The 72,089-nt window shown below is 41.2% G+C and overlaps 2 protein-coding genes across 3 annotated transcripts; one reads left to right on the forward strand and one right to left on the reverse strand.

The window, feature by feature from the left end:
- Positions 1 to 14,995: 14,995 nt before the first annotated feature.
- PAXIP1 (PAX interacting protein 1) lies at positions 14,996 to 51,496 on the reverse strand. 2 transcript variants are annotated; one of them, XM_088521110.1, is made up of 21 exons: positions 51,374 to 51,496; positions 46,221 to 46,355; positions 44,416 to 44,459; positions 39,602 to 39,665; positions 38,480 to 38,593; positions 32,065 to 32,709; positions 28,389 to 29,100; positions 27,463 to 27,557; positions 26,448 to 26,543; positions 25,958 to 26,095; positions 25,235 to 25,356; positions 24,539 to 24,723; positions 24,380 to 24,423; positions 22,869 to 22,936; positions 21,662 to 21,764; positions 19,411 to 19,579; positions 17,855 to 17,955; positions 16,583 to 16,717; positions 16,423 to 16,498; positions 15,868 to 15,932; positions 14,996 to 15,478 (listed from the first exon to the last, which is right to left on the reverse strand). In XM_088521110.1, the coding sequence occupies exons 1-21, from the start codon at positions 51,458 to 51,460 to the stop codon at positions 15,467 to 15,469; spliced, it is 3,210 nt and encodes a 1,069-aa protein (XP_088377236.1). In that variant the 5' UTR covers positions 51,461 to 51,496; the 3' UTR covers positions 14,996 to 15,466. The 2 variants fall into 2 exon arrangements, with proteins under 2 accessions (XP_088377236.1, XP_088377243.1); XM_088521117.1 differs by lacking the exons at positions 14,996 to 15,478; positions 15,868 to 15,932; positions 16,423 to 16,498; ... (1 more) ...; positions 17,855 to 17,955; positions 19,411 to 19,579 and adding an exon at positions 20,611 to 20,705.
- A 16,586-nt stretch (positions 51,497 to 68,082) lies between these two features.
- On the forward strand, positions 68,083 to 69,939 carry HTR5A (5-hydroxytryptamine receptor 5A). The gene is made up of 2 exons (XM_010222626.2): positions 68,083 to 68,823; positions 69,468 to 69,939. Exons 1-2 carry the CDS (start codon positions 68,083 to 68,085, stop codon positions 69,798 to 69,800), a joined length of 1,074 nt encoding a protein of 357 aa, XP_010220928.2. The 3' UTR covers positions 69,801 to 69,939.
- The last annotated feature ends 2,150 nt before the right edge of the window (positions 69,940 to 72,089 follow it).

Genomic DNA, 72,089 nt, shown 5'->3' on the forward strand with positions numbered 1-72,089 from the left:
GCAAAAGGGAAGGATATGATTCAGGGCAATTAAAAACACACTTGAATGTATCACTAGAAAACAGGGGAGGAAAGACAGTGAAAGGAAGCTGGGGGGAGAAATTATAAATAGAAAAGGAAGAAAAAAAATACACATCCAAGTGGAATTTGTAATTCTCATGTAAATGAAAGGAGAGGTAACGATGCACATCAAACTAATGAAATTATCCTGCAGACTGGCTACTAGCTAATGAAATTGCTATTTAGCATATATTAATGGAGCTGCGACTGGCATTTCACCACTCTTGCCTCAGCCAAAAACTTTCCATCAGCAGTGCAATAAAGGTCACAGAAATAGAGCGAGACAGACTTATTATATCCCACTATACCTACCAAAAACGACAGTCTTAATCTACAGTTAGTCACGGCTCAGATGCTGGATTATCAGTGCTCAGGATTGCAGCCCGTGCCCGCTGAAGCCCCAGGTACGAGGCAGCTCTCTGGCCTCGAAGCCAACGATCCTCTGCTGACGTGACACCTCTGGGCACCAAACCTGGAAGTCAAATCTGTTTTCTTCTGGTTTGCAGTTAACTGGCGGGAATCTCTGTTCCTTGGTGTATCCATGGGCATAACTTCCTAAGCAAAACCAGCTTGACGGTGCTCAGCTGTGCAGAAGAGCCTCCCAAAGACCTCCAGACCCTCAAATGGCAAGTCTCATTTAAAAAATAAAAAATAAATAAAGATTAATGGTTGAACAGTATCCACACAGGACCTGGTGGCTGTTGCCATGGAAAGCAACCCTTCCTGGTCACTTCACTGCATTTTTAAGGAGCTTTTGGGAGCAAGGTGCTGTCATGACCCTGCAGTCCAGCAGCAGGATGATGCTGACCCACACTGAACCTCACTCTAGACTTGAGATGGATGGGCTTAGATATTTTCTCAGTTTTAGTCAGTGCACACATTCCTTATTCTTACTGATATATGCAATTCTTACTGATATATGCAACTATAATGCCTTCATATTTATTTTGGGGCATCTTCCCATCCTCTGCAGCTAAATTTCACACAGCCAGAAAATTTCAGTGGAAAGCTCTCCGTCACAAACATGCATCCATCTACATGGATATTCAAGCTAAAAAGCTCAGCCTAGTCCAGCCTGGTCTGCAACTGGATGAAAAAATTCCAGGCAAGCGCAGGTATTCTGGAAACCCAGATCCCACCACATGCCTCCCTTTAAAAGTCCACATATCCTGAGGAAGGGCCTCATCACGTTGGGATATTCAGGGCTCCTACTTCCAAACAGGCACCATAGCAGATCCCAGCAGGAACCATACAGCCATTCATCCCAATTTCCCAGGCATGTTCCTGTGCCTCACTAGTTACACTGCCTTAAAAAAATCCCTTTCTAACCCCAAAGCGCTCGCTTCTGCGTTGCACGGTCCCTGCTGAATAACCTCCCCCAAAACTACTACCTCTTCCTGGCGAGTGAAATAATCCCCCACGCACAAAAGCTGTTAAAGGTCTTTGGGATAAGGCTGCTGTTCCTCTTTCAGCATGTGGCAGGTCAGGCCCCCCAGGGACACCTCTGTAGGGAGCACGAGTGATTATTTAGCCCAACAACTGCCAACTTCCCACGTCCAACAGCACCAAACTGGATCAAATCAGACTCTCAAGCTGCAGCTCCTTGGAAGGAGGCACCGGTGCCTTGGCTACTCTCATCCCTGTGGATGCTGCAGGGAAGTCACTTCATTCCCGGCTACCGGCTTGTTGCATTCCCAACAGCGAGCATGGAGCAATTCTTTGCATCACCCGGCTGGAAAAAGCCCCTTCATTAAAGAAGTCTGGGAGCCTGTGATGTTTGATGACTATTTGGTTGTTTCTGCAAAGTGCTCTCCTGCTCGGCGCTCGTTCTCGCTCTCCATCGCCCTCGCCGTGCTCCATCTAGTGGGAGTCTATGGCAAAGGGTTGCTCTCCAGCACCTTAAGGAATTGGGAAAACCAGACCTGAGAGTCCTAAGACTGTCCCTGTCACTGGACATATGTCAGCCCTGGCTTTGCATCTTTATTTGTGGCTAAATCCCAAACCCCTCCACGTAGCTCATCCGTGGTAGCAGCTGCTCTCCAGCGGGAACGCAGGATGTGGGTGTAAAGGAAGAGGAGGGAAGCACTTGGGAGATGCATCTTTCTGCTAAGGATAGTCCTTAACTCACAATTTCCCCTTGATTTTTTTTTTTAATACCGGGGGTGGGAGAAGACTGGATCAGAAAGAAAATCTTCAAGTTCAGCTTTTTATTATTTACAGTTTACTGCCTACCCTGCAACTTTTCCCATTGTGCCATCAACCCACTAGCCAAAAAGAAAGGAGGAAATAGGGGAAAATATCCCTTGGGAAGAGCAGCGGTGACGGTGGCGCAGCGGGCGGCAGGTGGCAGCAAAGGCCGCACTCAGAGAGCCGCATGCCACAGAGCAGAGAAGCGCGGAGATTCTTCATTAATTTAATTAAAATAGTATTAATAAAATAATGATAATTAATTAATTATTAATAATATTAATAAATAAACAGTCTCCGTAACAATGAGGTTCCCGCAAACAGGGCTGCTGGGCAGTATATACGATAGCATTTGCTATAGGTACTGAAGAGGTTATGCATCTGGATAAGAAAAAACTCTTTGCGGTGATTCTAAAAACTTCATTCAAATCCCCAAGTCCCTCTTCTCTGCAAAGAACTAAGAGACTTGGTAGACAGTATTTTTTTTTTTCAGGTTGAACTAATATGATGAGCATTTTAATTTATTTTCACAGTAAGAAGCCACATAGGCTCGATTTTAGACATCCAGAAGCTGAGAGGAACCAAGCCTGGTGCTGCAACTCGATGGTCCAAATCACAGCGAGCAACCCCGGAGCCCCAGATGTCACCAGGCCCCAGAGGTGCAGGTCTGAGAGCTCACTGAGAGACACCAGATGTGAAGCAAACACACAGACAGGAGGACACGCAAACTCCATTTCCTACTTGCATTGCTTAACTTTGGGTTACCTCCTTCAGCCAAACATGCCCGAAGCCAAATTGTGTGCTGATGCCTGGTTGCACGTTGTTAGAAAAAATGTCTTTCCTGGTGGACCTCAACTTCTTTATAGTTATAAAAACTGCTTCTTGAAGTAGAGCTGCTTAGATTTCTGTTAAAAAAATACTTCAAAAAAGCATTAATCCAACCTGCAGAATACAAGGCAACCCCTTCACAAAATCTGTGAGCGATCTATTTCGATTTGGTCAGTACTGCAGCTGTGCACTTCTAATGGCAAAATTAAATTAGAGCATATTTCTAATATTTTTATTGTAACCATATTGCACTTGTAAGTTTGAGGGTGCAAACTGTTTGACAAGACATAATTAGGAGCACTATTTATTTTAATTAAGATATATTATGAGGTATAATGCTCTAGATCTCCAGAGATGTAGCGGTAGGTCTCCAAAGGAATAAATGAATGGAAACCATCCCTTTCCATGCAGGAAATCTGCTTCCTGTGCTCCATCTCCTGCACAGAACGTGCTGCTGGTTGTGATCACACACCCTCCACAGTCACTACTGAGGCTCTGCTGAGCTCCGAGCTGCTGCCTGAAGTACAGAGAGACCAGCAGTGATTTATTCTACATTTTCTGATGTTCTCAGCCAAATAGAGAAGCAGACAATGAAAAAGCATCAATGTGGGATCTAGCCTGGTTGCTTCTACCCCGGGCTTTGCACCCCAGTTGCGTGGGGATGGAGGGTGGGCGCCGCACGGTCTACTCCTTTCTTGCAAGAGCTGCCACAGAGGTCCCTGAGTCTGGCGCAACCCTGCACACGTCCTGCTTCGAGTTGCCTCCTGCTGCCCGGGCTGTTATCTGCCCCTCTGGGGGTAAAAGCCCAAAGGAAAACACCACAGATTTGAGTCAATCGCAAGTTAATGACAAATAGCGCGGCCCAAGGCCTTTCCTCAGGTGATGCTGCTGTTGGATAGAGCGATACAACAAAAACGGCTTAGATAGATACGGTCTCTCCCTGTGAACAAAGTACTATAAATAGGGCATCAAAATCCGCTCATGAAAAATCCCTCATCCCACAGTTCACATTACTACATCCACATCTGGAGGTCCTAAACCTGCAGAAGAGAGAGCTTGGAAGCAGGGCGGAGAAGTAAGGTGGCATCCAGGCAAGCAAGGCCCAGGATGTGGCAGCCAGCACCCTCGTTCTGCCTGAGCATCAGCATCTTCTAGGGCAGAGCTGGACCTTGCCATCTCATTTTGTTTCCCCAGTCAGGACTTGGTGGTGTTTTCTTTTTTTCTTTTCTTTTTTTTTTTTTAAATAATATTTCAGAATGGGTCACCATTTCAGCCTCTTTAGGAAAGTTACAACAATTAATCACTACCAATACCATGCATGGCGGGGGGAAAAATTATCTCCAAACAAAATCTCCATTGCTGAAGGCCAGAAAAAAAAAAGATTCCTGTTTCTTTGCAGCAAGCTCAAAAGGAAGAAAATCTATACATTTGAATGCATGCTTCCACTTGCTATTAAAACCATGCAAGAAGATGGCAGTAGTGTCTATCTGGTTTCTGGAAAACCTATGTTGCATTTAGGGCATAGGGTACAAGGGAACGCTAGAATAGGCCCATTACTAATGTGGTCAGGAAAGGAGAGGAGAGACGTGGAGGAGATTATAGCAAAATCCGGGATGTCCTTTACAATTTCCCCTTTGCTGAACTGCTAATTGAACTCCACATGCCTGGATTATTTTAACGCTGTTTCAGTGCCACTTACTTAGGCCTGACCTTGCACAGGCAGTTCGATATGAGGATTTATTTCTGTGCAGGAAGGAGTGATGTCCCTTTGGTCCCCAGGACTCCAGGAGAGGGGACTGCTCCTTCGGGGCCCACCTTGCACCCAGCTGCTCCAATGGATGCAGCCTTGGGGAGATGCATCACAGCCTGCCCTCTCATCCCCTCCCTGCAATGGATGGGTTAAACGAATCTTGCTGGGAAAGGAAAGTCAAATTAATGCAGCCCATATTAAAAGGCTGCTTATTAAACAGCGAGGCAAGCCTTTTCATGGAAGCGTATGCAGACACGCACAGCTGCAATTATCTTTTTAAATTCTAAATCAAAGCAAATTAGCAGCCTAGCGCTGAGCAGTAAACATGATTTGATTAGGCATCGCATACCCAGGACACAACAGGGCCTTTTTGAAGAACTCGGTTACGACTGTGAATGAGGCTCTCGCTGGGCTAGGAAGGGCTCACCAGCCAACACCAGCTCCGTATGGAGGATCATCCCTCAGGAGCTTCCCATTCGGCTCCGCACCCTTGGCAGATGCTGAGGTTGCAAGAGCTGCCGGTTCAGCAATGAGCTGTGAGTTGGGCTCCACCTTCTCTTAAACTCCAGCTGCTGGAGTCGCGTGAATAACACGGGCTCCTAGGCTGGGCTACTCAAGCCTCGGGAGTTGGTATTCGTGTCACTCAGCAGAGTCGCGTTATTTGGGACTGTCCTTGCATAGAGAAGACCTCCTTCATGGCACCAGACGGGACACCAGGGCCCAGAGTACTTCACACTGACTTCGTTCCTTGCTAAGGCCATGGTTTAACCATATAAAGTGTTAATGACAGGTGAGCTCCAACATGAGAGAAAAGGTTGTGTCTTCTGGAGGCTCAACATCCATCTATCTCGGCAGTTCATTAGCTGTTAGATATACAGAAGTGTGTAAATATTTAATTCATTAGCATTAAATATAAATAGACATAGTCTCAGGGAAGAGATGCTTGTGTCCAGGAAACATGAGATGTCCTGCTGGACAGAGGGCTCCTTTCCTTGCCAGCGCCACACTGCTACTCCTTCTCCTGGACATCAGGATGATTCCGTCCTTTCCAAACGGCACTTGGTCTTCCCATCCCATGGATGTGCTGAGTGGCAGAGCAGCACTGAGTACATCTAGCACTCAGTTACCCCCTGCAATATCCTTAAAATCATAGAATCACTATGGCTGGAAAAGACTTTCAAGATCATCATGTCCAACCATAAACCCACCACCATCATGTCTACTAAACCTTGTCCCCAGGAGCCTCATCTACACATTTCTTGAACACTTAGGTGTAGGTTTAACCTTAAATTCGGTGATAATCCCAGTGTCAGGTCAGTCAAACTGCTTCCAGGCTTTAGGTTAAACACGTGCTTTCATACCTCGGGGACTGGCTTACTTGGACTTTCTTTGCTGGATTCAGCTGCGAAAGGGGAAATCTCAGCTTAGTATCAGAAGGCTATTCCATCTTTGCTGGTACTGATGCATTAAACACTCTTCTCATGAAGCAAAGAGTTATGTTATAATGCTAAAAACTGGAGAACTTCACTCACCATGGTCAGGCAAAGCAGCCTATCTGCAGAAAGAGATGAGGCAGAGGCACATCGTGCAACTTTGCTGTTTCTTAATTTGATAAGGAGGCAAGCCTAGGAAATGCATTTTTCCCCCTAAATATATATCAAAGTCTCACTAAACCAGCAAAGGAATTTAGTTTCTGCCATTGTTTTTCTCTCGTGATGGTTTTTAAGTTTGTAAGACGGTCTTTTCAAAGCTGCAGTTTCCCTGCCACTTTGGTGGACACTGTTTTGAAGGGTGCTGCTCCCTTGATGCTCTTTCCCCTTGTATTAGCCCACTCCTTGAGAAGTTGCTTGAGGTGGAAACGTCATCTTTGCTCCATGGAGGTTAGCAGTGGGTTGGCTTTTATACCTCATGCAGCCCTGGACAGAAAAAAATGAACTTGAAAATTTTCCTCTCTTTTCCTTTTCAGAGTCTGGATAATCTGTTTAACTTCTACAGGATTTCAGCAGCTACTCAGTGATGTTGCTGTGGAAATGAAAACTTGAATTCTCACTCCAATTCCCCCATAGTAAGTTTGATTACAGTGATATAAAATGGTTTCATTCCACTTTGCCTTTCTTTTTTTGATTCAGTTCATCCCTGCTACTTTATTTCACACATTCATAACTCTTTGTGCCTTCCTACTCAAAAAGCCCAAACCAAATTTCATCAAAATAGACATTCTTTTACAAAATGCTTCAGTATAAAGGGAATAAGGTATTCATTTCCCAGAGATTTTTAGCCTAACAAAACTTCCTCCTAGTCTTTTTTTTTTTTTTTTCTTTTTTTTTCAGGAGGGCACATTTTTCTTCATTGCTCATAAGCAATATATTAAGTTTCAAACCTTGCTCATGAATATCCTTGAATTTCTTTCAGGGCTTGCATGGAAATTAGCAGGATAGCACTGTGCTTCCAAATGAGGCTTATCTGTTCTGTCCTTAGGCTGAAGACCAATGACTTAGATCTCTGAAGCCACCCTAGAAATAACTATCAGATATTCTGCATTCAATCTTCCTTGTTGACCTATTGATCTCAGTATTTCATTTGGCCCTTAGACCTTTCTTAAACTGTGCTTCGTCTTTATCTCCATATAAAGTTAGGTTTTATGATGGCTCCATCTATCTGAAGTTTGGTGAAATAGTTCAGAATTTAAAACAAACTGAAGAGAGAAGCACCTACCCTTAGGAGCGTGGTATTCTCATGCCGTTGTACTGCTCATGAGCAGCTCCTGCTCACAGGTGCTTTAACAGCCCCCCACGTTGGTGGAGGGGAGCCAGCTTGTTGGGAAGGGTAATGCCGTTCACTGAACTGGCAGACATCACTGAATAAAACACATGAGTTCTCAATCACACAAGCTTCTCATCAGACACGCCTGTGTCGTAGAGCTCCACCATTTTGATCATCTACATCAGTTATCCTATTTGCTGTCTGTATAAATTTTTCCGGAATATCTCTGTGTTGTGTCCCTTGTAACAATAATTCCAATCAAAACTGCACTGCAAATATAAACAATTGGATATTGGAGCTTGCATTTGGTCCATTCTCTTTTCAGTTATTTTTCTACCTTACGACAAAACAAATCAGAGTGGTTTGTAAATGTTATGCAAACAGTATTTTCTCCTGCCTGACTTCTGTCTCCAAGATCTAGAGATTTCTCTTAATAACTAGACTTTATTATATTATCTGTTCAATAAAAGTACAAATGCAGGCTGCAATAAAAAATTCTTGGCATGATAGGACAGGAAATGAAATCGCATCACTCACTGCTAGCTGAGATAGGAAGGCTGGGTGACACAGACACGTTGGGACACCGGTGCCGATGTGCAGAACGACCCAGCAGGCTGCAGAGAAACTCTGGAGAAGTTGCTAGTGAACAAAAAGTCCTTTATTTCCTCTTTGGAGTCATGCTAGTGACCCCCACATTGACATGAGGACCTGACTGGGACGAGTGGAAGAGATGGCATCTGCAATAGCGAAGGTGGAAATGAGAGCTGCTCTTCCCACTGCAAACAGCACTCGGAAGGGTTCAGAGGCTGAGTGGAGGGCGCTCAAAGCTCCTTGGAAACACAAAAAAATCCGTTACTTTCAATGCCCTCACTAGCCTTGGTATTTTCAATATCCTGTCCACTTTATATGCTGCACTGTGCTCTGCCTTTCACAGGAAGAGGGTGGCATTTGGGGCTCCAGTTACAGCAGTATTCAGTAGTTCATGGCTATAGCTGGTTTGAACACTGAAGTAAGTTGCAGACAAAGGCTCAGTGCATGGACTTCACCCACAGGAGATGGCAACACTTAAACCCTCTTTGCTGAAGAGATTGTACTGCACTCAGCAGTGCTGACCTGCATGTTTGGCAGTTTGATTTCATCGGTTTGCTTCCACTGAACCAATGAGAATATGAAATTATCCGGGCAGGAACTGAGTCTACCTTCCTCAGAGAACCGGAGCCTGAATCCCTCGCTTTTCAAGCAACTGATCTGGGATTTCCAGCCCAAGGAAAGCCTCATTGCCCTGTGCTCAGTGCAACCGCTTTGGTGGGAAGATGTAAAGTACACAAGTGATGCAGGGGTGCGATGCTCAGACTGGTTAAGGTACACACGGCAGTGTGGCCACACCATCTCCCTAGGAGATATCCTAGGGAGCTCCATCCAGAGTCATCCGTAACTTGGGAAGAACAAGGTGCAGTTTGGAAGCCTTTCAGACCACTTGGATCTTTTGGAGATGAAACCACTGTTGAACCACCAGCTAAGAGCACATTGCACCCCTTCCTCTCTTCCAAAATTGATGTGATGCATCCTGACACACACCCTGACCAACCTCCCTGCACACTGCAGTTCTCTTTTCTACCCTTCATCTGTTTTTGTTCAATGAATTGCAGTTCTGTCCAAGAAGAAAACGATCATCCCTAGCCATCACATGGGAATAGAGGAAACATGGGGTTGAACCAGGTGTGAAACAGTCTTGGTAAAAAGCAAATTTAATCTCTTGCAGGCTTTTAAAGTTCTTAGTCCCATAGTTGCCTTAAAAAAAGAGTTAAGAGAAAATTGTTGCCTTTCTGACTGGCAAAACTTCTAGAAATGCACTCCACAATTTTTCTGTTGATTAGGACTCTCTTCAGCAGATAGTAAACAAATGCCTCAAATCGCATGGGCTAAAGGGGTTTAGTACTTATTACATCTTGATGTTTGTTTCTGTATTAATTTAATAGTCTTGGAAGCCAGAGTCATAAAGATAAGTGTGTTGGCTTGGCAATGTTTTTGCATTTTGGCTTTAATACTACCTAGCTTCTGAAATCATGTTTTGCTTTGAAATGTCACTTGCATTATTTTCATTTGCCAGCTTGGCTTAGCATACTTTTAAAGCAGGGTGGGTTGCAAAGTTGGAAAGACAGACAGATAGATAGATGATAAACCACCAGGCTCAGTGGGGTCCAAACACTTCATTAGATTTCCAGGGATGTTCCTTGCTTCTGGAACTGAAGATCTGATTAAATTTCCCTATTGTAGGGATCAAAGGATGTAGGAAATATAATAAGAGAAAAAAAAAAAAAAAAAAAAACATGCCAAGGTGCTCATTGCAAAGTCTGGCTGAAGTTGATTATGGGAGAAGAAATGCATTTTTTGCTGAGGCTGGCATAGTTCGGGCTACCATGATCTGGGGAGACTGCATAATTTGGTGGTGGTTGAGGTCAAAGCTAAAAAGGGGGCACAGACTCAGGGAGGGAAGGTGGAAAGAATGCAAACTTCACTAGATTCTTGAGGCACAGAAAAGGAATCAGTACCCTGAACACAAGTGCAATGTCCCCTCCTTGGGCATCAGACAAAACCCAGAGCCCAGAATGGCTGAGGTTGGAAGGCACCTCTAGGGATCATCTAGTGCAACCCCTCTACTCCAGCAGGGACACCCAGAGCACGTGGCACAGGGTGGCATCCAGGCTGTTTTGGAAGATCTCCAGAGAAGGAGACTCCATGATCTCTCTGGGCAGCCTGTTCCAGAGCTCTGTCACCCTCACAGGAAAGTTCTTCTTCTTCTTCTTCATATGGAGATGGAATTTCCTGTGTTTTAATTTATACCCATTTCCCCTTGTCCTGTCACTGGTCACCAGCAAGAAGAGTTTGGCCCCTATCAAGATGCCACAGTTGCTTGAGTAAAGTAGAGCAAAACCTTAATGAGCCAAGGCTAGATTTGAACCCTTAACTGAGTATCAGTTTGTGCACACAGTACACTAAGCAAGCCGAGCAGCATGCACACTTCCAATTCCCTCTAGAAAAGTTCATTGGTGATTCTAAGAGGTTTTGATGCCACTCAACTCACGTGTTTCCCTTCAAAGATCCTCCTGTGAGGGTTCACTGCTGAAATCCTCTTCCTTTCTCTACTCCAGAGGCCAAGGGGCTCCTCCTGGTTTGGGCCCTACATGTTAGCCCTACCTCACCACACAGGGCTTCTCTGAGCAGGCCATTTCCCCATCTCCTCCCACAGAGTCTCGTTCCACAGTAGATAAGGATTGTAGGACACAGTGCTCATAGAAGGCTGTGAGGAAATGTCCTAAATAACTAGTCAAAAAATATATCTGATCTGAGATCCTTACGCAAGGATGAGCTGAACACCATGCCATCTTTCTCCTTGGCTGGACATGTAGTGCAGTCCCTTTCTAAGAACAGCGCTTGAGGATCAAATCTACCATGTGTAAGAGAGGGAATATTTTGCCAAGCGTCACTCACATGCTCTTCAAAGTTGTCTGCAGGTTAAAATTCCCTCAGCAGAGCTCTGTGCATCTCCCATGGGCTCAAACAGGCTTTTTCGCCACTTTTCCTCTAAGGAAAGCTCAGGTATCCCACTGAGGAAACATCGTGAGCTGGTTTTTCCCTTGAGAGGCCTGTTGTAGTCTGAAGTGACTCTGGGTTTGTTCTTTTTAAAAAAAACAAACAAAAAAAAAAAAAAAAACAAGGAAATGGCACTAACTCCCTTTGTTAGTGCTAGGGAAAGTTCTTCCTTACTGAAAAATTATTACACAGTTCATACTCTGGAGGTCTTCTCTCATCCTGTGAGTTATCTATAGGCAGCGAGCTAACAACATTGACATCTGAAGCATCATCATTAGCATTGAGTGAAATGAATTGAGTAGAGAGTTCACGTCTCAGAACTACTGTTTCATGTTCTATAAATGCCAGCACTGGCCAGACTCAGAAATATTTGGAAACCATAAAATTTGAAACTATGTTGTTGGTTTTTGTTTGTTTTGAATGAAAGCACAGATTCTGAAGGCTCATCTGAAAGCAAGAACTGCCTGTACCCTACAATGCTTCATGCAGAATAAATGCAGCAATGAGATCATTTTGGAGATAGGCTTGCTCGATGTCACAGCTCTGCAGGTTAAGAAAAACACATTGAAACTTTGTTTTTGCAAGAAGGACTAAGAAGGATTCAGGGAGCTCCAAGCTGATCAGCTTCACCACAGTCCCTGGGATGGTTTAGGAGCAAATCCTCCTTGGAGATATTTGCAGCCACATGACCAGAAGATGATGGACAAGAGCTGGGATGAATTTCCCAAGGATAAATCATATTCAGTAAGTCTGATTGCTTTCTAAAATGAGACAACTGTCTCTGAAGATATATGGAAAGGGAACATCCTCACAGACAAGAAGCTGAATCCAAATAAGCCGCGTGCCTGGCCCATGTTAACAAGAACACAGCAGATCAAGGGAAACAATCTTCCCTCCATCGAGGACTTGTGAGAACACATCTGGAATACAGGTTTGTGGCTCTTCTATGGAAAAAAAACACCCAGAGAGAAGGGCGGCCAGTGCACAAGGAGAGGCTGAGAGCTGGGTTTAAGGGAAGGCTCAGCTGTAAGATGAGATGGACTTCCTGCTGCCTGCAACTACCTCATGAGAAAGCAGAAGGAAGACAGACTCTTTTTGGAGGTTCACAGGGGAAGGAGAGGCAACAGATAAGCCGGACGATGGAAAAATTAGAGGGTATTAGACGTATGGTTCATTATTATGAGGGTGGCCAAATACTGCAACAGGTTGTCTACAGATGTGGAATCTCGATCCTTCAGCATTCAGCAAACTTCCACAGAGCTCCATGGTCCCATCCAACCTCACCGTTATTCTGTTCTAAAGTTCTGCTTAACGACTAAGGGCCAGTGAAAGCTACAGGATAGGGAACACATCCGCGTAACTTTTAATGGATTCCTAATTGCTATTCCACATCTGTTGATGTTGAGAGGTTTATCTACTTGAAAGGTTTCATTATTAAAACATTTATTTTGAAGTGATGTATCAAGAGAAGTTTTCTACAAAGTACACAAGCACATGTTAAAATTTAATGTTTCTGTAACGTAACTAAGCAATGAATTAAAGTTATTTATTTTTCTGCGATTTAGAGGGGACATCAGAACCAAATAGGAGACAGTTCGGTATTTTACCCTCCCATTAAAAGGAGAGTGTGCTCATAACAGCTATCTAGTACCAGGAATACTGCACCAAATCCTTTCTTGACCACTCATCACACACACAGCAACATCTGTGCAAGCCAGTTGGCTCTAGACAGCTCCTGTGGTTCCTGAAGGACTATTTGTTGGCAGGTTCTGTTTTTTATTCTAATTGAAGGGTTAATCAAATGAATCATACGTGTATGTTGGCTAAATAACCACACTGTCTCCACTGATGATGAAACAGATGTGTTACCACTCAGGTTTCCCAGGGGGTTCATTTGTTCCATGATTGCATTTGCTTTTCTTCAAGCTTCTCCATGCAACATCTGACAGTATTTTGGATAGCTTTAAGAAAATTAAAAATTACCTTCCAGATGCTATTGCCTTCACATTGTCACTTAATTATAGTACTTTTTGGGGAAAGGTGCATGTATCCTCAGCATTGCTTGGTTGTGGAAAATGTGGAAGAAGCTGCTAATCTTAAAGAAGGCGAGAAGTGTTATTAAAAGAAAAATAAATCATGAAGTCTAGCAGTGTTTGTTGGTGAGGCAAAAATTGGTTATACATTCAACCTTGGCTTCTCTCTCCCTCTTCTTGCCCCCGTGAAGGGTTTCACTCTGCACTAAGTGACTGCAACAGGTTTTGTTGCTTTTACAAACCCAGCCTTGCAAAGGTGTAGGTCTTATTGCACAGCTGTCCTGCACAGCTAAGTATCGCCATTAACTCATTAAATGCACACATCTAGTTAATCCCTTTTGGAAATCAAGGTTTATAATATTCAACGCCATAATTTCTGCTGGGGTGTCTGTTTTACAAGGTTCTCACCCCATTCACATGAGAAGAGGCCATGTCAGCCAAGTGTACCTATGTAAATGACAGGCTATTCAGACAAGAACAATTAAGTCTCATTGCACTGCCCTCCTTCCTCTTCATTTTACTTTCAAAAATGTAAAACTAAGCTAAGCATTAAAAGCGCTGTCAACTTCCAAAGTTAAGTCTCCACATTCAATACTTCATTTTTCTTACTCTTGCAATGAAAAGGAGACTGCATTATGAAATACTGCACCTAAAAACACTTAATCCTGCTGTAACAAGTGCAATCTGGGGAAAAGTATCATTTTCCTCACTCGGTGCCACACCATTTTAACTTTCAATACATCTAAAAACATTCTAAGCCTAAGTATGAAATTCACATTTTCTACAGTTTGTTACCTTATCAAAAGCCATCCTGACAGAAACTCCATTCTTACTGCCACCATTGTGTAGCCCCTCATTACTCAAAGCAAAAAAAGGGTTTATTCCTTTGCTCAAGAATCCAGTACTTGCAATGGCAGTAAATAGGCATATTACTGACCTCAGTGCGACTTCACTCACCTTAGAATTTACTCTCACTGTGATCTTATAGCTTGAATTTGTCATTTGCTTAAGTACCTTGCTGAACTAAGGCATGAAAATAAAGGCAATAGAAAAAGCGGTCAAATACCAGGTGGATTTACATTTTAAGCCTCAACACAAAAGAGATTTGAATTTAATAACTTGTCTATAGAAGACTTTGCACAAGCACAAAACAGCAGCTTTGCTCAGTGCAATGCTTCTCTGCAAAACTCTTCTGCACAAAATTAGGAAATGCTGGAAAAGGTACGGAGAGCTTCAGTTTAGAATAGGTTTAGTCTTATATTTTTGCTTCGGACATGGTTCAGAAGGTGCTAGAACATGTTTGATGCTATAGAGACACCTGAATATCCGCAAGCCCCCTCAAGGCTTAATGCCTTTTTGATTAAACTGTAAAAGTTTTTAGGATGATTTTTCATCTGTATGAACATAAAGTGATAAATGATTAAGTTGGAATATTAGGCCTCTGTGTGTGTTGGGAAATATGAGTTGAATATAGCTTTGAGTGATTTTTTTTAATATTTATTTATTAAAACTCACTATACAAAGAAAGGTTTTCACAACAACATAGTATGTAGGGTTATAGTTGATCCTTCCTTCAAACTATTTCCTTTTCTCAGTAGAAAACATATTTATACACTTACAACAGTTTCCCTTTAAAGTACTGGGTTTTTATATATTAAAACATACCTGGTAAAATAAGCTTAAAATAATTTTACATTGCTTGGAAAACGATTAGAGTAATTTACTCTTACCAGAGTGCCATAGTCGCACGGTATTCAAAAAAATGAACAACCACTAAAATATAGAGTCAAACATTTAAAAGTACATTTATTTAAAATGTGGGCAAAATATCAATATAAAAGAAAATAGAGTATAGGAAATAAAAATAAAGTACAAAACATTTTCATCTTCAACATCCATAATTTAATAGACAGCAAGCCCTTTTATTTTTACATCCAAATTACACTTTTGGCTAAAGTACCATTGTTTATGTTAAAATGCTTAAAAACTGGCTAATCATGATACCTAAAGTGGGCTTTTTTAAAATGGTAGTATAATACAAAACATAGTAAATTATGTTTCCTCATAATAAAATTACACATCCTAAAAAAGATGCAGTTTATTTTTGCTTTCCTGCTTTAAACTGCTCATCATCCCTAGGAAAACAGCTGGAAAACAGCATCCACAGGAAGTTTTAGTCACTTTGTACAATGGCTGAGCGGTTACGGTTAATGCTCCTCGGATTCCGAAGCAGTAAGGCATTTCACTGTCCATCAAGTAAATTTATATGTATGTTTGTTAAGAGCAACAACTTTGAAAAATGCCTGCAAAATAGGACTTAGAAAACAATCAAAGGAACCTTTCCTTTTCCAGGGCTTATGTGTTCTGCAGTAAATAACTGTTCTCCAGTTCTTTTAAGACCCCAGTGACAACTATTTTTCCTGCTGCTTCATACTCTACAACTGTTACCATCTGACAACCTTGCCCCCACCACACTGAAGTATTTTCTAGTAGAAATTAATTCCACTTTGGATTCAACCTGGATATCTATGTATTAAACAACCCTCTTATCAAGTAAAAAAAAAATCATACATCCTAACAATTATGCAAGTAATTACATACTAATTAAGGAAACACCCTGCCTTACATACTTGACAGCCTTTACACAGAAAGGATATGATTCATAATCCAGTGTTTGAGTAAGTACTCCTGTCAGGACAAACTCCGCATTGTGGACATCTGGAAATGTTGAAAACATGTATAAAGTTTACATATTATAAGACAGTATTTTTTATTCTGCGTGTGTGTCAGGAGGGGCCATCCTGAACCTTTCTGCTCTTCATGCAGAAAGGGGCTTTAAGGAGCACTGCCCCAGCACTAGACATTTGCACTAGACATTTGCACTGGAAATATAAGACTTCCCCATGCAGCCCTGCTAGTAAATGTGTATGTTCTGTAATAACTTCTGCAGCCCAGAGCTCACAAACGAACAGCACGTGCTGCTGCTCACATGGTGAATAAGCATTAAGATTCGGGGTGACTTGGCTACAAAATAGCTCAGTTAGAAATATCTAGAAAGCAGTTGAGTCAGATTTCTCCAGGGCCTGCAAGATAAGACCAACTATCACTCTGTTTTTATCAGGAAGCTTCAACACCTACCTGTACTTGTAAAATAATAAATCAATACTACAGGTATGACATAGAAATTATATTGATAGGTTATACATACCTATACCTCTAGCAAAGTATTCTCGACATAAATGAAGGTCATTTTCACAGGAAATCAAGATTATCTCTGGTAAACTCTAAATGAAAGAAAATTAAACGTAAGCTCATAGTAATACAGTAAGATATTATCAGTTAATTTTAGAAAGCAACATTATACATACTTTATTCTGTTTATGCTCCATGAGTTTTCGAAAAGAAGGCTGCTTAGATAATACTTTTCCTCCTGCACACTCCACAATAGCTTTCATGGTGGAAAGACTAGGACAAATTCCAGGCGTGATGTAAAAATATTTTCCCTAGAAAAAGAAAAAAAAGTGCTATTTTGTTAGCTGATTTCTGATGTGTATCATGCCCAGTTTTATTATCATGCAACTTTCATCTTACACACTCACTGGGCAGGCTGTCAGTTGGTGTTACATCTCACAGCTTTTAGTAGCCTACTAGAACAATCAGTCAGTTGATGAGTTGCTTTTAATTACTACTGATCTATTTTTTCCTGGAGGGGCAAATCCCCGATTTTGTGAAATTGGAACAGCTTAGGTGTGCCTATTACAACACTATTAAAATAAGCAGGAAACCTTCAAATGACCAATGGCTAAAGGAAGATTAAAAAAAAGGAGGTTGGTGAGGCCTGTAAGTACAACAATCCTCCTTGCTTCAAGTGCAGGGATGACTAAAGGGTTGCAAAAGCTCCCTCCAGTTTCAGTCTTTAATTAATAGCCAATGTATTATTTTCTGACAAAAATGACCCCTACTACTTCACTGAGGCTGATACAGATGATCAGATCATAAAGTAGCTTCTCTGTTTTTGCCATCTAGGAATAAAAAAAAAAAATCTTCCTATTTAGATTGTGCGAGTGAAGAGTAATAGCTCTAATAAAAGACTTAGGTGCTGATTCACCAGTTCCTTTAAAAATCGCCTTTATGGGTGATTTGCCCCAAGAAAGAACCTCAGATGCATTTGGGCTGAGGAATCCCCTGCACCTTGGATCTTTACATACCTTTCTGCACAGCAGCACGATTCTACCTGCAGGTTATGTGACAAACTGCAGGGAGCAAGTGCAGCCTCCAGGGAGCAGCAGGGTGGAACTCCCTGGGGCTGAGGCACAAACTCAGCCTCCCATTTGCTGGGGAAGTGCTTGTGGCATCTTACAAATCAAGTGGAAATCTCCTGAATTTTGTGAGGGTCCAAAAACCATCACCACACTGAGCATGTTTTGTTCACATCTATAGGGAATGATCACTCTAGGAACTTGGATGCCATATCCATCTCTCAGCTCAGGCAGGAGACAGACAGAATGCCAAAACTAAAATTTTCTATAAATACTCTACATAGTCTTTTTTATTGTCAGGGGCTACAAAGCTGTGGTCCCAAAGCTGAAAGTTAGGTTGAAAAGCTCTAAGCCTTTAAATACCTTTTTTAAACTGCATACCTTAAAGAGTGGAGCTACTTGTGCTCTCTTCAGAGACTCCTCTAAACTAAAGCAGAAAAGAACCTCAGCTTCGGCATCTCTGAGCACAAAGTTCTGCTCATCTGAAAAAGAAAGACTGATGATGTAATACAGAAAAGAGGGGAAAAAAAGCATAATCTAGACTGTAATCAAATTAGAAAATCAGAAATTACTGGTGGTAGAGTGACACAAAATGGTTATCACTTACTAGAATCTTATTTTAACATGATTATAACATCCCCTACATATTATACTTCTTATAAAGATGACCTGCAGTTTTTCGAAGAAAAACTGAAGTGTGCAGGTATTTTACACTTGTTTAGCTGGCAACATCCTATAGTCCCCTTTCCTAAACAATTCAAGAACGTCTGAATTTTCATTTGTTGAGTCTCCACAGACAAAGGAGCAGAAAGATTAAGTTTCTGTTCCAATCACTGTGACACTCTACGCCAGAGCCCCAGAACTGGCTCCAAGTCCTTGTGCAGCCATAACCATAGAGGTGGAAACACTGCCCTTTCCCCTGAGCCTTTACTCGGATTATGTTTTTCTTGGTGAAGGATTTTCAGTTTTATTTTCACCTTTCCACAAAAGGATTTATTTAAATTTATTTCAAAATCAAGTATAGTCCAAAACATGTAAGTTTAAAGACCTTCTTTGTCTTCTGATGGACCTCAAGTGGGCTGATTTCTCAATTCACTGACACTGAGCCAATTTATCAATGCCAGTTCTCAGCATACATAAAAATATTTGTCAGTTGAGGGCTAATTAAAAATTATCCATAGATTTAAGTCTTTGTGGTGGTTAGCCAACAATGCTGCCTGTTTGTTCCTTTCAAACAAATTGCAAAGAAAGAATAAAACAATTAAAAATAATTATTCACCCTTTAACAGGATTTTGTTAGGTTTAACATCCTTGATGTCCTGAAAATATCTATTTTTGTGTTTTGTGTTTTCAGAAAATTTTAAAACAAAGTCAATATATTTTAAAGGATTTACAGTCCTAGACTAGTTCAATTTATTTAAAAACATTTTTATTCATATTTGCTTGACTTGTTTAAAAATTACAAAGAATATTGAAATTGAATTCAAAAAATATAACACTGGAGAACAAAAGGTCTAATTTTTTAAAATAAAAAAAAACTTGGAAAACAAGTTTTTACTTCAATTAAACAAATTAAAACAAATAAGAAAAAATGTATTAAAGCAAATGAAACAAATGAAACTAAATGAAAAAAGGTCCAGTTTAAAGAGAGCGTAATTATTGTTTGTGACTATTATTTAACTGTAACAACATAGCTGTTTACCTCAAGGGAAATACAAACTCTCCACTAGTAACATGGGAGCTAAAATAACCAAACCATGTATTTATAGACTTAAAATCCCCATTTTAATCCTGCACTCTTTAGAAAGCTGGCAAAAGATACTACAGTCAAAAGTCAAAAAAAGTGTTCTTAAAAATACATTCAATCTCTGCACACTTAAACCAAGAGTCCAACCAATCTTAAATTTACAAGAGAAACTGATAAAAATTTAGCTTACCAACAAACTTCTGGCATTTGAAACACTCTTCTAACCATTCTGGAGTTACTATGTGCTTGACTACGGAAATTGCCGTGAGGAACTTGACGGTCCGGGTCACTTTACTGGCAATTAGATGGGTGCATTTCTGGGCAGATTCTGCTACCTCACCCCCAAGGATATACAGTTTCTGGAAGTTGTACAACATACAAATCAGAAAGGAAGAGTCCTTTAGTAATGGGAGAAAAACGGAAAATCGTAACACCAACATCAAATAAAACTCAGGTCCTAACAGTAAAGAGTACTGTACCACAGTCCTTCCTTTGCTAAAATTGATTAAAGGACAGAATTTATAACCTATTTCCAGACATAACAACTTTTTTTTGGCAAGACTGAAAGCTTCTTTTATTTTTTATTTTAAGTGAAACAGTTTTCAAGTCAAAGTAAGCAAATGCTTTAATAATGTTGCTATTTTCCTTTATGGAAGGTATAACATATGCTCTAGTTATGCTAAACAATCTTCCTAATCATTTCATAGGAAAGAAAAACATCTCACAAGTAGTATTCTTAAAATACACATCTGGATGGCAGTGAGTGATTATTCCTTTTTCCTTCATTTAAACTACCAAATTACCTTACCACAAATGCTATTTTTTCAGCTAAAACACAAATCACTATCTGTGCAGATTAGTAATACAACTAATCCACTGGTTAAGGATACACTTTATTACACTTTTATTATCAGTCCTCAGGCATCACCAAAGCAAAAAGGTCTAATATGTGTATTAGTAGTGTGATAATAGACAGTCTCTGGCATGGCTCTGTATCCTAACAGTAATGAACAAGCAGAAAAGACAAGGAAAATCTTTCAGGCTCTTCTTTGCTGTGCTTGCTTACTTTGACTGCAAAGACACCATACAGAAATCCTATTCAATAACAGTGACTCTCTAGAACTTATTTCCTTCGGGGTACACAAATAGAACCCCTGTAAATACTACACTTGTGAAAGGCAAAGGATGTTATTTTCATAAATTAATATATGTTCACCTCAAACACTCAACACCTATGAGTGAAGATCTTGAACGATTTGCATTCTGATTTTCAAAGAGCTCTTTGGGAATAGAGGAAAAAAGACTATCCCACCCTCTCAAGAAGATGGTGGTATCCAGCCTCAGGAAGGTATCCAAACTCTGGAAGATCTTAATGGTATCATCACTGTCAAGTTTGGCTTAAACTTCACAAGTCTCGAGGCTGAAGTTCATTTTTATATTTGTGAGCCATAGCTGTTATCAAAACAGATTCTCCATACAATAAACCTGATACCAACATGACAGAAAAAGGAGGAGCTGTCACTGGCACTGTATGGGATATATCAAAAATATTTTATATCACAAAATATTAAATATGAAGTTTCAAATGCAAACATTGCAAGGAAAAAAAGAATTACAAACTCCAGCTACTTGAAAAATAAGTTTATGTATAACAAAGAAGGTATTAGATATTTTTGAGCTTGACTGAAGTGATGCATATTTCTAAGAAATGCAGCGGACTCAAAGTACTCCTTGTTTAATTTTGTTTCTCTGGAGCAGGCATCAATAGCAGGATCTCTTGTGAACTACTGAGGTCACCAAATGAAAAAAAAATACACGCCTCAGCCAACATGTGACAACATAAATGAAGGGTTCTTTTAGACCAAATATTTTGTAATTACTGAGATTCAAAAAGGGACTAGACTTTGATACGGTTAAAAGAACATTCTAAATTATTCAGAGTTATGTTCTGGGAAAGCTTAGTTAAGGAACAGAACAAAACTTCCAAGGGAGCACGCTATCTCATGCCTACCATAAGCTTTGCCATCAGCTTCCGTTGAAGCGTTTGGTATGAGACATACAAAAACTACACGAGAAGAATCTTGAATCTGATCTTGGGCATGACTACCACTCCTTCCGCACTTAATTTTGTTCATGGTTGCTGATTTAAGAACTACTGTTGAAGGGGCACCCTTGCCTTTTAAAAAAAAAGCATATGGAAAGAAAAAAATATAAGTATCCCAGAAGTATGAACTAACTAACTAAGGAAAACTTAGGAACGGATATGAAATTACACTCAGGTCACATAAATCTACACTCTAACCTCAGCCTCAACAAGTCTGGCTTTAGCTGTACATTAGATGTAAGCTAATAAAGTTTCACAAAACAGAAGTTTAATGTCAAGAAAAAAAATCTTATCAGATATTCTAACATAGATCCTAAGAGATAAGTGTGAAAGTCACCTTGATGTACTGTTGAACTTGCATAGGTTCAAATCCTGTGAAGAGCACCAGTGGTGTCAGCTCCGGGGTGAGTTTTTTAGTAGGTGGTGGTAGGTCTTCAATTCTGCAAGACACAGTATGAAAATGAAATACAGTGGAACGTGAAGGTGGGCCAAAGCCAACTTTAAAACCAGATAAGCAAACACTTGCAACCTTTACAGATGGCAAATAATCAAATGGGAATTAGGCAGGTCCATCTTCTTCTGAGGAAAAGCGTTGCTATTAAGATGCAGTATTTCTTCAAACATTCACCTGACTCTTTCACTGCTTTGCTTATTCAGAGTAGCACGTGTTACCCTTTGGTTGTTAGCTTGTTGGTGAATACCAGGTTTGTTCTCTAAATCACCCCTGCAATGTGGCATTCGCTGCAGTCCTAAGTATCTCAACACACAGACTGTTATATCGAAACTGAACGTTTAAGAGAGCACTCAATTATCTACAAAGTTTTGAAGTCATCAAAAGAGCTTCTTAACAGACAGCTTCAAGATCCATAAAAAGTTACTGAGTCAATTTTTTTAATCAAAAATGGCTCATGGCTATTAATTATGAAGCAAGTTTATTATCTGTCAATTGTTTTAGTTCATTCTCTTTCTTTCCTTATGTCTCCTTTTGCTTTTACGTACACTTTATCTTTTTCTCTTGTTTTTCTTTTCATTTCCCATTTGAAATATCACATAAAATGTATTAACCCTTTTCAAATGATTCTCTATGCAGCTACATCTACAAAAAAAAAAAGAAAAAAAAAAAGAAAAAAAAACCACACACATACAACCAAGCAAAAAACCCACCAAAAAGACAAACTAGCAATACCAGAAGGCTGACAGGACAGCAGGGAAATCCACCAGCTGTCACAGAGGCCAGTACTGCTTCACTTATTCTCCTGTTCTCTCTTGCCTGTACACTTCTTCCCACTTCTCATAACTTCCCATTTTTCTAATTGTTCTTCCTGTTTTTCCTCAGCCCCTTACTACTCCATTCTCCAGGCATACTCTGCTCCCTCAGACACCAAGCTGAGCAGTTGGCACCATACACAACACGGTGTCAGCTAGTCCAAATGGCAGGGCATGGTATGGCACCAAGCTACTGGCAATTCTGTGTCTTCCACTTTTCCACGTCCGTGGAAGAAGTAAATTAATGGCTATTGTCACTGCTAGCTTGTTAATCTTACCTTGCTCTTTTAGAAGATGGCTGAAGACTGGGCTCATTTTGCTTTGGTTTCAAAGGCAACCTCACACCCTGAAATTAGACCATTTACAGGTTTATAGTTAAACTGAGCAGGACACCTCATTCGTAATGTGAAACAGGAAAAAATGATTCTCCACTATCCTGACACTACATTTGAAATAATTAAATAATAACATCCAAAATACAAAACTTAAGCAAAAAGGGCATTGTACCAAACATATAATGGTGTACATGCAGCTCACACAGCTGACTCAGAGTAAATCTGGAAATAAATCAAAACTTCTCCAAAGTTACATAACTAAGTCAGCACCACTTAAAATATTAATTGGTTTTCCCCTTTAAATGCAGCTGATAATCGTTATAGAAAAATCCAAAGAATAAGTAAATTGAGAATGCAATGGGACTGAATAAGATTGTTTATTTAACAAATGGACAAAGACTACAATATCCTTTCAGGCGCTTAAATATCAATAAAAATTATCACTTGCACCTGCATTTTGTGTACTCAACTGCCCTAAGTACAAACACTGAGGTTCCAATTCATTAGTTCAAATTGGGTTTTACCTACATCAATAGAGACACCAAAAACAGTTATCAAGTATAAATCTGAAATGGGAAATCACCACACAAAAGCTTTCAGGATGATAAACTGAAGCAGCCTCCTCCATACTCACAACAAGGAGATGGTTCAAAAATAAGTTGCTCTTTTCACCTTAGCTCTTACAGCTGTATCTCAAGCTTACACGTCAGGTAACAACTTATCTATCTCACAGAATATTCTCCATGATGAAAAATACATTATGGACACATTATATAATGTATATATCTTGTATATCCTGTTCGTGGTGCATTCTTAGCTTTCTAACTCTTGCTTATTTGCACTACTGTTACTTTTAGGCTTATCAACTGCACTTCTTAAAGCCTGATAGGTTATGGAAGTATAAAATTTTAGTATATATGCTTTCAATTCTCAGAATAATATTCCAAGGAGATCACGCAAAGCAGCTTCACTCTTAATTTATACTATTCACCATACTCAAAAGCAAGTTGAGCATCTAACAAAATTCCTACTGGAGTGTTTTGTCTTTGAAAAAAAAAAAAAAAGAAAAAAAAGAAAAAAAAAAAACCCTAAACTAAGCAAGCAAACAAAAAACACCTTTAAAGGGCGTGGTGGCCAGAAAGTGCCAAGGTATCGACCCAAAAAGGTCCGCTGCTAAATCAAAAAGTGATGCACTAGTCTAAGATCTCTTTAAAGTAATTGCATTTTGCGCAACACTTACTTTGCAGTTTCTTAGTTCTGCAAAAGATTATTCCTATGCTCAGATTCAGATCTCAGGTTCATGGAAATAAAAAATGGAAGGAACCCTACCCAAGAGGGCACAACCAGGATGGTCCAAGTTCCTCTGGCATCTTTCTCACACCATGTGCACACAGGCAAAAACACTATGGAGTAAGAGTTGTAAGAATATCTGTATACAGAATAACTCAACATACCATTAGAAGTTCTGGTGATACCTTTAATGGCACTCTCCAAGCATCTAGAAAGTGAAAAGGAAACAGAAATGAGTTATGAGCAGCAGAAGACACACATGCTTCTGTCTTGCTACACATAAAATGTTACAGAACACAGGACTGGGGGACTGGAACTCTTACCCAGCAAGTTTAGGACTAGATGCTGACTAGGAGAAAGTGGATCCTGAAGGTTGAACACTGTGTACCGACTGTGCTGGATCTGCCGCAACGCCTCGAAGTTGCCCAGCAGGATGTCACAGAGCCACTGCGCGTTCACACACGGGATTCGCCACTCTTTGGCCTTCTCGTACTTCAGGCCACTGGGTCTTATTGTTCAAGGAAGAAAGAAGAAATAAAACTTAGGTTTTGATCAAATAGGTAAAAGTGATTTCTAATTATAAATCCTAAACTATCAGCAAACCTGTACTGTCTTGTTATTTATCCTAATTACAACAAAATACATACTCTGAAAACACATTTTTGCTGCATGTTAGAATACGTGGAGTCAATTAGGGGAGAATTTCTGCCTCAAATGGAAACAAACTAGACCTAGATTCTAACTCTCCCAATATTTTCAAATAGTTAGTCCTAAAAATGTTATTTCACTTATAGATGGCAAAACAGTCAACATCACTTAGAAATATCTTTTTCTTTTCTGGCTTGTCTTCAAGAGACTATGATTTTGAAAGAAAACAGTGCAGACTAAGTTAAGAAACAGCATCACAAAGTTTATTACTAGAAATCACAAAAATGATTAAAGCAAACACTCTTGTAATAATTAGATGTAGCTACAATAGGGAACAGAGAATGCAAATACTGTGGAGACAAAGTACTTACTCTTTACAGATGAGAACTGTATTGCTGCGACACAGATAGCCTGTGTATTTGGCACCTGCTAGGTAGGCCATTAGTTTGAGGTCATCTCTGTCACTATCAACAAATCCAGTCACGGAGATTATCTACAAATACCAGATAGTTACAAATAACCGAAAATAGAAAAATTATTATCAGAAGTGTGTCATAAATACTGTATTTCTCTAACTTTCTGTACATGATAATGGAATATACAGTGTCGTAACTGCAGCATACAGGCACTTAAAAACAAGACTTGTAAGTTAAGCAATGATTTGCTTATATACAAAATCAAGCATATTGGCACTAATTCCAACTCAGGAAGAATGATTTTCCTTCCGTTGGAGAGCTTTTTCTTACTTATAAAGGCTACAGTTTTACTATGAAAGAACTCATAGCTAGTTTTCATCTCACACAGGAGTTCAGGCCTATCACCTTCATATGGATAATTTAAATAATCTTTGCATTTTGGTTTCTCTTTATAAGAAGTGTAACTAAAATAGGGATGTTCAGCTCTGAGAACTCAGCAAGACATTCTGGATCACTTCATAGAATGTACCATATCAACACAGGACTTTAAGCAGAGAGAATCTTTTCTTTCAGTGAAAAAGAGCATATATGTCACCGAATAAACTCTTTCTGGCTCTATTTTAATTGTGCTTATGCAGTGAAACAAGCATTCTGTGGAAGTCAGATTTGTCTTCTTACATGTTGAGAGCAAGGCTTTCCTCCTGGTGGAAATGCCACTGGAAAATGAAGGGCTCGATGAGGTGGTACCATCTTCTTCTTCTTCAAGATTGAGTTCAGCCAATGTGCTGTAATGCATCTCTTCCTTTCTCGTAAAGCCTAACAATATATGCATAAACAGCTTTTAAAAATGGAAATATATCTGTATTTTAGACTTGATAAAATACAAAGATTTTCTTTTTACTCTTTTTTTTTCTGCACTTTCACAAGCCTCTTTCACACAGCACATTCCTACAGTTTCTGTGGAATAAACCTACTACATGCATTATGGATTTTTTTTATACTATAAACTGCAAATGATACCAAGAGTGTGCACCATGAAAAACTCTGATTTTATATTCTAAGATCTATATTATAATCTGTAATCTAAGCAAAAATATGTTCTGCAAACCCTTACCTTTGCAACAACAAAGTGAATGCATGCATGTGCACAAGTTACTAGTCTGCTTACCTGAGCATACATGTTACTGACTTGGCTTTCACAAAGAAGATGTGTACATCTGCTTGTAAGGGTAGGGTCCACTGTCCCACCATGTGCTTGAATGATCTGGTGAGAAAATAAAGCTAAGACTTCTAGCATTTATAACAACTTTAAATTGACCTAAGAAACAAACAATAGATTTTCATTTCAGACTGTTGAAGAGACAGCCACTGTTATCATTGCTTCATGGGAGAGAGAGCCTTGAAAAAGGTTAGATGGCTTGAAACCATTTGGGGAGGAAGAAAATAATAAGAAATCTAATATACAGATATATATTTAAACTTTTCATTATGTTAAGGAAAGTCCAACTTTTAAAGAAGTAAGAAAAAGAAATATGAATGTACAAAAACAAACCTTCTCACACTTTTTTATTTTAACATTAGCTCAGGAACGACTAAATTCCACCTCAGCAATAAACACAAACGCTTCTAGAAATGTCAGTGGCTTATTTGATTATGCAAAATTGTAGGGTAAATTCAACTACAAAATTCACGAGAAGTTTCTGAAGAACAAAGACCTCTCATTTAGGAAAGGACACAAACAGATTTTTCTGAAAAACAGAAGTTGGGAAAAGAAAAAAAGAAAAAAAGCCACTAGTCCCTCTATCTTATTCCCTTCATTCAGGTGGATACTTCACAGTCTACCTAAATGCTAACATTTATGCAAAAAGGGATCTTTTCTTATTTATCCAATGAAGTTAAACACAGTAACACTGGTTTACATTTGCTGCATTACAGCTGCATGATTAAAAGCATAAATAATTGGGAAACAGTTAAGGCTAGAAACTGTAAGCTAATGTTCTGACCACAGACTGCAACTAGACTTTATATCTGAAGAATTTTGAGTATTTTTTTTTCTGATCAACTACACTTGAATAATGTTATTGAGGCCATAATGCAAACATTACACATCTGACACAAAGAAATTTCACTCATATCGTTAAATAAATCCATTCATTTGCTTTGGAAGAACAGCAGAATCTTACCCGTTTCCAGGTCGCTAACAGCTGCTTATCAGACATCTGCTCTGGGTAATCAGCAATTGCAAACACACAGCCCAGTAGGAAATATTCTTCTGGAACTGGAATAGTTTGGCACATAAGAAAAACAGAAAATTAAATGCTTACAAATCTGAAGAAAGTATTTCCTGCTCTAATCTTTCCTATTATCAGGTTATGGACTATATTCAATTTTAAAGAACATTTTTCTTGGAGAAAAACCTCAAAAATTCCTCAAAAATTCAAAAGCTGACCCATGACACCTGAGACCCAGGGACGAGGCATTTTGCTATTCTGTTGTTGTTGGAGGGAAGGGATAAGAAGAGAGAGAACAAACAGGCAGCAGAAGAAAAACAAATGAAAATATGCTGCTCCTTAGTATATAAATCATCTGTGAACAGTACAAATTAATAACAATAATAATAACAAATCTGTTTGCCACATACGCACAGTTTGAAGCAAGGTATGACAGTGTTCCATCTGATACGGAACCCTCATTGGCTTTTTAGTATTTCTAAATTTTAGCTGTCTAAGCAGCCACTAGCCTCTATAAAGGCTTCCCCTTTCTCTTCCTTCAAAGAAAGGAAGTTACTTCTTTTCAAACTTACAGTGTGCACAGACTAACACTGTTGCCACAGCACAACGTATATGGTAGTGGCATAGTGTATAAACTGGAAACAGAAGTTCCCAGTGCTCTCTTGATCTCCAGAATTCTGGAAATTATCTGCACAATAAATTAATAAGTCATCCTTATAATAAATTAAATCTGTTTTATATAAAATTTAGTCATGACTTAAGATTCCAAGTCCTATCATCCCATAGAGTAAGCACATCATTATTTTTTGTCATTTTAACCTAAATTGTGTCATGTTATTAGCCACTTTTTTCAGCATAAGAAGGCAATAGTTACTAACTCTCTGCTGCTGGATCATGCCCAAAAAGCTGCTGCTGTTGCAACTGCGGCTGTTGCTGCTGGTGGTGTTGTGGTTGCTGAGCTGGAACTTGGTGCTGTAGTGCTTGAGATGCTTGAGTTAAGTGTTGTGCTGCCTGATTCTGCATTTGCTGTTGCTGATGCTGTTGGTGTAGCCGCTGTAAGTGCTGCTGTTGCAGTTGCTGCTGCTGCAGCTGTTGCTGCTGCAGCTGCTGCTGCTGGAGGCTCTGCTGCTGCAGCTGCTGGAGCTGCTGCTGCTGGAGCTGCTGCTGCTGCAGCTGGTGAAGCTGCTGTTGCAACGCGTGTTGCTGCTGGAACTGGAGCTGCTGCGGAGGCCGGTGCAGCTGCTGCTGCGCGTGCAGCTGCTGCTGCGGAAACTGCAGCGGCTGCTGCGGAAACTGGTGCTGCTGATGGACTTGCTGCTGCTGCTGGGCAAACTGGTGAGTCTGTTGCTGCTGGAAGGACTGCTGGGGCATCTGGGACTGCTGCTGCTGCTGCAGCTGCATCAGCTGTTGGGGTTGCAGGTGTAGAAGAGGATGGTGCTGTTGCGGCTGCGCTTGATGCGGCTGCTGCAATAAATGTGTCTCTGGTGTTAGTTTCACTTGACCAAACAGCACTGCATTTGGATGTCCCTGCTGACCGTGATTTATCTGTTGTTCTAAACTTTTTGTAGGTGCTGAAAGTGATTGTAAGATCTAGAAAACAAAGATGTGTTTTATGACTTTTTTTGCTGTCATGAAGTTTTAAAAATATTTAAAAAACTACTGGAGAAATATCACACAAATATATCACTGGGAAAATATACCACTTAAAAGGACCATGCACTTAAAAACATACTTAACTACACTGAAATCTGTAACTGTTAATCATAACTGCTTTCTTACAATGAGAGACCAGGACTTACACATGGGAAAGAATGGAGTTACTGTAACACATGGCTCTTAATTTTCAATTGTACTAAACTGTGCATTGCCATTTATTAAAACCCATCCCTGTATTCTTGGCAATATCCCCAGTAGTGCCATGACTATTAACACTGTATTGGTATTTATATCCATCAACCCAGGCAACTCTAATATCCCTTTCACAATTCCACTGACCCACTCAGTTTAAGTTTAGTTCCAAAGCTGTCTTTTTAGAAAAATAAAAAGCTTTGCTAACTAAAAGGATATTAACTAGAAAGCATTGCTAATAACACCTCCATTTTTTAGTATTTTTTGAAGCATACAAATTTAATACAATTTGTCTTTCCCTTGAATCAGTTTAGGGATGAATAGTTCTATTCTTGAAACTGCATCCCAAAACGCATTGATCCACAAAGAGAAACACTGGTCTGCTTGACTCCAATAGTGAAATAATGTGAAAAAGCCTAATAATAATAATAATTTTAAAATTATGTAGAACACTGAAATAATCTGGGGGCTCAATTCCATTTTTAAATATATGCTTCAGCTAAGGGAAAAATCATTAAGGGAAAGATTAAAAAATTAATAACACAGGTTATCAATTTTTTAAAGCATTAAAAAAGTGAACTTAGGCAAATTTTTAGTAGCAGGAGAATACGTCCTGTATGTTATTACAAGTGCTTTAATATAAACTATATATTAAAAATGTTAAGGAACAATAGGAAACCACTTTTGTGAAATTCATAGACTGGCCGTTCAAAAAGTCTTTAAAAAATAACCATTTCAGGTGAAACATGTGAAGTCTTTTGCCCTCACCCACACTACGTCATCACATATACTTTAAACTCCAGTGATGAGGATGTGGGTGGGGGTCTAGGGGAATGGAAACACCTCATGGAAACACAAAGCCCATTATCTTATCCTCTCACCATCACACATCCACCAACGCTTCATCAGAGGCGATCCAAGAGTTTCCACAATGCACTTCCAAACAGCTCCAATTCCAAGCACGTAACTTTAACAGATGCTGCTCGGAATTGCATACATTTATAACCATGATTATTCCCCATCACTAATGTCTAGACAGTCTGACACTACAAACATTAAATAACTAAAAATCACATACGCAGAAAAAAAAAGTTTCAGTGGCTCATTATAAAGAGAGATTGTGATGCTGGTCTCCACAAGAAGCCCCGGAAGTCGAGATTCCATGGACTTCAGGAGACGTATTTCAAAGCAAAAGGATAAAACTTCCAGAAGTATCCTAGGGTTATGTTCAGAAATGAGTTTTTTATCTGCAAAATTCTTAATGGATCCTGCCATGCAGGGGAATTCCCTGATTCAAACTAAGGCTGTGCCCCGAGACAACAGACTCCACTCAAGACTCGTAACCAACCTAACTTAGGCAAAGGGCAAACCTGAGCAGGAAAGGCAGAACTGGAGGCAGACCCACGAATGTAGGACATAAAACTTTTCTCCAAGTGCTGCAACAAGCACAGAACTACCCAGCAGCTGACAGACTGGGTGCTTGCAAGCAGCTTTGCACGTCATAGCCAAAAGCCCTCAATCTCACAGGTTTTTGGGGAACGCAGCCTGACTGAAGCACTGACTGCCTCTTATCTATGAATGCTGTTTAGGCAAAAATCCTTCTATAGGGAGATTGCCAAAAAGTACTTTATAGCATGATAACTGCATTGTAGACGATGTGGTGCTGAGATATGGAAGCACTGGCCAACGTAGCACAACTGGCAAACCCACCAGTTCCTTGATGATCCTGTTCATTCCTTATCCAGAAGGCTCAGTCTGTCCACAGTTCAATGTGCTAAGCAGAGGGATCTGAGACTCCCATTTGAGACTCAGCATTTCTGGCTTCCTTTTCAAAGTCATACAGACAACAAAGAACCAGCATTTCCGAGTGGCTCCACTTTTTGTGTTTCTTTGGAGCACTGGCTGTAAGTTTCTATGTTATTCAGGCACCTTTGAAAGTTTTTACCTTCAGAGGAGCATCCCAACAAATGTACCAGTCCAATTATTTAAATAAACAGATGTCTAACATTCACTAGCACCTGCTTTTCTCGCTTCCCTTCCCATAAACATGTTAAAATTCCAGTGCTGCAAGTTATTTCAGTGCATGCTCATTCGCTCTGCATTCCCTCCTAACATAAATTCAGTACAAAAGCTAGTTATTTCACTGTACACTGTACACTGTGCCACTACATGAGTGGCATAAGAGGTTGCATGTTAGGACTTCTACTTTGTAATCCTGACTGTACTATTATATAACACCTTAGTAATACCCAGCACAACAAAGCTGTAGAACTGAACCTACTGTGAACACAATCGATTTTGCAGCTTTATGTGTTTATGCTACCAATAATACCTTGTACTGAATAAAAAGCTTGAAGGGTATGAAATCTGGTTTACTGAAGTACCCAAGTAACTTCAAATTAATGAAGTTTTATCCCTCCCAAATCAGGAAATTTATATTGTAATGCTATGAAACACTCTCCAAGCTGTAAACACAGCTTTACTCATCCAAACATTTTTGCCAAACATATGCTTCTTTGGTGAAACTCCTAGTAATGAAGATACTTATTACCATGGAAGTTGCTAATCCTCTAACTCCCAATTAACATGGAGAACTTTTACTCCTCTACACGCCTTGAGAACACGAGAAGGAAACTGAAGTCCCTGCACATGCTAATTCCTCAAATAAAAGTCCAATATTTTATCAATGAAAAATCCGACACTTACATGTGCTACATTTGAAGGTCTATTAATCTGCTGAATATCAGCACTATTAGTAATATTCCTTAATGTCCGTACTGCTGGACTCCACGCAGCCATCATCTCCTGTCGATCAGAACTTTGGGCACCTTGTACTGAAGCCATTAAATTGCCTCTGATATCAGGAGGCAAAATATTGCCTGGCACCGGTGGGACATTGGCACACAAATTAATCAACCCAGAGTCTTTGCCTTGGGGCAACCTACGCTTTGCTGCAGTTGCCTGGGGGACTTCAGCTGGTGTCCAGTTCAAATTCCTTTCCTGCTTTTCAGGAGAGGAATCAGAAGAATCATCAAACATCAGTTCCCCTTTTGCCTTATCAGCAGTTGTAGATTTTGGTGAAAAAGCCTGATCACCCAACGGCGATCCTTCTCGAGAGGATGCGGGGCTTGATAATTTTTCATCTGTACTAGCTTCATTTTGAGAATATTGTTCTTCATTTTCGGGTTCTTCCTCTTCTTCCTCCTCCTCCTCTTCTTCCTCCTCGTATATAATTAAGCGAGGATGATAAGAAATCTCTTCTTTCTTAGTTTTATCAGCTACACAATCTAGTACCCAGTCTGGTGTCACAATTTTAATGCTGTCCCGTTTACAAGCGCATTCGTATTTCTCCTGTAAAGAAAACAGAAAAAAACACTATTTAAAAACCAGTATTTAAGAACCGTCAGTGACATGAAGGCATAGCACTCTAAAAGAGAGTTTCAGGCGCTGCATACACTCAGCAGCTCTCATGGCTTCTCGATGCACACAGCTATTCCTTACCAACAACTCTTTCATTATTCCTGACAAAATATTCAAACCAAAGCCTAAACACAGAAGATACCAGGTATTTGAGTCTATGTTCTATTCAACAAACAATCAGAAGTGCAACTACTAGTTTCTTTAAATAGTTGTGATGCATTTCTAGCGATTTTTATCGCTAATAGTTTTTTTCCCATCACTAATTAATTATATTGTTAGCTTAAAGGGTACCAGCAAAGATTACGGCAGTAACATTTTCAAATAAAGATTTTACTTTCTGGGAGGGGTCTTAGGAAAACTTACCTAGAGTAAAACTGTCAAACTGTTCCAGAGATACCTGTCTGCAAGATAATATCCATTGCTTCTCTTTCCACAGGCACAAGTGTCAGTCAAGAATCAGAGCTCACTAGTGCTTCAAATGCAGTGAAAGTAAAAAATGCGTTTTATCTTCTATAAATAAGGTTCATCTAATTTCAGGCCTATATCTTCAGAACGAAAGGCAATCATATTCTAAAGTGCAAGTTCCAATGTTTGTAAAAATGGGACCATTTGTTCTACTGGCACTTTATATTCGGGATGGTTGGACTAGATGATCTCCAGAGGTTCCTTTGAATCCCAACCATTCTGTGACTCAAAAAATGATCTAAACAATTTTAAGCAAATAACCTAAGCGAAATCATAGCTTGCTCTTGCTCAATCTTAAAACTGAACAAAGCACAATTTCAAGTATTTTGTATCTTGAAGCGAAAGCATAAATTATAGCTTTGTTTTTTTTCTTTTAAAACAAAGGTATTAGGATTGCAAGAGCAGAATAAGAATGCTTTTCCTAGTCAAATCAAAACACTACTTAGTAGAAACACCTCCTTGTTATTCTTCTCCAGCCCTTAGCAATTTAACATTCTTATTCTTGTAGACTTTTTTGGATTTATTTCTGGTGCCCTTACAACTAGTGAACTGAAGGGAGTCGTCAGTACACCAGCAAAGATTTGGCAAAGTAGATGAAGCAATGAAAAACCTATCAAGATTTCTAGCATATTTTATGCACCCTGGCAAAGTAATATACTTTAAAAACCTGCATGCATATATTAGAGAGAAGAATCACCATTTTAAAGGGACAACTGCGTGTTTTGAAACAGCTTGAACTGTTAAAACATGATGTCTCCATAAAATTTCTTTTGTTCAAAAAAGGACTAAGAGACCCAGTAATTAGCACTGCAGACTTTGATAGTGGAACTCTTAGATCCCTTGAAAAAAATCACCCAAACTCATGCATGTTTAAACTCCTCTAAATCTTTTTACTCTCTGAGCAGTTTATAACTCCAGAGGCAAATAAAACTGGAAAACTTTAAAAACTTTTCACAACTGAATAATTTTGAAGGTCAACGTCATAAATGCCTTGAATAACTGAGCTAATTGCATTCAAAAGCTGCATTGTATCAAAAAATCATTTACTTACAATTAAATCAGATTGCTGGCTTCCATTTCAAAGGATGCCTGTGTCACCATGCTGTTTATAGCAGGAACAATGAGACTTACTGGAGCATAAGGACAGCGTAAAAGGGTCAAAAGATCTTTTCATACAAGAAATAAAAGCTACGAATGAGGTGTCATATCTTATTAGTTCTCCAGTATTTTGATTCCCCCAAAAAAGGAAATGAGATAAACACTTAAAAATAAAGCTGTGTTGTAGAACCTGACCTTCAACAGGCTGGCTCCATGCAGAGCACTGTAGAAATCATGACCTTACCAACAGCAGGAAAGCTGGGGTGTCACTTGGAGCACAAGTCAGCATCTCTTGTTTTGGGGGACTTGAAAACAAATGCAATTTTAAAAATGAGCTACATGCTGCTGCTTGTGGAGTGAACTTTATGGGACATTGAACACACAGCCCTACTTTGCTTCGTGACTGCTTAAGCCTGCATGTAATTTTGTTGGATGAACTAAGGTGTGTTTGAGACATCTCATTAGCAAGATGTACCAGTGTTATCTTTAAAGATTGCTCCACTGCAAAAGCAGACTGGTGTTTTCAAGAATACAGCAGAGCAACAAACATGGATAAATCTCTATGTGTGATAAAGTGCTTAGACACATCCACAACAAAGCTTTAAACTGCACCACAACTTCCTACCATTGAGTTAAGACAGACATCCTATTGCTCACGGCCAATAAAACTGTTGGGATCTGCAGGACTGCTGCACTCGTAAGGAAATTGCCGTATTCAGACCTAATGCTGCTGTTAGTTGCTTCACTTCACTACCCAAGGGTTCTAAATTGATCGTAAAAACGAATACAACTGCACTTCTTAAACAACAGATGAGCCTTCCTGGGGAAGGAAGCTTCTCCTACAGAAAGTTCAAACAAGATTAGACTAAATTCAAACAAAGTAAAAAACACAGGCAGCCACTAGATGGAAGGAATCTATTTTTCCATTCAAGAGCTTTCAAAAAAAAAAAAAAAACGTCCTCAAGCTATTAGTAGCATAGTTCTGATTTTGAGTTAGCATGCAAGACACAGAGAGCTTTCTAATTAGAAGTTACTGGATGAAATTAGGGGGAAAGCTGCTAGACTGAACCACAAAAGACATTTCCTTACAATGAACTCTATTAGGCTGCGAAATAATCTCCCAGGAGAGCCACTGGCAAAGCATTTTGACTACATGGAAGAGCTAGTTGTTAGTTAGCCTTAAGTTGAGCCTTAATTCTCTTATGTTTGGGAATGGAGTGGGAATGAAGAATGTTTCACTGTTAGGAAACCAAGAGAAGTATTTACTGACTTGCAGAGCTGCCCGGCTAGAGCTGCAAAAAGGGGAGTTTTAAATCTACCCCTTGCAGAACAACTAAGCCCTCTAGTCAAGATTCTCAGGGCTCAAATTAGCAGACAGATTTGTAGGATGATACTAAATCTAAGCTGGGTACAGTTAGCTCTGGTCTCAGGCACCAAGCACTCTTATTTGCTCAGGATGCAGTTAGTGAGAATGAAGGCAAGGGCTACATGCGCAGCCCAGGTGCCTCCCAGCTCCATTTTCATACACAGTTCTGGAAATGTGCAAGTTTTAATTCAAAATCCCAATTTCTGACTTCGAGGGGAAAGAATGGGCAGCTATCCAGGATGCATCCTAATCTGACAGCAGAAATCTTAGAGTCTGCATAATACAGCCAGAATGACCCCTCTCTTCACATCCAATAATACCAGGAAAGGGACACATCCAGGTTTCTGCTGCTGCTTTCGTAGCTCCTTCCTCTTCTTCCTCCATTTTACTGCAACACTAAGTAACACTAAATCAGCATCACAGCAGGGTAGATGCTGTTGTCACCTTACTCATGTGGGACGCAGAACCCTGCACAGCACAGCCCCCTGCCACCCAAACCTACCACAAACAGAAACTACTCTGTCCACGGAATGCAGCTTTCTTGACTATCTGCAGGGCACCAAAGAGCAAATCCCATGAATGTGAAGAGCCCAAACTGTCAGAAGAGGAGGTGTGTACAAGGAGGCCAGCCGCGGCACCACAGCTTCCAGATAAATTCCACTTTCCTGGAAAGGGACAGGGAAGGAGCTCAAAGTAGAAGCAAATGTCTGCTGGCCAAAAAGATTTATCAGGTTGGAAGAGCCTTGACTTACCGAGTTTTAAGCAGTATTTCGGGAGGCCCAGATGAGAACAGCTACCTATCCTCCTCTACCAGTAAAATCAACACACTTGTATTAACCAGGCTCCAGGTAGAAACAGACTCATGGAGACAAAATAAGAGGCTGTTCTCCAAATTTTCCCAAGATAAAACAATATCAAAAATAAATAAAGAGATAAGAAAACATAGCAAAGAGATAGAAACCTGTCCTCAAATCTGCTACCAGGCTCTCCCACAACAAATGACTGTGCTTTACCACTGGCTTCGACAAATTTAAATAGCAACCTCCGCACTTACAAAATGATGGACTCAAAAGGCACAGCTCAAACATAAAATCTTTGCTTGCAAGAAAACACTGGTATCCAAATTCCTATAAAGTCCAATCATGAAAGCCTTCAAATTTATAATGATTATAAAATAATACATACTACTATTATATTATTATGTATATTTTATATATATTTATGAGGAAGTATGAATTGGAAAACGCTGTCAGAACTCCAGCAGCTAGCAAACATTAAGTCACAGTTAGTTTTACTTACACTGTGACCATTTTACACTGTCTTCAGAATATTGGGACATTAAGGTAGGCCTAAATACAGTTAAGCTTTCTTTTATTCCAATAAAAAGTAAAAAAATAAAATAAAAATAAGAGAGCAGTCAGGGTGATTCAGAATTTCATAATTCAGTTGTGACAAATACTTAAAAGCTTATCATTTGAAAGAAGGGCTTTTAGCAGGAATAGAAATCAGAAGCTGTTCAAATACTACGTGTCTCATCTACCTACTCAGAAGCTGCAAACTGTAAGACCTTCCTTAATTTGGAACAGCCACATTTCTGTCCAATCATCATACACTCACTTATCATGTTATTATTTGACAATACTTGTACAACCAGTAAAATTTTCTGTTTCCTTTTCTAACTAAATATAAGCACAGACAGGATCAGTGTTACTGTTCGGTCAAAACATTCTCTTTTATGGAAACCCCTCACAAGTATCTAAATAATGGAAAAAAAAACTTTTAATGAAAGATTTAAAACTAATTTGGGGATCTAATATTTAAAAAAAATTGAATTGGGATTTTCTTTGTATGTCAGACAATCTAAATTAACAACCAGCACATTCAGAGGAAATTAATTTCATTTAATGATTCTCCAGAATTATTTCCTACAATGAAACTGTCATTCATATACAAAAAGAAGATTGAAGATGAACAAAGTTTATTTGTAGATAGGAGTTTTCATTCTCTCTTCGCGGTGAGAACTATTAAGAATCTTGTTTTATCATCTCATGTCTAGTCAAAGCAATCATTTCAGATTTTACCAGTGTCAAAGCTGTTCTCTTTACAAATTGCTGCAGATTCCCTTGAAGTAGTATGACAGAGCAGAAGGACTAGTTAAAGTATTTGTTCTAAAAATTTCTCGTCGTTCAATAATCATGTCAATTAAGCAAGATATTTATTTAGTCCTACACATATGGTACAGAAATGCTGTGCACAATTTATCCTTCAAGAGGAAAGAGAGGAGGCAATTTTAGGCTTTTTTTTTTTTTTGGGTTGTTTGGGGAGTTAATTTTGGTTTGTTTTTTAACATATTCTTACTTCCACTCTCTTTATTCTTTTTCCCTCAAAATACCTAAGGGCATTTTGCATTATTTTTCACTTCTCCATCCATTTTCCTACGCTGATTCTATCTACATACTTACAAATCACAATCACTAATGATCACTATATATCACTAATTAGGGTAAGAAAAACAGAATAAAGAATCAAATACTTTATTCGAGCAGAGATACAAATATAGATATGAAACTGGGCACCTTTTTATTTAATCAGGCTCAAAACCATGCAGAAAATAAATATGATATGATTAACCGCAATGCATAATTCTGTTGATTCTGACTGTTAAGACCAACAAACAATTTAGAGAATCTTTATTTCAGGGAGGCGGAAAATTTTTGATTATTCAAAAGCAAATGAGAGCTACACAGAATTGTACATGTAATAAACTCTTACCCCCTTTGGCTCAGGCACAATCAAATGAGTACACTTATTATTGAGGCTCAGCTGGCAATTCCCTCCATAAAAAGTAATCAAAGCCCACAGCGTATTTCGGTCTTCAGATGAAACCTAAGGGGAAGTTAAATAAGCCTTTTAGTTCCATGCAACCAGCTGCCTTTTGCTCAAAGATTTCTAGTATGATTCATAATGGATCATTTACAAGTCTGGCTAATGTACTGCCTTTCACTTTTAAATGCCAAATTAGCAAGAAAGTTAAGGAGAAAAAGGGTGAAAAAAAAGAAGTGTAGCAGGAAATTACATTAAAGGAGCGTTTTCAGCCTACACAGAGAGAAGGAAAACACTCTTCCCTTCTGTAACACAGATATACCTGAACACTAATATATCACCTTCCCCAAGAGAAGTTAGCGATCAAGCAAATACGGCAAATGAGTTATTGATCTTAGGCAAGTAGTTTAAATTCATTAAGCACCAATTTAATGTGTAGAACCCATTAATAGCCTAAGTAAACACAAGAAACGTTCATTTCCAACAATTTACATTGCTCCTCGGCCAAGAATGCCAGGCTTACCTAAGTCATTAATATTTAGATTTATTAAAGCAAAAGAAAACGGAAAAAAGAAATTAAGGCACATATATCCCATTAGCTCTTAGACCATGATCCTGGTTGCACACACAAAGTGCAATTAAATCTCAACAAGCTGCTGCTCACAGATCTAGAGAGCTGGGTATAAATATACAGCACTGAGACACTACAATTACCCCCATTTCATTCAGTGGCACCCTGGTTGGGATTTCGGTTCTTATTTAGGAATAAACTGTTTAGCAAATATTGTGGTAATGAATAGAAAAAAGAATAGCAATAGAGATTTCCTACAGCAGTGCGCTTTTCATTTTAGAATCAGCATACTACTGAATACAAGATAAATTACTGATTTATCAAATTCTCATAGTATGAAATGCTGAGTTATATGAAATGCATAGTATGAAATGCTCAGTTATAATCTAACACTACTGAGAGGATAATCCTATCATACACCAAAAAAGCACTTCTTTGCTTTCTCTAAGGATCACACACATTTGATACTGGAGTAAAATGAAATATGGTAAACTTCTTACCTGAGAGAGACAAGCTGTGACTCCAAAAAAGATCTGACAAGATTCTGGAGAAAAGCCGTCTACCCTGGAAAAACCAGGTGTCAAGGATACAAAATATTTTAAATAGAAGTTTCCTTAGGGAGAATAGAAAGAAATTCAACAGTACGCATAGTATATCTTAGATATCAAGTATTCAAGCATTTAAAAACTTTAAAAGCATTGCTGTGTTTCTAGCTCATGCTGTATGCAGCCTGGATCAGGATACCCCTGAACACAGGAAATTAAGCTCACAGGAAGTCAGATCACTACTTAGAGCTCTTCTTCCAGGGAATCAAGAGTTCTTCTGCTATAGTCAGCAGCACACAAGAGAGGAAGAATACGGGGCAAAAGAAATTCAATAAAACAAAAAAGACTGAAAGATTTCTTTTGTAAAAGAAAAGCTAGTAACAGCTGACTGTGAGAAAGAGTGCCTTCCTTACAGGATCAGCAGGGAAAGGCTGCAATCTGAGGGATGATTTCATTTAAAATCAACATGGAATTAAAAAAAAAGGCTAAAAACAAGAAAACTAGTTAGAGTTGCAAGTGGCTTCCAAAATAACTACGTTTGGCTAAATGGTAACATTTCTGGTTGAAACCATCTTCTAGATCATCAACTGCTCTTTACAATTTCTAAAAGACTGCCAGAACAGAAAAATATTTCCCTAGTATGCAAAAGAGTAAAACAGGAAATTTCAATCACTTGGCTTAATTTCTGGAAAAATAAGCAGAGATACATTCTAGTTAAACCAGTCAGAATAACCAGAATAATCAGCAGGTAAGTAAAGTACGTATGAATTTGTGCAGAATAACTGCATCAAATAAATCTTTTTGTCCTCTCCCAGATAGTATATATTGTAGGTGGAAATAGTGAAGTTCTTATGTTTCCTTTGGATTAAGCCTTTATTTCTTCATCACATTAAAGCAAAACATGTTATAAATGAAAGAATAATATAAAGCTTGCGAAAAAGTTGCACAAAAAGGCAAATAGAACACATCATCAATAGCATGTCAAAAAAGCATGATTTAAACGGAATTCAACAGTTTTCTGTATTTAAAATAAAAAAAAAAATTATTTTTGTTAGCGAGTCAAACAAAGACGCAGGATGCTTCCCAAGTCAATAAAAGACACCAAATCAGCTAAACCTGAAATATTAGCAAGGTTATCTGAAAACAGTAGTAGACAAGTCAGTATAAGCATCAAATCTTCTGCAGTTAATTTATTCCTATCATGGTATAAGACAGGTCAGGAAACTGGGTAGCCAAGAGATATGGAGCGAAATAAAAGCTAGAAGCTACTATGAATCAGAGGCTGAGAAAACATCACACTAGGATGTAGAAACAGAAACATAACCTGAAGCTCTCATGCAGTTTTCCATCATACTTTCAATACTTGACAATATCTCTGAAAATAAAGTGTATTTGTTTTCATATGAAAAAAAGACTTGGATAAACTAAAGAGTAACTGCAAAGAGTAAGGAGAATTTTTATGGACCTAGTAAATATGACTTATGAGATGAAACTGAAAGACCCAGAATTGTTGGGTTTAAGAAGTTGAGAAGAAACAATCTTCAAATCCACAAGGACCATTCCGAACGAAAAGATAAGTAATTTGTTCTTCCTCTTTGGAGTAGCTAAGATGAATCTAAACAAGGTTAAACTACCATATGGAAATGATGTTAAACTCTACCCAGACAATAACAAAACACTGTAAGAAGGTGCCTGGAGAGACTATGAAATCTCCAGCAATCCCTGATCTTCTGTCATATGATTTTGTGTGTAAGAAAAATCTCCCCTGTGCCATTATGAAGTTGACAGTTGCACCAGCAATGCTGTAATTTTGAGACTTGGAAGATAACACACAGGAAGCAGCAAGTTGACAACAAAATCCAGAGCAAAGCAAACCACAGGAATAGATTCCTGCCACTATCCATAACACTCCGAGCAGCCCAAGTCCAAAGAACATCCTAAAATTCATTATGTTGCTCAGTATCACATCAAAGACTGAGGTTCAGTACTGGATTATTTAGAAGTGTCTCGTAATCTGCTTCTGCCTTAGCATCTGTTCCTAGCCCATAAAGTAGCAAGAGCCCAGTATGTCACTTTTAAGAGGTTCTTCAGTTTCATTGCAGCTTGCACTCTCTAAACAACAGGAGAGAAATTGTTGTGCTTTAAAAGTGTGTCTGTGAGGTTTCAAAGGGGTCTGGAAAACAAAAAGCAAGGAATGCAATGGAATTATTTTTTTTTTTTTGCTTTCCCCAGCTACAAAAATGCAAAAGTGCTTTGACTTTTCATCCACACAAGAGCAGCAAAAGATAAACCTTCCTCCTTCTTGTTTTTTTCAATTTAAGAAAAATAAAATTACTATGAAGTCCTCTTCACAGTACTATTTTAATCCGAGTTTTAAAACAGGTAACTTTATTTCCTTTTCCATCAGCAAGGATGTTCTCAGACTCAATTTCGGTTACTTGCCCTTCACTCTAAGTTATTGAGGTTTTGTCTAGTACCAGCTACTGGAAAAAAAGGGAGAATGTTCTGCCTTCTGGAGCTCCAACTCATGAAAAAAACTTTCAGAATGGAATGTTAAAATGTATTTGTAAGGAGCAGGCAAAATTATTATGCTTTTATTATGTATTAAACCTTTCTGTACCAAATTTCACCTTTTCACTGATAGCCAAATGCTCATCAAATATGTCTTGGAACTGGTGCTTGACCATAAAATTCTTAAGGCTCTTTGGGATGGATTTGTGTATTTAACTGAAAAAGAACATTCCTAGGACTTGTTTCCTCAGTAAATTCAAAGTCAATTTTGAATACTAAATCTCCAAATTAAAAGCAAACACCAGACTACAATATGATATATCAAACCTCTGCCTGAAAAGGACAGACCACAAAACCCAAACTCTAGAGTTTTCATTATGGCAGCAAATAAAATTCTAATGAAGACAAGATGCTGCTGCATTAGAAGCCACAGAAAGGCTGAAAAAAAAAAAAAACAAAGCTAAGACTTAACAACACATTTTAGTGACCACTGTAAGGCTCAGAATTAAATTAAAAAAAAAAAAAAAAAAAAACACTAGGTTTTCTGAACACAAATAGCTAGGAAAAAAGAGTCTAGAGTCCAAGGAGGCATTTACTGCTGATGCGTGCAGACACTGTCTTCTTCCACACAACCCAAGAATATTGTACTAGTGAGACGTGGTCTTTGCATTTGGACATTCGTATATACTCACAATAAAGTCTTCCTGAGCAACAGTTATTCAGGCCTGCATTCATGCATTTACTGTGACAAAGTATGGACTGCATTACTCAGAAGTTTTATCTGTTGATTTCTCTTGTGGTGAAGTAACATCAGCACTAAAGCACCCTTTTAATATCACCTGGTGTCAGATGGAAAACCAGTTTTCTAATAGCATAACTTCTCTATGGGAAAAGTGAAACACTAAAGTGTTCTATTACCTAAGCTTGAAACTGTAGCCTCTTCCAGAAATGTTTCTATTCTGTTCCTGTTCAAATCAGTCCTAAGGAACAGCATGGACTCCCGTTCTCATGCTGAAAGGCTGACAGATGCCAAACACAGAAGACACCAGCCCAGATCACTTCCCAATAATTATTTTGAATGTGGGAGTAGTTTTCTTAACTTGCTTTTTACCATGTAATGTTCAATGCTTCTTTCCCATTTAGAAGCCAATTCATTTGTGGAAAACTTTCTTCTACCTATGTCAGAAGAACACCCTTGATAGTTTTTCATACTAACTGCTAAAATCTGATCTGTTATGTTAACTGTCATGATCAGAACAACTACTGAGGCTAAACGTGCAATATTCTCTTAGCTGATGGATTCTACGCTTTCAGTTCACTCCTCAAGTTCTCTCGGGGAAGCAGAGAACATATAATATATTTGCAAAACAGCACACAAGATGCAAAAGCACATACCTTGAAACACTAGATATATAATACAGGAATTTTGAATGGCTGAAGCTCATTAAAACCTACATTTTTGCTTCCACTACCTCTTGTATCCCAGCACTGGCTCCTTCTTCTGCTAACCTTCTCAAATGAGATTCTGTCCTGAAATGTATTGCTCTGCTCCACCTTTTCTGTATAGAGAATCTTTATCAGAAGAGTGGTGAGAAAAAGACACATGAATTTCTTTCTGTAACAGCAGCCATTACTATCACTCTTATGATCCAAATAAAAATTGTTGGGAACCTACATCAGTATGAAGCAGTAATAACTGATCAGAAGAGAAAGGAACACACCATGTATATGCAAGAACTTTCTCCAAACAAATTAAAAAAAAGATAAATCTATCCAAGTGAAAATAACAAGGTTCAACAAGGGCAAGGACAGACTATTCCAACAACTTTAATACTACCGTTATCTATTAATAAAGCGTTATTTATAATTACAATGTGTGTATGTACGTGTGTGTTTATCATGGTTTAATTCTGCTTCTAGCAAAGGCAGTCAAATAGGGCCTTCTCCTCCAAACCGCCACACTTGCCCCTCTTCTGCATGGTAGCAGTTTTCCTGGATCTTCACAGCTTGTAGCAATTTCCAGCTAAATATTCCAACAATCCACCTAGTAACACTTTTCTGGCAAGCGTCTAGTGCACACCTGAAACATCCAGAAGGAGCATAAAGACAAAGAGGCTCCAGGCCCACTACAACCAAGGCAGGGAAAACACATCCTGTCATTTTAAACATTGGAGCTATGTATGCAGTGCACTCAATATTATATATTTTAACATGTTTTCAATAAAATACATTTGAATGTAAACAACTTAAAAGGATACGGCAGAAGAGCTCCACAGCGAACAGACAAGATCACCCAGGAAGGCTGAAAAATAAAAAGCCCAAGAAGTTAAAAAATATGGTCTGCATGAGTGAAATGCAAATTACCTTCCACGTTTATATCAAAGCTAGTAGTAATATACATCTTCCAGACTAGAAATTCAAAATGTTGTACTGATAACATATTTTGACATTTGTAAAAACTGTTCTAATTTATTTTCAAGAGTTCTCTTAAGACTTCTCAAAGGTCACAGAGCAATATGGGAACAAAATCCTTCCTTGTCCTGCCGTTGTGCCCAGAACATCATGTATAGTATTTATTCATTCTTTCCCCCTGATTCAATCCTCCTTGTTCTTTAAAAAAAAAAAAAAATCCCCTATCTTACATTCATCTCTAAGGAGCCATGAAAAGTTAATTCTACACAGAGGCATCAAAATCAGTTCCTCAGCACCCAGTGAAGAGGCTGCCGAGCACTGTGGTGGTGACCCCAACCCAAATTCTGGGGCAGAACAAACCAAAGAGAGGGAGGGGGGTAGAACAGAATGGAAGAGTTGTAGGCTCCAGTTTTGAGATAGCAAGAATTAGGAAAAAAGTGGCATCACATTTAGTATGAAGAGATTTTTCCTCTAAAAACACACAAACAACAAAAAAAAGGTAACTACGTTTATGCAATACCAGTTCTTGCTATTCTCTCTTAGAAAAAAAGATGTACAAAAACCAAAGATGTACATTTGATAACATCTCATTCCCTACAATAAATCAGGAAAGATTTCCTCCCTGAAGTTTTTCTCCTCTTTACTTCTATTTCTTTTCTCTGTTTATTAACCTATGTTTGCCTCTGATTTCAGTTCCTTTAATACTTAGCCTAATCTTCTTGATTCAAGACCATGTTGTAATGTTTTCTGGTTGAACTAAGTGACATTAATGAAACTCTTGCTCTTTTGTTTGAGAAATGGACGAAGGTTTAATTAGCAGTACTTAGAAAGAAAATTAAATCTTTTAAGTAAATCTCATTAGAAAGAAAAAACAGTTAGGACATTGATGTCTTTCCTTCATAAGAGAATGGCAGTGATACTCTTTTCAAGATTAAAATTATACCAGAAAGCACTTCAGAACAAGGTAAATATCAAAAAGAAACTAAACTTTTAATTAAGCAGTGCATTCACATAATTCTACTTATTTATTGGTACTTTTTTATTTACACATATTATTACACTCTCAGGTAAATTCCTGTGATATAGGCAACTAAAATTCATTAAGGTCACCTGCACCCATATGGATAAAAATGTCCAAAACCATGAGCTCCAAAGTACTGGCAGTGAAATAATAAAGTTTTTTTTTTTTAATTGCTCTCATGTCTTGCATACCTGACAAAGTCACATTTCCAAGCCTAGAGCCTGAAAGCTTTCAGAGGAAAGCTGAGCTAATAGTCTTAAGACAGTAACAAAGCGTAATAATTTAGCGTGGATAAACCCCAAAAATAAAGATAAAAATCACAAGACTAAAAAAAAAAAGATTAAAAGAGATTAAAAGTCCACTAACTTTTACTTACTATTAATTACTATTACTAACATAGTACACACATGCAGAATCACCTTGCTAGGCACATGTGTTTAAAAAAAAAAAAAAGCGTAGGAGAAATAAAAGAACATGATTGTGATAAAAGTCTATCACTCAGGAAAAAAAAAATCTGTGAAGCCAACATATAAGATTTCCAAAAATAAATTTCAGTTGGCCATTAACAAAACATGAACATCTTCTGGTATAACCTATGAGAGATGAAATTATCAGAGAGGAGTCATTCACCTTTACCACAGGGAGATCAAAGACTTCTCGAGATTCTCCGACCTCTGGATTGTCCCCATCTTCTGAAATGATATGTGAAGCCAGTGCATTGTAAGAAACTTCCTTTGCTTTCCCAGCTTTCAGAAGCTGAATTACCTAAAACCAAGAAAACAGTGGGGAAAGTCAATATTTTTTTAATTACGTTTGATAAAAGCACCAGTGCAAGAATATACTAATACACTACACAACGCTCAGGGGCTGACAATAATAAACATTACTGAAGTTGTCAAATGCATACCATTTCAAAGCTTATTTTTAACATTTACATCTCTGCCATATTTTAATCACTCAAGATGAAGTTTTAATTTCAAAACAACTCAGACTGGGGCATAAGTCTGGAAAGACTCAAAAATTTTCAAAAGCAAGTTATCTTCAATTTTTCCCCTCCCCAAAAGACAAAGAAACCCTTCTTCTTCTTCTCCTTTGCATTTATTTTTGCAGATGTTAGCTTCTGAGGCCTTTGAATATTGTTCAAAAAAAAAGTTTGAAGTTCAAAAAAATCTAGTCAGGACTAGTACAGTGCAGCCTTCACGGAAGCACTTCCCAATCAGGCTAGTTCTTCACTTTGACACAGGAAAAAAAATTACTCATGTCTCCTTGGTATTTGTTCACTTTTAAGAAGTAAGGATTTCCATACCACAAACGACATTTGGTTCCAATATTTCTAGATCCAATCAGTACATATCAACCCACAGAACATATGAATGAGTTTGGAGAGGCCCAACTACTTCAAAACAGTTAGATGGGCAAAAGAATTGAGCAGAGCATTTCTCTCTCTCTCTCTCTCCTGTGACTCCAAATGCAACACACTGGCAAAATATATAAATAAATAAAAACACAGTGATGTGAATCTTGAAAGGCCTAAATGAATAAGTCAATAAACAGCAAATGAAGAAGTACACTTAAGCATGGAACTTATTAAGACCAAGAGTGGAGAAAAAGAAAGGTAAAGAAACTGAACCTGTAGCTAAGGAAGCCATGGTAGTGTAGTAGTGAACTGGTAACCAGCAAGCGCAAAAGAAAGACTGATAGTAAAAGATTTTGCAAGAAAAAAAAAAAGTAACCATTGTTACAAGAGAGAAGAGGAGTTTTCTAACAAAGAGATGATGTATAAGGAAATAAAATGAGGGAGAATTAAGTCCATTTCAGAGAAAGTAGAAAGAAAAACGGGTAGAAGGACATGTACTCTCAAGTACTACTTTAAAGAGCTAAAGTAGAAACTTCTCACTGCATTGCCCAGAAAATGTTAAACCCAGCACTAACTGCAAGCACTTTATACTACTATTTGTGCAAGGCCAATACAGAAGATTCTGATTTAAATCTTCAGTGTTCACGTAGCTCACTACTTAGCTCCAAGTGAACAGAAGTAACCAGAAACAGAAAAGATAAGAGTTCAAATGCTGAAAATGCTAGTTAAGATTACTCTCTTCTTTTATAGACAGTGGAATGATCAGAGTTTAACTTCCTAATGATTTTACAAATCCAAACTGGTATGATGTTCCTTCTCCAAAAGCCTGCTAGGGATGGGTGTCCATCCTTCACAACCCATTAGGAACATTCCCTTCAGAACAGGACACTCTCCCTACAAATACAAACAGTGGAGAGCAACATTAGATCAAGGAAAACATTAAATAAGTAGTTATCAAGCAATTATCAATTACACTGTACACTCAGGACTCAGAAGGCCCTGCAAAAAGGGCAGTCTTTCAAAATGGAGTGCCAGACTACTGTGAAGCACCCACACTGATCACAAAAAAGGAAGAAAATTCCCATTCTCCCATTCTGTGAAGAGACAGCCTGGGCATTTCCTGACTTAAGTTCCTGAACATGCTAAAAAGTACCTATTTCACTGAGTAGTGAAAAAATACGTGCTACTAAAAAATTAGAAAAGAACCACTCCAAAATAACCAAGTAAGTTCATCACAAGTTTCTTGTCCACCTGGCCACAGAGTAAGGAACAGAAGAGATTTTTTGCATTTCACACACCAGCCTCCTATGTCGCAGGATACCTTTCTCCATGAAATCCAGTTAACTGCAAGGTAACACAGCTGGTGTAATTTCAGTGAGAAAACTCAAATTAAAACACAGCACTTCTGAAAATTGTAGGTATTTTAAAACAGCTCCTGGCCCACTGAGTTAAGAGCCCTACCTAATTGTGTATTCATTGGAAGACTAAAAAGAGAGAGTTTAATGAAAATTGTGCATTTAAATCAGAAAGCATGAGGAGAAAGTTACACCTAATAAACAACGAATATGAGATTTCTGTGTTATATCAGCACTGTGTTAAAGAGATTACTTATGCAAATACCTACATTAGCATCAACAGGGTGCTTAAATACAATAGGTAGTGATTTCATATGGTTACTTGGAACAGCATGAAAAAGTTATTTTCCTGGTATAGTTTATGTCAGTGTCAAAACTCCTCTTAGAACATGAAATGGCTTTGAGTCGCTACACTGAAAAGTTATAGGGACACAACTGACTTCACCTTGTAACTTGGGAAAAAAAAATGCTGGCAAGCCCTAATATGGTCATTGTAGAAATCCTGCACTTCAGATGCTGGCTTAAATCCACGGGAACTTCAATGCCATTTCATCTGCATGGCACCTAAATTTCATCTTTGTTCTTTCCTGCTAAAATCTGCAGCAGAAGAAATAACAGGATTTCAAAACTAAAAAGTGAAATAGGAGAATAGGCACCAAAACTTATAATAAAGCAAGAAGATATCCAGAAACCAAGTGTTCTGCTCAAGTTCCTTCTTGCACAATATTATTTTACTTTGCTGATTTTACTCTGTCTATATTCAGTAGCGTTATCTGTGCACGATGATTGGAGTTTACATCTGCCAGGAAAGCATGGAAGGCATTTATTAAAAAGGAGGGGAAAGAAAAAAAAAAAGGGAAAAATAATGACATGTAGCCCCCCACCTCCAGAGATGTGTGCACAGCCCAGGGTACATCCCAGTGGAACGGATTCAAATCTGAGAGCCAGAAACCTAATTCTCCATCATTTGCCAAAGAACATCTAGGCACAAATCCAAACTTTTGTTTCCCCTCTAGCTTATGCTGCAAGTATTTCAATAGGTAGTATGCAGCTAGTCACCTGAATAATTATATTTTGTTCTGATTATTGGATGGATTTCATTAGAATTCTCATTTGTGCTAGGTCTGTTTTAATATTTATTAGGATATCCAGTCTTCACTGAAAACATTTGGGAATTGAAGCTGATCGGGATATGCTCATCCCCAAAAGATGAATTAGGAACTTTCTTGTTAAAAGTAAGAAAGTAAGCTAGCATTAATTTGTAAACTAAAAAACCTGTTTTGCTAATATGTCTATTTTTTTTATAATACTCGTGGATAAATACTTTAATACAGAAACTAGTTTTTAAATCTATTTGCAGAGTTTAGTTTGGATTTTCTCTTCTCTAACCTGGCTAAGAACACAACAGGTAAACGGCCTTTTAACTCATTTTATTTTCCCAGTGTACCACAAAGGGCACTTGTGAAAAGTGGGACAAAGTTCTCACACAGAGCTTGCCCAAGTTTAGTAAAATCCACTTCTTACTAGCTTTGAGCTCAGGCAGCAGCGCTGAGGACATCCGTACACCCTGCATCTAAGCAACAAGCAACTTCGGTACCAGCACAGGAGAGAAGAGGGGTTTAACCGACCGGCAGGCTCTTCACAGAACAACGCAATTCCAGGAGCTTTTCAATTTGGGCACCACACACACGCAAAAAAGAGGCTAAACGGCTTCATACGTGACCTGAAGCAGCAGTAGCAGCTTTTGCAAAGTGCTGCGCCCAAGTTTATGAACCCTGCCAGGGCCATCCCACCTGTATGTCTATCTACAACACAGCAAAGCCATCCACAAATACATGAGAATTGAGGGTCTCTAACTTGGAGCACATCAAAGCTTGACAACAATCAAGTTAGCTGCTAAGCAAGATAAAATTTATCATAAGAAGTTAAAAAAAAAAAAGACACTAGCAAAAGCAAATGACTGTTTACTAACTCTGGGGGAATACTGCTGACTGTCTTGTTATGTCAACACAGAACTAACTGTGTGCCTTTCGGGACACTATTCATGTGATAAGTGATATAGAAGAGAGTCCTGTTGTTTTGTGCACTCCTCTCCATACAAATAATAATACTGATGCTATAGATTCTTAAAAATACAAAGTATTATTCAAGCTTTAAATGTTCTATTCAAGCATTTCCAAATAGTTCACAGCTGAAGACTTTTCCTTCTGCTCCTCAACTACATCACAAGTTCATATTTCCATTAAAACATAATCCGATTTGTGTAAACATACAAAAATTATCTAAATGGGCTAATGTCTATGTCTTGTGTTCTCTTTAAGGCCCCTAAGTGAAAATGAAGCCATGAGACTATAGGAACCTGACACCGGACAAAGGGCTGGACTACAGCAGCTAGCAAAGAAGCCAAGACTTCAATTTCAGCATCAAACACATTCGCCATCTGCGGGCACGAAGTTGCCGCCCTAACGCTAGACACGGGGCACGTCAAACGCCCGCCCGCTCGGACAGCGGGAAAACTTTGCCGGCGCCCCGGGCGCTGGGGCAGGCCGGCCCTGGCACCCAGGCCACGGGCCCGGAGGTCGCCCGAGAGCAGCGGGGGGCCCGAGGCGGGCAGGACGCGGAGCCCCCGGCTCGAGCAGGGCAGCACCGCGGCGGGGAGCCCCGGGGGGCGCCCGGGGCAGCGGAGCGGCCCGGCGGGAGCGCCCCGCGGGCCGCGCCTGGGCGGCAGCGGCGCCCGCTCCGCTCCCACAGGAAGTCCCCGCGCCCGCCCCGCCTCCGCGCAGGCTGATACGGGGCCTGCGCGCCGCGGCCGCTCGCTCCCATGGCGGGTGGCGGCCGCGGGCAGCGCCGTTAGTGACCGTTAGTGGCTGTTACCGCTCGCCCTGCCCCCAGCCCCTCCGGAGCGGCGGGCGGGAGCGCGCGCCCAACCCCCCACCCCGCGCGCGAGCCTCGAGCCCGCGCGGGGAAGTGCAGGGGGACCGGGGAGGGGGAAGGGCGGGAAGAGCCCCCGGTGCCACCGAGGTGGGGGGTGGGGGCCCAGGGCACGAAGCGGGGCGCGGGTGCCCCGGTACCTTGGGGTCGATGTCTCCCACGGTGAAGAACTTGACGTCTTTGAACATGTCCTCGGGCACTTTCAGCTCCTCCTCGTCCGCCGACATGGTGGCGGCCGAGGGCGCCGCCGCCGCGCGCGAGGCCCCCCGGCCGCGGTGCCCCCCGCGCTCACGCTGCGGAGCCGCCGCGGCCCGGGTCTCCCGCCCCCTCCCCCCGCGGAGCCGCCGAACCGCGCGAGCAAGGCGCGCGCTGCGGGACGCACCATGCCCCGCCGGGGCGCGGGGGGGAGCGCCGGGGGGAGGGGAGAGCCGCCCGCACGCAGCGGCTCCCCCCGCCCGAGCGGCCTCCCCGGCTGCGGCAGCGCTCCCGGGGAGCGACTCCCGCGGACGCTACCCCCCCTCCTCCGCCGCTGCCCGAACCGGACTGGGAACCGGCATCCGGGTCCTGAGCTCCCCCCCGGCACGGGACGCAATGGACTCGCCCCGCACGACGGCGGCGGGCGGCGGGGATCCCCGGCCCCGCCCATGAGGGCGCGGGAGGCGGCAGCGCGCCGCCCGTAGGCCCCGCCCCCGCGCCGGCCCCGCCCCCGGCCCCTTCCCTGCGCCCGGCGGGCGGGAAGGCGGCGGCGGCCGCGGCCGTTAAACGGTCGCTCCGCGCTAGGCCCCGCGCCGCGCTGCGGGCCGCGTCGCTCTGCCCGCCTGCAAAACCCGCGGGGGTGCTGCCAGAATGAGACATGTTACCTTCTACAATGATACAGTGAACCACCGAAACCTGGAGAGGGGGTTTCATCTAACCTAACGCTGGAAATCTGCTCAGAAAATAGCAATAATTGCCTTAAATCACCTTACAGTCAAGACGAGAAAAAAATAAGCACTTTTAGACATGGATTCTCTATACTTTAAACATCTGTGTATCACCAGGTGACTCTGCCGTGCTCTTGCTCTTCTGCAGAGCAGTGTTATAAGGATGGCATCAAAAGGTTGAAATAAAAATACAGGGTGTTTTACACAGCCCGTTACACCTCCCCGGGAGAAAGTGAGATTTATTGAGCCTGCCTTCCTAAAAAAATATGTGGCGGAAGCCCATCTTCTTGTAAGTTGTTTATTTTATGCAATGTTTTTCTTGGGAAGACCTTGACTACCAATAGCCATTCTAACCTGTTCCAGAAAGAGACCTTCTCTCTTGGTTGTAGATTTTGTTGTATTAGCCTCTTGATGACATTTTACTTTTTTAGCAAAAAAACAGGTGTGAAGCCATGAAACTCTTATATATAACTCTTCTTCATAGTCAGTACAGAATAAAAAAATACCCATCTGTTTTTGAAGCTGAATTTATCATTCATGTGGAACTACTTGGACTTAAAAGCTTCCTGCACCAAATGTAAAATATTTTCCTTATTCTTGTGGAACTATCTGGATGTCATTAACACTACTGCTTACTGAGGCTCCTACGCTTTTGTATTCCAGTGTCTTTGTAAAATCACTTGTATTTTCCAGCAGTACTTGTTCTCATTTCTTTCATAAATATCAGTGTCTCTTGGGTTCCTGTTCTCTGTTCCGATTTTTCAAACTCCATGCGTTATCTTTTCTTCATGGTGTTGGTCATTACTTGTCTTTATCTTCTTCCTAAAATATAATGGCTAAATTGTCCCTCCTCCCATGAGTACTTTCCTTAAACCTAATGTCTTGTCATTGTATATTCCCACTCCACACTAAAATATATACATATATATATGTCCTCTTGTTCCTCTCTTCGGTCTTTATTTTCTTTGGTACTTCAAACATTTCCCCTAGCCTTCCTACCCCTTGGACTTCCATATGCACTTTATCATTGAAGTCCATTGCAAAAGCCGTTTTTGGCAAAAGGGTGCTGGTTAATTAGATGCCAATCTCAGCCAGGATTGCACTTTTTGTCCAATTATGATACTAATCAAAGAACAAGGTTTAGTTCCATCTACACTATGGAAGTATAATGCAATGTAAATAGAGAATTTAAGAATCCACTAAAAGAGCTTCACAAAAATCTGTTTTATAATTGCAATCTCAAAAGAAAACAAGTTTTAAAGCAGAATGCTGTCAGGCGATAAAAGAATGTCTCCCAAAATTTAATATATATTTTTCCTACTTCTGGCTTTTTCTGAGTAACAACTGATACATTTGAAAATTACCCAGCAAATTCAAAATGAGGAAAAAAAATCTCATCAAATTAGAAAAAATAGGAATAAAACAATTCCATCCCAAAATGATAGAGAATGACATATCTGCCCACTGCTTCCACCGACGTTCATTACAAAGCAATACTCGGCGCTAATCACTGGAATGGGACTCGCGGCTTTTGAGCAGTGCAGCAGCATGCATCTTGGCATGGCATTTTGCAGTGTCAGTTGACTTTTATGCTAATAATAAATCTTCGAATACCATCAAACTTTAAGCATAAGAGAGTACAGATTCTACTATATTTTTTGGCTAAAGAATCAGCTTTCTAATCTTCCATATCACTGATTTGAATTTCTCTTTGTAAACTAGCAAAGTAAGTTTTCCCCATAAAACTCAAGAACTGTGGTTTCTCTGAGGTGCAAAATCATGTTACTAGTTTCAAAATATTTGTGCCAGTGTAATGTAGGAAACAGCACATTTTTTGCTTAATGGTTATATATGAGTATATATCATATGCCTTTTTTTAAAAAAAAAAACCTTTACAACTCTAAAACCCTGTCTTTATTTATTTAATTAATTAATTTTACACATTAGCTACTCTGTTTTAACAGACTTCTGGAGAGCTAATTTAAATTTACCGCATTGTGTGGATCCATTTCTCAGATAATAGTCATAGTAGATTCTGTCCTAAAAATGGAACATATATATACGTATATATATATATATAATGCATATACAGATACATACTTACAGATATGTAGAATGTTCTAGAAGTTATTTATAATGAATTCACTAAAATTACTTATAATGATTTCAAAATGTTTTAAATAGTCTGAAATTTCCATGAGATCTTTTACATTTTTAATCTCATTTTTATGTAGAGTATTTCAAATGAAGAGGAAAGCAGCAGGAGCTAATGAACTCTAAGCAGATTGCACTTTTGAAAATATACTTCCTAAGAAAGGAAAACTAAGAATCCTTTTTTCACTAAATGAACTTTACACATTCCTCCTCCTTCCCTCAAAATCACTTTAATAACAAATAATTATTTCTGCCTATCTCTACTCAGCCACCTATTTTGTTTTAATGTAGTTTTATTTGGTATCAATATTTCTGCCAAAGCAGCTAAGGACTTGAAAGTTATTTAAAAAATCTAAATTCATGTTTCATTTTGATAGTTAACAGACATAGAAATTTTGCCTGGTGGACATTTAGACACCTAAAAGGTCTAGTGGCCCTTGAGAAGTAGACTTGTATATCTGAATTTTGGACTTTCCATCACTTTGAGTGGCTGTAGGGTATCAACAGTGACGCTAGTCTTCTTATATTAAAAAGTATCTTTTTTCCCCATCTTTTTTGGCTGCAAGATGACGGCTCAATGTGGCTCACAGGAGTAAAAATGGATATTCCTCCCTGAAAAAAGCCTTTGCAGGTTTCCCTGTCGCAGCCCTGGACTTGGGCCCATCGCATAGGACGGCGGCGCGGCCGTGGGCTGCTGCGCTGCTCTCAGGCTGCGCCCGGGGCTGAGCCCCACACACGAGGATGAGCCTAGGTCGGAGCGACTTAGCTCGACAGGAGCTGCCACACGTGGCAGAACCATCATCTACACACACAGAAACGAAAACACCCCGGCTTGGATCCTCTCTTTCCGTAGAGACTGTGCTCGGAACCAGCCCCGAGGATGGGTGCAACCATTCACAGGCATCAGCTATGCCGAAAAACGAGCTCACTCCTGGGCTTCACGCCACGGTGAACAGACCCTACAGAAACTGTGCACATCTCCATAGCCCACGCTGATCCGAGCAGCACGTTGTCCGTGCAGAACCGCACCAGACGCAGTATGTATCTGAACCACAACAAGTCCCTACACTGAAGTTTATGATAGTGCTTGTAGAAAAACTGCAAACCAATGTTTACTTTGCAACTGCGCATTATGGAAGTGCACCGAGCGGACAGAATTTGTGCAGACAATTAGTCTTTGCTTACATAAATGCCTTATTTGTGTGCCCAAATGATTATATGAAAAATTCATGTGCATCTACAGTATCCTATTTAGGCATAATTGGTTGTAAGAAAACAACAGTTTGTTTTTTTTTCTTTTCTTGAAATTAATTAAATTCAGAGCTTAAATTAAAGTGTATATTTGTTTTACTCCAGTGAACAGAAGTCTTTTTTTTTTCCAGCCCTCTGTTAATAATACAGACTCATATGGTAGCAGCTGGCTCTCTTGTTATTTTTCCAGTAAAATATATCTTCCAAACATGCCCACTTTTCTTTCCTTTGTTTTTTTGGGTTTTTTTTTGTTTTTTTTTGTTTGTTTTTTCCAGAAAGCTGAAGTTTGTTTCGACATGTCTGGCAAGTGCTTGAGAATCACAGAGGGCTTCCTGCATTACCGCTGTACCAGTTTCTTAATAAGAACCTGATTTTGTAATCTGAACCAAAATATGCCTATGTACATAGTGAGATACACTCCAGCTTGACACACATCAATGTATATTTTTCCGCCTTCCTTCAGTGGGACTCCTTACAAAGGCAAACGGGATCTATTATTAAAAACGTACTTTCTATCTGTACTGCAACACTGAATCCTAAAAGGCTCATTTGGCGCTGATGTTTTCATTTGCAATTCTCTCCCAGTTCTAGAGCTGTTCTGAGAAAGCCTTGTCATTGGTTTGACAGTTTTCTTTTTGAATATAATAGCTACCAAATGATTTGTAAATGACAACCAACAACGTATACTTTTACTGTAACAGTGCATAAGTAGGTGGAGGTGAGAATGCTTTCATTAACGTGTCTAATAAGAGAGCATTTTTCTTACAGAAGTGAGATTTAGCATTAAAGGAGGCGACTTGCTTCTTTCTATTACCCAGTAAGGAGTGTGTCTGACATGTCAGTCCACAGAGGAAGGTGAGTGAGATGTTTTTTGTCACATTGCAAGGATAAAAAACAGCCCTAAGCTGCAGCTGGGTATGTCTTTAACAAAATACAGCAACGCTGGAGGGAGGGTACGCGGTCTAATTGCACCAGCTACACTTGTCTCAAGCCACTCCGGCTCCGAGATCAAAAACTACCTGTGGGATTTGCTTTTGTCTCTCCTCCAGCAAGTGTAACACAGTGTCACACTGTTGCAGGGAGGGCTGCACAGTAGTTTTTGGTGTCACTCCAGCGTAGAGCGACAAAGATGATTAAGGGACTGGAGCATCTATCATATGGGGAAAGACTAAGCGAGCGGGGCCTGTTTAGCTCAGAGAAGACTGAGGAGATCTGATCAACATGTATAAGTACCTGAGGGGAGAACGTAGGGAGGATGGGGCCAAACTCTTGTCTATGGTGGCCCGTGACAGGACAAGCGGTAACAGGTGTAAGTTGAAACACAGGAAGTCCCATCTCCATGTGAGGAAGAGCTTCTTTCCTGTGAGGGTACCAGAGCCCTGGCACAGGCTGTCTGGAGAGGCTGTGGAGTCTCCTTCTCTGGAGACCTTCCAGACCTGCCTGGATGCCACTCTGTGCCACATGCTCTGGGTGTCCCTGCTGGAGCAGGGGGGTTGGACTAGGTGGTCTCTAGAGGTCCCTTCCAACCTCAACCATTCTGTGGTTCTGTAATAAGAGATTTGAGTACGCAGAATGATGCAGGGCTCTTCAAAGCTGCAGTCTTCAAACAGGGTTGATACAGCAACCTGAATGGATGGGGAGAGGGGATGATGAGCCCCTAGTTAATCCCTTTGCTTTAAAACACCTAGTTATAAGGGGTACCCAACCTCCCCAACACCTTGCTCTAAGGTGTGAAACCTCCCTATAGTTGGGAAGTCTTCCCTAGTACCTAAATATCTAAAATATCTAATGTGCTGCAAGTGAGGCTGATTCTTTCTGTCTTTCCCTCAAATTAACAAAAATCCTATCTCAATGTGTGTCTGTGTGTACGAAAACTATGTCATATTATTTTCCTAATGAGTTCTGCACCTAATCACAGTGTACCAGAAAGAAGACTGCAAGTCCTCGCAATGAGTAAGAACAGATAATCTGCTACAAATACAATGTCATGATATAAGTTATAGGCTCCATCCTTCTCATTTCAGGAGAAATCTTTGCTTCCACTCCCGTTAAAGAACTTGGGGATTTCTGTATATTATGTAAGGTTTGAATGTTGGTAAAAAGTAGCAGGTAATTCTCACTCTAACCCTTCTTTGTGGTTGTGTCAAAATCTCTATCATTTACAGCCTTTGCATCGGGGTAAATTAGTATCAGCCAGGCAATGAAAAGGTAATTTTTCCTTTAAGCTTGAGCTTTCATTCATGCAGACTTGAAAGAGTTAATGAAACCTGGAATCACTGAAATGAGTTTCTCCAGGAAAAAAAAAAAAAAAAACACACACTTGGCATTGTTAGTGCCAAGACTTTATTATGTGATTCACATAACACTAGCACTCGTGCTTATTTTGCTTATTTTTACATTCTTCATACATAAATACAGCAAAAGGCAATTGAAGTTGGTGGAATGATGGAGCATGGGACAGACTCAGAACATGCGTATTCCTCTGTGTCGTTGCAGGACAATATGGAAAGTGAATCTGATGGCCAACAGTCATCAGGTTGGTCTTCAGACCAACAGTCTTGAAAAGGATATGTTCTCTCGGTAACATTTATGGTTAGAACCAAATTACACATTCACATGGTTTGCAGGCCTGAAAAGACCAGGAGATCTTTTTGTCAGCCTTCCTTAAAATATGCCTTTAATTTTCATCCAAAATATTCTTGCTCAGAGCTGAATCTTTTAAGACGCTGTTAAAGTGGAAGATCCTGAAAGATACTGAATCTGGAGCTGAAGACATCAGGGGATGAAGAATGCAGTGCTGCCCTCAGTTGATCAATATTTTTAACATGACCTTGGAGGTCGCTTAATTAATTAGAGATTGATATCTAGAGCTCTCTGCCTTTTTACTATGCCAAGCAGAAGACGTGAAGTAACTAATTTGTTACTTAAGTCCTTAATTATCTGCCACTCCTCAATTCAGAGAATTAGAATTATTGATTAGGTATCTAGACAAAGTCTGTTTTAACGATCCAACTACTTAGTGCTAACCAGGAGCTGAGGTCCAAGGACGCAGGTCTCACTGTTGAGATTTCCCACAGCAGATCTATGCATTGCCTTGTGCTGCCATCCTCTCAGGATACTGTTTAACCTCTCAGGCTAGTCCTGCCTCTAACTTTATTTTTTTTCCCCAGAAGCCTTCCAAGAAATAAAGATTCTATAAATCCCTAAATGTTCTGGCTACTTGAAAGATGGCTCTGAGTTATCCTCAATATGGAACAAACAGTTCTCTGAACCAAGAAAGTTCAATGGGTTTTTATCTCAAGGTCCAGTTCCTCCGTGAACTGCCTAAGGGCAGTGAAGAATTAAATTCACAGTCTGGCTCTACCGCAGTGCCAAATAAGCTCCTTCACCTCTGCAATATTCCTGATGCCTCTGCAGCACAGTCAGACATGGTTGAAACTGTCCCAAAAATGGGGAATAGGAACAACTTGTCATATTATGCACAAGAAAATGCAACCATGTTGAACCTCCCCAGGAAATCAGGGATGAGGATTTTGACATGCTACAGTCTGAATTTTAGTCCTCAAATGTGCTTCAAGGACTAGCTTCCTCCTTCCTCACTAAAGCTTTTGAAGGAGGTATGAACTAAAATGGATTTGTTTATAACAATGACGGTCATTTTTAATCCATGATGGTGGCTTTTCTGAAGGAGACCTGTAAAGAAGCCACTGGATAAAAACTCCGGGTTTATTTAGAGTTTCCCAAGTTCCCTAGATAGACCAGAGCAGCCTTGGGGTCCCAGAACTTGCCAAGTCTGAATTTTCTGTGTTGCAAATGGAAGAAATTGTGGCATGAGGCAGAAAGCAGCACAGCTGTAATGATGTTTTCTTCGGAGTGCCAATTACATTTGCGGTTTGCCTTATGGCACACCTAGACAGGCAATTACAGTGTGAAGGCCACGATACGTTCATTTAATGTGTCCTTGAACTCTATTACATCTTCCACTCGTGTTGCTAAAGCCTTATCTTCAATTACACTGCTTTCCATTTGCCCCGAGCTGTTACTTGTTAGAAGGCTGGCCTGACCCTGTTGTATCCAAAATGTCAGTGGATTAAATCAAATTTTTATACTTTTCAACTTGAACAGTTATCTCCTGATGCATATAACAAACAGATAATGAGATCTGCATTTTATTAGACACACTGGCGCTTACCAGTGTTTAACTCTTAGGCAGAGCAATTTTGCTGCTCACAGGCAAAATTACATTTTTTCTCTGTGGCTGGATAGCTGTCGATTGAGTTAACTCATTCAAAATGTGTAGTATACTGCTTTCCTTCGTGTTACTGACACTCATCCTCAGCAATTTGCATACATTTCTACTCTTCTTTTCCTAATAGGGGAGATATCCACCATTTCTCTACGCTGTAAAATACTTGCCTCCTATATTCTGTGATAATTTTCCCAAGCTTTCTCCCTGATGCAAGGATGTGCCTAAATCACATTCCCAGCTTTAAGCATACAGTTAAACCCTGCCTCTTTTGCTATTCAAAGTTAAACATGCTGTCCTGAAATAAGTACATACATAAGTACATAAACATACGTTCCTGAAATAAGTACATATAAAGAGGGATCTATTGAGCATGTTCCAACATATATATGATTTAGAGCTAGCACTCTACATATACTTTATACAAGTGCCCTTATAATTTATGATTTTTGCAATGTGTATAACAATTAAATTACAAAAATCTCCAAACCAGAATCCAATCTATGCAAATATTTAGATATATCACAGGATACACAATGATCCGTTCTTTCCAAAAAGAGCCCAGCTACCACGTGGCTCTTCTACACTCTGCGAATGGTCAGTTAATCATAGAAAATCTATTTGCTGCATATCAAAGGGTTATCATGCTCTCCCTGGTTTTGTGTGCTTATTCCTATTCTAGTTCTTGCTTTTGTACAGCAAAAAATCTGTTTTTCTCTCTTGACTCCAAAAGGAAAAAGGATATAAAAGCCACTATAAGACTATAATTACTCAGATAAAGAAAAGAAAGCTTGATTCACATAGGGATGACTCTCTGAGATATCCTAAGCCATCCAGACATTTTAGATACCTGTGTTTTAAATATTTTAGTTATATAAAAACATCTTACTACGTTAAAAAGAATGGGAGAGATGCATCCAGATCCAGAGATTGCTTAAGGAAATCTGTTTCCTTATGTACTTTACTGCTCACAGAAAACAGTTACTGGATTTTTTTAAAATAAAGCTAGACATATCGATGGTTGATAGGCACAGCACAGGCAAGCAGGGGACCGAGCCCATCAAAGAGGGGTTGCTCTGGGGCGCTCCCCACGAGTGTAGGATCCCCAGGGCACCACGGCGGAGTCGCCACCCTGTGGGGTTGCCCAGGCCCTCGGGTGACCCCCACGAGCGCGGAGTAGACTCAGCCAAGGAGAGGTGACACCGCACAGCAGCTAGAACTTTGCACTGGATGATTTGTTGAACATCCCTAGAGATGGGCAAACACTCTGTTATCTGTTGACCACATGTTGACCATCATGTTGACCATATTGTTATCGGCAAAGGGCACTGCTGAGTTGTGCTCCCATGGTCTGGCACTGTTTGACTGGATAAGGAACCAAGCCTGGGAAAGATAACTCCCATACTTCTGGTGTGGACTCAGACTGACCATCAGCTGGCCTGAGGACCTGACAACCCACCCATCAGCGGGAACGCTCCTAATGCCAACTGCCTGCAAGAAGCTGAGTTGTGTCGGTGCTGCTCGAGTGCGGTGACAACAATCCAGGGAAAACCACTGGAGGGGAAAACTAAGCCATAAAGGCTGCAAGAAAATTTCCAAAAAGGAGGCAAACAGGCACTATGACAAGGACCACGTGTCTCTGTGCCATGTCAAGCCCTGGACCCCTTATAGGCACTGTGAAGTTGTGATCATGCCACAGAGAGGACAACGGCAGAAGGACGACCTGCAGCCCCACTCTGAGCAGCACGGCTGAAACATGAGGGTTGGGGAGCACGTGGAGTAGTAGTTCTGCAGGACTAAACATAGTGCTAGGAGTCAAAGCTGGAGGATAAGAAATATAGTATGGGTGCATGCTGCATGAAGGGCTTTAAAGTGTTTTCTTGTTTTGTTTTGGTTTTATTTTTGACTTTTCTCTAATTAGTGATTGTCTGTGATTACAAAATGACTTTCATAACCCTACCGCCAACTCAGCTGTTAGTGGTGATGTTCCAAAAGACCATGCTAACCATTTTGGTGTCCTATAAAGCCTAGAAGAAAAGAGAGGCATTAGCATATATTGAAATGTGTGAAGGAGGAGAGTCCCTGGCAGTCTCTCCAGGAAGCTCTGAAGATGCATCAGTTCAGATGAGGAGGCCTTTCAAAAAACAGGCAGATTTCTTTTGTTTCCATGAGGTCCAGCTTTTAAAGCGCAGATGAATAATATCTTCTTTGAATGGAAGACGCCCCATGAAGTATCCTCAGAAGAGATCCTGAAAGAATTCAGTGGCACAGAAGTGGATGATTTAGGCTAATTTTACTTGTGAAATTCTGATCGGGCTGTCACTTTTTTGGCGCAACTGAGCCTGGACCCACTGTGCTGCAGCCTAAACCTCAAAGTAAAGGTAACCACAGAAGAGGCACCTGGGGCCTGTGATGTATAAAGGCAGGGAAAGGCAGCCTTAGGAAGGCATCAGTTTTAACAAACCAAATCCCTTGAATTTCAAATCACATACTGAAAACTCCATAGGGAGGCACTGGAAGAAACATGGAGTGGGAAGCTCCATGAAAGCTCCCTCGGAGCCTGGTGGCTGTGTCCAAGGGTAGCTCAGAGACAGTGGCCACGGCCACCACGGCTGCTTTTGCTCCAGCAGCTCCTGCACGTGCCCGTTGCTGCTGTCACACGCCGTGTCCCCACGCTGGAGCTGAACAGGAGCCGCTCGTGAACTGCTGCTGCTCGCGGGGCTGCAGCACCAACCCTCAGTAGCAGACACGAAAAAAAAGGCTATTCTAGAAAAAAATGCATTGCTAGAAAATTAAAATGTCTGTCGACATTTTGCTGTCGAAATAGTGAATACTGGTTGTCAAAAATAATGATACTACTGATAAAAATGCTTGCGAGAGACACACACATTTATACAACTGTTTTCATCCCATGGGTTCAGAGAATTTTATAGATGTAATGAGAAGACGTTGCTTGATCGGTTGCCTGCTGTAGGAGAAGGAATCAAAATAAAATCTTTTTAACAGAATCCTGTCAAATTCTATGACAGAGAGGATGTTTTGGGTCCTTTAAAAACTACGGTCTCTATTCAAATAGCTGGGAGTAAGTTTGCTGCCTTTTGCCTGTGTTCAGGAGGGAAGCTTTTTGTCAGCCTGCAGGAGATTTTGCAAATCCTTTTCTTGCAAAGGTATGTGAGCGAGCCCATTTTTGTTGAAGGAAAAAAAAATGTGGTCATATCCTACCATTTGTGGGTTTTTTTCTATCTTTCAAATAATACAATATATTCTGTGTGAGGCGCTCTGTTGCTTAAATAACAACGAGGAAAAATAAATAAGTAAAAGCCCACAGCTTTCACGTATTCTCTAATGAGATTTATGCGGGTGGAAGGCCTGCCATGTTGCATGGCTGGAAAATACTGAGCACATCCCCTTGCTTAGATTAACGGTGGTTTTGCTGATCTGCAGAGCCTGGGCAAGCAGGGCCAAGGACACAGCCAGGCCTGCCTAAAACACAGGGAGGGAAGAAAACATTCCACATCTGGGAGGAAACAGTGTGTGGATACGGATGTGCTGCACTCCCTCATCAGCAAAACCCAAGCTGAGAAGTTGTGCCACCGCCTATGCCAATCTTCCATTGGCAGGTCCGGTGTAGAGATGTCTCTGTAGCTGTTCCTGAAACCTCCAGGGAAGGAGACAGCCCATAAAGAAATCAGATTATTGGCCTGGAAGAAGAGAAAAGAATCTGCCACTGAGGAGATTATCTCTATGGGGGCTGGCATGGGTGGGTTCATTTCTGCTCCCATTGGCACCTCGTTGCAATACCAAAACCAACCGTGAACCCTAACCATGGTTCCATGATAAGTCATTCACATGGAGGAAGGGAGCCCCATTAGTCTGGACACGGTGACCCTCCTGCTGCGGAGCCGAAGGGAGCAGGACTGGGACAGCCCCGGGCACCAGCAGGGCACAGAGCGCCCTGATGCCACAAGACACTTTGTACCAAGCTGCTCCCTCGCAGCACTGCGATTTTCTACCCACACTCCAGAAGTATAAAGACAGTGGCTCAGGTCTATGGTTCTTGGAGATGCTGGGCTCCTTCGGCTCCTGCTCCCCTCTTCTGACAGAGCTTTCCCACTTCTACCCCATCCCTTGACCCTGGCTGTGTCCCAGCCATCTCCTAAATATATCCCCCATCCCACTCTTGCCAGTCGCTCTTCCCAGGAAACATTTCTGCCTGTTACCCTGCGAAGTTCCTCCCTAGCCTTGGAGATCCACGGATCATATTTGGAGTGGCAGGGGGATGGAGAAAGAGAGAAAAGGAGGCATAGGAAAAAAAAGTTGAAGAATTGCAGGATGAGAAACTATTTAGAATGATTTCTGTCCTTATTAGGGTAAACAGATCTTAAAGCATTTTTTCGCCTGAATTCTGAAAACACATACCCAGACTATGAAAGGTTTTAGGTAAATAAAGGTTCGGAATCACCTGCAGAAGCAGAATGGTACCAGGAACACAACACACAGCAAAAAAGCCCATGCTCAGCCTCACACTATGACAAGCTTTCCCACAGCTTTGCACCTATGCAAAGTGTCTGCCAAAATGCGAAAAGCTCAAGATAAACAAATCTCTTCCACAACCTGGCATCAGGAACAAGGGGCTGAACTGAAATGATAATTGAGTTTTAGGGATCCATCCATTTTCTGTCATCATGCCATCTGTCTCCCTGGCAGATTCCTGATAGTTTGCATTGGCAACTTTGATTGCCAAAGTTCGTGTATTAAGTTGGAGTTACCTACTCTTCCACACACGATTTGTGTGTGGAACAACACACAAACTGTTCTAGAAGACCGCTGTTCTGGAAGACTGACAGAACTGCAGGGTCTAAGGTATTCCTAAAAGCACAATCTTCTGATTTTTTTTTTAGGTAGAAGAAGAAGGTAGAAAGCTTCTGTGGAAGAGACCTGAGCGACAGCTACTCAGACTTGCCAGCCACTTGGGAATTAAGACACTCATATAGGACATGGGACATCATGATTTTCTAGGACCAGCAATATGGATGCTTGGCCTTGTGACCTGCAACAGCTTGTGGAGACTAAGTCCGTCACAGACATGGCAGGCATCTTTTTCAGGGGCTGACCAGAGATAAAGACCATTACACCTGCAGTGGATATATGTGTTAAGTATTTGCTACCACCAGAATAATAAATTAAAATCTGTGGCAGCCTTATGGGGGCAGTACCCCCGAGGCAGGTTCCAAGTTATTGCATTACTGTCATAGCTACTCACTGCAAAGCATCTTTGACTAAAAGCTAATATGATGCCTAGTGTAACTCTGCTGACTCTCCTGGAATTACACCGGTGATTAATGTTGTCCCGTAAGGTATGAAAGAGGTTATAAAATTATTTATATTTCATTTATTTACTCAGAGTGCAACTTTAACTGCGGCAGTGAATGATGAGGGTGTTGCCTTTAATACTTTATGAAGTTATGTTCCCATCTGCTCCTTTGATCGGGAACATGTTTTGTGATACGCAAAAATGACGGGTTAATTCCAGCAGGAGTTAATTCACATTGGGCAGGAAGATAGAAACACTCCTGGCAGTCTATTTACTGAGACATGCACAATAATGCGAGGTGCCGTTTGGCCGCCCATCGTCCCTTTGGATTGGCTGTGCAGTAAATTGTGGCCAAATAAGAAACACGGGATTTCAGGATTTTGTTTCCATTTCTGCTTCAGAGAAAACGGACATTTCGAAGTTCCTCATAAGAGCCCACTTTGGCTAATGGGTCAGCTGTGAGGGCACTTGCTGGGGGTGTCGAGCACCCGGTCTGGGGTACTGCCGCCGTCCTGCTGTGTGACAGTCCTGCCACCTAAGTGCAGGACCCCTCTCTGCTTCTCAGACAGGATGAATTGCTCCATTTTGCAATTAGCAATTACAAGTTGTTGGGAGAGAAAGGCTGATTGCCTCCTTCCACTGCTGTGGCACTTGCTTGGGATGGTAGAGGGCAAGTCCACACTCCAGTAAACACGCGTTTATTAAACAGCTTCAGGAGAAAAGACCTGAGAGCAAGTTGCTCCAAATAGCCAGCCATGGGCAATTAAGACCCTCCTATGGGACACCACGATTCAAGCAGATAGAGAGCCTAAACTGGGATGCTTTGAATTTTGATTTCCTATAAAATATATAAATCCTCTAATTCATGGACTATTCCACTGAGGAAGGCGATTGCTAGTAAGGGATGTCTTGAACAGGAAGGTACCTCCAGTAAATGGTACTCAGTAAGGAGCAGCATTTAGTGGTCTCTGTGGGAAGGAACCCTGTTAAGTCTAAGGTGGTGGTGTCACTTTTAATGCCTCTGGCACCATCAGTGAGGATATGGGATAATCCTGATTATTTTCGCCAGAGAGTTTCATAGATGTGATCATTCCAGAAACACAACCAAACCGCTACAGATGCCAACATTTCCCTCACTCTGTGAATATCAAGAGTCCCGATGAAATTAATGGGCTTACAGATGTGTAGAGCATAAACACGATTTTGTCCTTCACAATAACACTTGTCCACCTCCAAAACACGGTGCATTCAAAGCACTTACTTAAAGATTACAGAAACACAAAACCACAGAAAGTTTTAGATTGGAGGCCTGAAGACTATCTAGTCCCACCCCCACCTTAAAGAGGGGCCAACTTCAGGTTGAGCCCAGCCTTGGCCAGCTGACTTTGGAGTATCTCCAAGGATGGAGATGTCACCACTTCTCTGGGCCCATTTCAGTATTTGACTCTTGCTGTGTCCATTGCAGCTCGTCCTGTGCTTGCCTCCACCTTCTCTATGTTTTCCCACCAGGGAGCTGAAGGCAGCACTGAGATTTGCCCCTTAGCTTTTGTCTTGTTTGAGATAGAAAAGGCCAGTTCTCTCAGCTCCTTTTACACATCCATTTTTCTTTTAAGAGTTCATCGGTGTGCTTCTTCCTAAAGCAAAGGAACCAACCTGAAGCAGCTACTCCTCCCTCTGTAGCTAATTCTGGGCTCCATACGACTCCCCAGGAAGGGTCCACGCAACAAAACCCCCTACGCCCTAGGAACTGCTGACTGCAACGATCAATTGAATGATAATCAAGGATGTCTGGGACCACACAGACCAGGAATTTTAAATCAGGCATTTTGATGAGAGCATGCAGAGCCCGTTTGTCCTTTGAGTCGCAAGTGAAAAGATACCCATGCAAACCTTGCCTAAGGACTGCCGAGGAGGCAAGGGCCAGAGAGGGCCAAGGAAGGGGTCAAACAGGGGAGATGCACAACAGAGCCTGTGGCCTTGCTCTGCTCTAGTTTATAACAAAAGACATGGCCCAAAAGTGACAATATGAGGCCAACACCTCCAAAAAATGACAAAAAATCCCCAACCATTTTCTTATGCACCTGCTGCCTTGCGTTTCACTCAGTAGCAACATCCCCTTTAATTAGCTCCCTGCACCGCGCCAGCGCGCAGCCCCATCGCCCTCGCGTGCTCGCTCCGGGTGGCAGCCAAAGGCTCCTCGGAAACGTTATAGCCCCTGGACCACCCACAGGAGCCGGTGCCGGGCAGGGAGAGCCGGCGGGGGCTGCTGCAAGGAGCACGGGAGCAGCCTTGCAGGGAGCCAGTGCACGGAAAGCTGCTGCGAGGCCCAGGATGCCACTTGGGACCGCAGGCAGCGCGATAAAAGCAGCACGGGAGATGCTCATGCAGGAGTTACCAGCCGACAGGCAGATTATTTTGAATAAAAACCCAGCTCGCAAGTTGGGGAATAAGGAAGCGCAAGTTCTCGGGGAAACACCCCCCGCCGCATGGCACCCAGCGCGGCCGCCGCTGCCGCTGGCCAGGTGGCTCTTCCAGGGGGCCCAGGGCACCTTTGCAGCGGGAGCCGCCGCGGTACTTTGGTTGCCCGCGGTAACTTTCCGGCCCTGCGCGGAGAAGCCTCCGCAGCCGAAGCAGCCGAGCCCCGCGCCGCCCCGCGCGACATGACTAAGCAGAGCCCCGGTCCCCGCCGCCGCCGCCGCCGCCTCCGCCTCACCTGCCGGCCCCGGCGCCGCCGCGGCTGCTGCGAAGGGGCGCCCGCTCCGCCGGCGCGGCCAGCGCCGCCCCGCGCTCCGCCCCGCGCCCGCGGAGCCGCCGCCGGCAGCCGGGCGGGGCGGCGGGGCCGGGCCCGGGCCGGGGGCTCCGCCGGTGCCGCCGCTCGGCGCTCGCCGGGCGCCATGGAGAGCCCCGCGGCGCGGAGCGGCGCGCGGGGGCCGCGGCGCTAGCGCGTCCCGCGGCCCGGGCATGGAGCGGCCGCTCAACCTGAGCTGCCTCGGCGCCCCGACGGCGCCGCTCGCCGGCAACCGCAGCGCGGCCGCCGCGGGCCTGGCCGGCGGCCGCGCGCAGCTCTCCGTGTTCGGCGTGCTCGTCCTCACGCTCCTGGCCATGCTGGTGGTGGCCACGTTCCTCTGGAACGGGCTGGTGCTGGCCACCATCCTGCGCGTGCGCGCCTTCCACCGCGTGCCCCACAACCTGGTGGCCTCCATGGCCGTGTCGGACGTGATGGTGGCGGCGCTCGTCATGCCGCTGAGCTTGGTGCATGAGCTGTCGGGGCGGCGGTGGCGGCTCGGCCGCTTGCTGTGCCACGTGTGGATCTCCTTCGACGTGCTGTGCTGCACCGCCAGCATCTGGAACGTCACGGCCATCGCCCTGGACCGCTACTGGTCCATCACACGGCACCTGGAGTACACGCTCCGCACCCGGCGCCGCATCTCCAACATCATGATCGCGCTCACCTGGGCGCTCTCGGCCTTCATCTCCTTGGCCCCACTGCTATTTGGCTGGGGAGAGACCTACTCGGAGGACAGTGAGGAGTGCCAGGTCAGCCAGGAGCCCTCCTACACCATCTTCTCCACCTGTGGCGCCTTCTACCTGCCGCTCTGCGTGGTGCTGTTTGTGTACTGGAAGATCTACAAGGCAGCCAAGTTTCGCGTTGGGTCTCGGAAGAGCAACTCCATCACCCCCATCACCCCAGAAGCCCTGGAGGTAGGTTGTTGTGGTTGGGTTGTGCTCCAGAGAATGCTGGTAGCAAATGAGCTCTTGCCACGGCAAAGTGGGGATGCATAGGGAGGCATGGGATCCCACCTAAACTATGGGAGATAACCTAGAAAGCAACAGTGTTTTGGAGGAGGTTGTGTTTGCCCACACAAAAGACACAAATGTCCTTGTAAATCTATCTGAAATCATGGCTAGATGAGGTCAACTTATCACCAAGTTGGGTGTTTGTGCACTGCGAGGACTTCTTGAGGCTATTGCATGTTTAGTGCTCTTTTTCTCCTCATCATACTAAGGACTTTATGTTCAGAGAAAGCAAGGAGACTTTTGCATGTGGATGTGTGCCTGTTCTACTGACCCGGCTGTAAATCATCAGTGTGCTTAGTGTGACGCCCGTTACCAGCTCCATGTGACCAGGTTTCACTACTGTCCTAAGGTTGTAGCCTCACTTCAAAGTAATCCTGCTGCTGAGAGTTAGGGCGTGCAACCAATCACCCTTCCATTACAGTGTCATGTAGATGGAGACCATTTCCATGCAAACTCCCGCTATCCCGTGCATGATCCGGTTGTGGTCATGCTCTGTGGGATCCGATGGCCAAGACTCATATGCTACAACTTGTCCTTGTGTTTGGCAGGTAAGGGAAGCTGCCCAGCAGCCGCAGATAGTCTTCAATGTCCGTCATGCCACCGTTACCTTCCAGACGGATGGAGACACGTGGAGAGAGCAGAAGGAAAAGAAAGCTGCCCTCATGGTGGGCATCCTCATTGGCGTCTTCGTGCTCTGCTGGATCCCTTTCTTCATCACGGAGCTCATCAACCCCCTCTGCTCGTGTGACATTCCCCCCATTTGGAAGAGTATTTTTCTATGGCTAGGCTATTCAAATTCCTTTTTTAATCCACTGATCTACACGGCTTTCAACAAAAACTACAACAATGCCTTCAGGAACCTGTTATTCAGGCAGCACTGAGCAGGAAAAGGGAAACTTTCCCGCTTCCTCAGGAACCTGATTTCAAAGATCAATGAATCCTATCAAACTCTTAAGGAAGTTCAAAGCCACAGATGATGCTAAAGCTTTATACCTATGGGTCCTATCTAAGACCTAGCAGCAGTCCCAGTTCCTACACAGACTCTCTGTCCCAGCTTCCAGGTTGGTTGCTATTTTTTCTGCAAACAGCATGCAAGGGCTTCTCTGGCCAGCAACAAAACCTTCTTCTCCCAGACCCTGACTGTGTCCCTCGCACCCTCATCGTGACGCTCTTGGGACATTGGGTGGCAGTAATGCTGCAGAGGAGTCTTGTGGAAAAGAGTCATGCTTGGAACTCTGCTTTGGCCCATTGCTGCCTTCTGTCTCAGAGCATTAACCAACTTTGTCCCACATGCAGAGCTGTGATGCTTTAGTGTCAGAGGGTTCTGTGACTGTATACGCAAGTAGGTATTTTATGATTTGGTTGAAAAGACCAAAGTTATCGTGTCTTTCACAGGTAGAGACTGTCAAGTGTTTGTATTTGGGGCATGAACTTCTCAGTAAGGGTGAAAAGCAGACTCCAGATGCCTTTTCTCATGTCCTTTATCAAGGATTGTGCTGTTTGCTATTGGATTCCATGTAGCAATGTTTTTGTTGTTGTATTTTGTTTGTTTTTTAATCATTTATTGTGGAAGCTGGTGCATGGTTCACACCAGAAGGCGCAGGAATACCCGGGAAATGCAGTGCTCATTCCCTGCCCGCTCCCAGCCCCAGACAGCCTCTGCCTCGGACCTTTCCTTCCTGAGGTCAGAAATACTCAGATGCTCCTTGGTTGTGAAGGTTAAACCATGTTTACACAGGAGAAATAATTCAAAATCTTGGACGTGTTCTGAGCAGTTGTGGGGCTGATTTCCTGTAGTTGTAGGGAGATGCAAAGGATGTATTCAGATTATCAACAAGGAACTGCTTTTGACTATTTATAATTATGATTCAGATCTTAATAAATTCAAAAGAGAGGTCCTATTTAGTCCCAGGGAGCACTGGTTTGCAGGCAAAATGCAGTTAGTACAGTTAATTTTGATACTGGAAGTCTAAGAAATCCATAGAAATAATTTGCCGCAAAGACCAGACTGAATTCTTCCTCTCTCCCTCTCCCTCTCTTCTCCCTCCCATAAGCTCCAGTCCTCCTGGCTGGTTATTGCTAGTTGCCTCCCCATCTTTCCACCTTGCCAATGTAATTATAGCAGTTAACATTTCACTGCTAGAATTAGAATTGTGCACCTTATACTGCGTCACTGCAAGAGTGACAGGCCTTCGGAAAAGGAAAAGCACTCGTTTTAACCATCAGTTTTTAAGGGGCAGCCCTGAAATCAGGCTGGGACTGAAATGTGGAGAAAAAAGACGGAATTGGAATGACATAATTTCATGTCATATATCTCAAGAAGCAGAGATAAAAGGGGGAAAAAAAAAAACTAGAAATCAGTAGAAAGCTCCCTGATGGTGGAGAGGATTAGTTCTTAGTGGATCATGAGACATCAAATGTTAAGGTTGTCACAGGTCCTTTAAACCAGTCAAAAATCCTGGTATTGTCCATAAAAAAGAACTTCTCATCTCTTGGGACAGTGGAAATGCTTGTATCTTAATGTGCTGTGAAGCATTGCAGCTCTTTCAGGATAAGTTGGACAGAAATCCACCATGAGCGATATAGATGTCACTGATCCACCTCAAAGCAAGAGGAAGGATAAGATGGCCCTTTTTTCAACTCTATTTTACAGAAGTCTACTAGAAATTGTAGGTGAAGCCCTGCCCTTACTGAAGGCAATGGACAAAGTGACTTCAGGAAAATTGGAATTTTATCCAGCATATGTTGCCTGGTGAAAGGATTGTTTTAACGATAATTAATTCAAGGAGAAGATGGGTGGGATGGGAACAGTCTGCACATTCTGCTCAACTGGAGCTGTCCAGCCCAGCTCTTATGCTAACCATGGGCAATCTCTCTACAGCTAGTAAGAAGCTTTTTCTTTTCTTTTTTTTTTTCTTTTTTTTTCTTTTTTTTTTTTTTTGGTTCCTTAAACTGCTATCAGTGACATCTCTGACATACCAGAAATTTTAATAAACTCCCGAGCCATTTTTACCTAGCTAATAAGGTTGCATTGCTTCCCCTGGACAGCCCATCACCGCCGCGAGGTTGTTCTTTCTGACAGCTCGCTACTTCTGTCGTGTGAAGGGCTGTTCAGCCCAAAATGAGTTGGAGAAAACGCTTCCTTGTCCTGCCAGCCCTTCAGTTCAGCT

Source organism: Tinamus guttatus, unplaced genomic scaffold (assembly GCF_059628265.1).
Source record: "Tinamus guttatus ecotype Peru unplaced genomic scaffold, ASM5962826v1 Tinamus_guttatus_pri_ptg000006l, whole genome shotgun sequence".
Classification (NCBI taxonomy): Eukaryota; Metazoa; Chordata; class Aves; order Tinamiformes; family Tinamidae; genus Tinamus; species Tinamus guttatus.

What these genes read in the sequence shown, in the direction of transcription:
- PAXIP1 (XM_088521110.1), bottom strand. Translation starts at nt 51,460, where the DNA reads ATGTCGGCGGACGAGGAGGAGCTGAAAGTGCCCGAGGACATGTTCAAA. An exon ending in ACAGTTCTCATCTGTAAAGA is followed by an intron (nt 24,724 to 25,234) that starts GTAAGTACTTTG and finishes TTGAACAATAAG; the next exon opens with ACCCAGTGGCCTGAAGTACG. An exon ending in TCTAGTCCTAAACTTGCTGG is followed by an intron (nt 24,424 to 24,538) that starts GTAAGAGTTCCA and finishes TTCACTTTCTAG; the next exon opens with ATGCTTGGAGAGTGCCATTA.
- HTR5A (XM_010222626.2), top strand. Translation starts at nt 68,083, where the DNA reads ATGGAGCGGCCGCTCAACCTGAGCTGCCTCGGCGCCCCGACGGCGCCG. An exon ending in TCACCCCAGAAGCCCTGGAG is followed by an intron (nt 68,824 to 69,467) that starts GTAGGTTGTTGT and finishes TGTGTTTGGCAG; the next exon opens with GTAAGGGAAGCTGCCCAGCA.